The sequence below is a fragment of the Akebia trifoliata genome, chromosome 15, assembly GCF_017979445.1.
Source record: "Akebia trifoliata isolate Shusen 1 chromosome 15, ASM1797944v1, whole genome shotgun sequence".
NCBI classification, from domain to species: Eukaryota; Viridiplantae; Streptophyta; class Magnoliopsida; order Ranunculales; family Lardizabalaceae; genus Akebia; species Akebia trifoliata.
The window spans coordinates 20,054,072-20,126,160 of record NC_141389.1 but is presented as its reverse complement, the minus strand read 5'-3'; the positions used below and the strand labels follow the sequence as shown (position 1 = coordinate 20,126,160).

General features: G+C 35.5%; 1 protein-coding gene, 1 long non-coding RNA gene and 1 pseudogene across 3 annotated transcripts; 1 reads left to right on the top strand and 2 right to left on the bottom strand.

Annotated features, from left to right (window-relative positions):
• The first annotated feature begins 25,177 nt into the window (after nt 1-25,177).
• On the top strand, nt 25,178-31,190 carry LOC147384540 (protein FAR1-RELATED SEQUENCE 5-like; annotated as a pseudogene). The gene is made up of 6 exons (XR_015173104.1): nt 25,178-25,519; nt 27,896-30,239; nt 30,333-30,429; nt 30,525-30,593; nt 30,677-30,822; nt 30,903-31,190. The product of XR_015173104.1 is annotated as a protein FAR1-RELATED SEQUENCE 5-like (transcript).
• A 1,250-nt stretch (nt 31,191-32,440) lies between these two features.
• LOC147384539 (uncharacterized) lies at nt 32,441-35,448 on the bottom strand. The gene is made up of 2 exons (XR_015172413.1): nt 35,102-35,448; nt 32,441-32,849 (listed from the first exon to the last, which is right to left on the bottom strand). It is a non-coding gene; the product is annotated as an uncharacterized LOC147384539 (long non-coding RNA).
• Nucleotides 35,449-35,534: 86 nt separating this feature from the next.
• LOC147384538 (laccase-17-like) lies at nt 35,535-39,735 on the bottom strand. The gene is made up of 6 exons (XM_086425595.1): nt 39,560-39,735; nt 39,267-39,418; nt 38,395-38,639; nt 38,159-38,287; nt 36,805-37,773; nt 35,535-35,909 (listed from the first exon to the last, which is right to left on the bottom strand). Exons 1-6 carry the CDS (start codon nt 39,674-39,676, stop codon nt 35,779-35,781), a joined length of 1,743 nt encoding a protein of 580 aa, XP_086281721.1. The 5' UTR covers nt 39,677-39,735; the 3' UTR covers nt 35,535-35,778.
• Nucleotides 39,736-72,089: the final 32,354 nt, after the last annotated feature.

The following is a 72,089-nucleotide window of genomic DNA, read 5'->3' as shown; positions in this document are numbered from 1 at the left end:
TTTGTTTTCAATTTGGAGAACCAAAATAGAGTCTGCATTCTTCTCTTTTCATCATATTTTTCTTCCATTCTTATTTAAGTATTTACCTTTCTTTTTTATTGCACAAAAGGACTCACACAGCAGGTATGCAGCTCCCCATTTTTCCTTTCTTCTTAATTTTCTTTCTTTCCCCCCTCTGTATTTTAATTTTGTTTCTGCTAGACATCATACCGCACGCCCCTCTTTTTCCTCATTTTTTTAAATTAAGACCCCCATGATCATGCATCTTATAAATACCTATCTGTACCTCACATGCGAGTTACATCCGAGATAAGTTTCTCTCAACTTTGTTATCTTCAAGTAAAACTAAGGGGTTTTGTATCTAGTCTTGAATTTTCAAATACGACAATATACTATTCTCTTAGATCGATGTTGTGTACCCTACTTTAGTTTCGTTTGGGTACAAGAAAAATACCGCACATATTTATGAGACTAGTTGGTCTTCAAAGGGGAATGCAAATGAAGCGGTAACCACATTGGAGTACATAAACAAGCATAATGGGAATCCCATAAATCTTTCTCCTTAAGAATTGATGATCAATTATCATGTCAAGAGTTTAGTAACTTCGCTTTCAGTAGTTGGTGACTTTAATTATGGTTATTGTTGAAGAGATACTTTATTGGGCTTAATCTTTCTAACACCTTTCTATTTGTACATGGTGGATTGTAATAAGAAGCACAAATTAAGAGCTTGTTACCATATGCTTGTTAGCTAGTCTCTGGAGTTACTATTCATTAATTGTATTCGGGGGCGAACAATGCTAACTTGTTGGAGGTATCGTTTGATGAGAGATATGTTTACATTGGTTGGCCAATTCCAAAGTATTTGTGTATCAGTGATGCTCGAAGGCGGACAACGCCAACTAGCTAGAGGTGTTACGTCAAGAGAGATATGTATATTCTGGTTGGTTAATTTCCAAAATAGTTGTTTATTAGTGGTACTCGGGGGCAAACAACACCAACGAGCTAGTGATATTACATGATAAGAGACATGTATACATTAGTTGGCACGTCTCCAAAGTAGTTATTAATTAGTGGTTTTCAGGGGTGACGGATGCCATTTGGATAGAAGTACTATGTCCTGAGAAATATATATACACTAGTTGGCCAGTCTCCAAAGTAGTTGTTTATCAGTGGTGCTTGGAGATGGACTACACCAATTGCTTAGAGGTGTCGCGTAACGAGAAACATGTATTCATCAATTGACCAATCTCCAAAGTAGTTGTTTATCAGTGGTACTTAGGAGAGGACAACTCTGACTAGCTAAAGGTATCACACAATAAGATACATGTATAAGTTAGTTAGCCAGTCTCCAAAACAACTGTTTACCAGTGGTGCTCGGAGGTGGACAATGCCAACTTGCTAGAAGTATTGTGCCACAAGAGATATATGTACACTGGTTGGCTAGTCTCCAAAGCAACTATATATCAGTGGTGCTTGAGGCGGATAACACCAACTAGTTGAAGGTGTCGCGTGGCAAAAGACTTGTATACGTCGATTAGCTAATGTGCAAAATAACTATTTATCAGTAGTGCTCGAGATTGGACAATGCCAACTGGTTAGATGTGATGTGTGATGACAGATGTGTATACACTGGTTGGCTAGTCTCCAAAGTAAATATTTATCAATGACGCTCAGGGACGGACAACACCAATTGGTGTGAGAGTTGGAAGTATCGTGTGATTATAGACGTGAATATACTGGTTGGTCAGTCTCCAAAATAGCTATATATCAGTAGTGTAACACCCTCGAAACACTAACACAAATCCCTATGTCAAATCTCAAGGTACTAGGTTGCATCTTAGAATTTTTACATAGTTTCCTTTGTTTATATTAACATTCCAAGACACTAAAATCCCTATTTCACTTAATAAATAATATACATAATATCTTGTATATATATATATATATATACAAAATAGAATACTAGCGGGAGTCTAAATACATCTAGCAAGGTATGGTAGATCAGAGTGTGGAAGCAATAATTAATATACAAGATTATACAAAAACTCCTCTTTCTAATAAAATCTTAATGCTCAACCAAAATCCATAATATAACTTGGACGAAACTAACACTGCTAGTGGTATAGTCCTAGTACTCACCAGGTAAAGGACTCATATCGTTTATCTAACCTATCAGATAATCCTTGCTAATGCTACTCTACACCGGCTTCGTCAAGTATAGAACCTAAAACTTAAGAAAATGAGAAGGAAAGGGGAAGTAACAATGACTACTCAAAAGGGAAGCAAACAATTCTTGTCAATAACTTCATCCTAACATGAACAAGTAAGTATTTTGAATAATTTCAATATTTGCAAAGTTTTACAAAATGAACTATGACTAACTGGTACATATAGCTAGGGATGAGCAACTAAACAGTTAAAAATTCATATTACATCAATCAACAATACTGACTATAATATTTTTTTTTTACACGAATATAATTGATAAAATTGAGACAGTAAATATGTTTTTCATTTTATAATTCAAAATAAGGCAACAAATACATAATACACAATAATAGAGTAGTGGAATTAGAAAGTTGAGATTCTACGATTGGATTACTCTTAGTCGAGATATGATGTTCTAATAATAAAGTATTAGTTTCGAATTTTGTGGTTTGTTGATCCATTACCACACTTACGAGACCATTTATCATGCTCAAACTAATCGTTTGACGTAACTATAAGCAATAGGTCTCTTTTTGAAGTATCAAAACGTTTAACTATTTTAAATTATTAGTGATCATTGACTAATCATCTTCATCTATGCCTATTAGACGTGCATGTGATTCCCATTATACATCCTTATTCGTGTATGACTACCTTTACAGTATATGTTGACTAAAAAAGATAAAAAGAAATAAACTCAAATTCCAATTATGTATCTATTCTCATTCGTGTCCCACACCACGTATGGGCTTGATTGTCCCTACCGTACATCTCAGGATAGTATATCACTCTGAATGATATGATAGACAATCCTTTCAGGCATTTACAAGTTCTTTAACAGTTCACAAAATATTTATACATATATCATTTTTCTTTGAAAACAAATAAAACATTAACATTACACAGTTGAGAATGGATATCCAATTTCTTACCATGCAATTGTGGTCACCCGACCTAAATTAAATAACATACATAATACATAATCGTAAATAAATATGCAAGTCACCTCGTAACAATAGAAAGTAAATTAACCCTAGATATCCATTCATCAACCCACACATAACACAATGTAAAATGCAGAGATCACTCTTCATGTGTGATTCTGACATTTTACTATTTCATCCCATTATCTTATTTTTTTATTTTTACACTTTTTTAATTTTTTGAACACAACCTTCATTTTTCGATATTCATCCACTCAATATGAGTTCATTGAATGTTAAATCATTTTTAAATTTTGAAATTTATTTTTACCATTTAAATAGAAAAATTATAAAAATTTGATCAAAATGGGGTCGAATCAATACATTAGACCAAATTGGTGGCAATAATTCGATTACCCATGTATAATTTATCATAAAACACAATTAAGCACATAAAATATGAAATTTTTAGCATAAATTTGAAATAACAAAAAGAATTCTATGTTTTTGAAACATATAACAAATTTTTGTTAAAATCCTAAATGCAAATTTTCACAATCTACAGTTACTAGTAAGAATCATAAGCCCTTACCACTCTCTAGGCATTTGAATTGAAAAACATACACGGAATTTGAGGTAGATTGACATGGAGATGACTAATTTTTTAATCAATTATGATAATTTCAAAGATCTCGATGACACTGTCCTTTTTCTCTTCTATGACGGAAAACGATTTGAACTCTAAGTTGATGAAATCAGAGGTTGAATGGTCAAAATTCTCGTATGTGTTACGATTGTTTTTCAATAAAATACAAAGAAAGAGAAGAGAAAAAGAAAAAACATGGGTATGATTTATAGAGTTCGATGTTACGAACGTTTTTTCTTTTTTCGCCGAATGTTGAGGAAAACTTAATCACCATAAATCTCAAGTTTAAAGTTGGTAAAAACCAAAGTTTTTTAAAAAACATCTGACAAATTTTGGACTAGTTTAGAAGACAATGAATAATAATTTGATTTAGAAAGTCTATATATAAGCTGGTTGGACGAAATCAATATTTTTGACGTTGTTTCATTTGACCATAAATCGACTATCTGAACTCCGAAACTGATGAATGAATATTCTATTTTTTATATTTTTTTATTCTGAATCTAATGGGGCAATCGAATTTTATAAATTCTCTCTATAATAAAAAATTTACTTTTTCAGCTTGGTTTGACCTTAAAATTGAAGTTATTTATGTTTTTGACGATAATTCGACTTTTTGACTCTGAAAATAATGAGTAAATACTCTATTTTCTATATATAAAAAAATTGCACACCCAATGGTGTTATTGAATTTTAAAAATTCTTATTCTAGTAAAAATTCATTTTTTTTTATCTTGATCCAACCTAAAACTCGAGAATTTTACAATTTTTCCATTCGGACTCATATTTGCAGCGTGCTTACAGGCTAAAATATATTATTCGACCATTTCAAACCTAATGGCAAGGTCAAATTTTATTAAAAATGATCAGAAAAAATCCTAAAGTTTTATCATAACTCTTACTTTTAGATTTTTCTCAAAATTTCACTATTTATTTTTCTCAAAATACAAATTAAAAATTTGGGGTATTACAAGTAATGCTCGAGGGACAAACAATATCAATTGGTGCGAAACCACTACAATATATTGTACCGGTTGGCCAGTCTTAAGAGTAACTATGTAACAATCAAACTCAAAAGCGAATAATACCAACTAGTATCGGAGCATTGTGAGACATGATGCACTAGATATACATTGGTTGGTTGGTTTTTAGAGTAGTTGTATAACAATCATACTCAATGGCGGACAACGCCAATTAGTGTCAAAGTATTGCGAAACATGATGCATTAGATGTACACTAGCTGGTCAATCTTTAAAGTAGATGTCTAATAGTTTGTACTTCAGAGCAAATAACATCAATTAGTGTTAAAGCACTTCCATTCGTGAAACGTGGCATTTTTTTGTGTAAATAACTTATTCTTTTATTAACTTTTTTTGGAACCGTTCATAATTTTAACTCATACAAGTCAGGAGTATCATATAGTTTAAACTCCTACAATAATAAGTATTGTCAAATAGTTTAGGCTCATGTCGAGGATCATTGTTTATAGTTTAGACTCGTCTTAAGAAACATTGTCGATTATTTTTCTAAGATATAAAATTTAAATAAGACTTTCTTTAGGACAGCTGAACCTGGTATGATTTTGCAAGGTGTCTACATACCCAATGTGGAATCAAACTAGAATGCAGTTCTATTTTTTTTGTGTAGCTGAACCTAGTGTAACTTTGGAGGTTGCCTACGTACTTAATGTCGATCAAGCCTGAGTGTAGTTTGATATTTTTTTTTTTTTGTATCTGAATATGGTGTAAGTTTGTAGGATGCCTATGTATCCAATATGGGATTAAGCCAGCGCATAGTTCGATAGGTATTTTTATGGTTACTTTATATACAAAAACCAAGTTGGAGATTTTCATCAACGGTAATGGTTTGATCATGCATGAGATTACAAGAATTTGATTTCTTTTTTACCTTAAAATTTTCCTCGTACTTATTGGAGTTTTTCAAGGGGTGTGAGATTTTGACGAAGTCCTCTTCAGTAGCTAAAGTACATTATATATGCTTAATCGCACTAGCGTTACTTTTGTGATTGAAACGATGTTTTTTTGCTTTAGATTGATGTCCATTGAGACTTAAAGTTGCGGAATGGTTCCTAGACACATCATCATCATTTTCTTGTGATGCATTTACTTTGATTTGATTGTACATGTTGTTATAGGTTAACATGCACAATTCCTTTTTATTTTTCTTTGAACTAGCTTTGGGTAGAATCTTCAATCTAGTAGACGTTTCTTATGAAGAAAACAAGGTTGAAAGAAGAAGATATTCTTTTCTTTGACATGTGGTAATCGTCTAAGCTCTATCTTTAACACGAATAAGCTATAATAGTAGATTCGTAGACCATAACATTGTACGTGTAGGCTGTAACATTGATGAGCATGGTCTTCCATTTGAAAAATGTTGTTGTCGTGGAGGTAGATTGGAAATGATCTTTTCCCAATTTGATAATGCCTCAGAGTAGATAAAAGATCACTAATGTTAGAGGATTCCAACAAAAGTTTTAGCAATGATAACATTTCTTTATCTTAAGAAAGTGAAGTCAATATTGCACATGAACTTGTTAAAGGTATTGGATCCTTGAATTCGAATGCAATTATTTTTAATTAGAAAGCTTACATATGTTTTTAAATGTACTAGAATATTTTTTCCCATATTAAGAAATCTTTTCTCCATTGAGGAGCAATTACAGGAAACTACAAAGGAGTACCAACTTGTTAGTCACATTGATGATCATAGTCCATTTCTGGGCAAGAAGTGAAATTACTTTTACTAGTCCTATTATCGGTTAGATGTTAAGATTTCATGTTATTCATTTTATTTGAGTTTGTTTGAAAGTAAGATTTGAAGTTAGTGCGAGGTTTTGCCATCTTTGTTTGTTGGCTGATTTTCTTTGAGTTCTAGTTTACATTTTAGCTATTTTGTAGTTATGGACACTTTTGTATATCGGACTTGTTAAATTTTTCATCGCAATATTATTATTTATCACCATATTTATGTTGTTATCATTGTAGGAGTGTTTTTTTAATGCCTTAGGTTCTGACATGTAATCAGGGAGATTCATGTTAGAATTTGGGGGCATCACAGAATGATATCAAAACATAGCATTAGGTCCGCCTAGGACTTAGACCTGCTCTATTGTATGGATCAAGCTAGTACCAGAAAGTGATATTAGAGCTCAGTATTAGTTTCATATGGGACGAGAGATCATAAGTCTATAAGTCTATTAGAGTCTAGAATAGAGTTAGGACAAAATCAAGTTGAGTCGGGATTTGGCAAGATTAAAAATCTTAAATCCACAAGACACTTAATAGATAAGATTCGATAGGTTGCCTATGCTTGATTTTTGAGAATTTAGCATAAATACTAAATTATTACATTCTAATGATTGGTTAACCCTTTGAAAGAATCTGACCATAAGTTTTCATGTCACATTTAACGATATGAGAGGAAGAGGAAGAGAAAAATGAACAATGGACGATGGTCAACCTATGGAATAGGGCAATGATGGCTAGATGGGATAATTATTGGATATCATAGCTTGCCTCACAAAAATCCAATCTAGGGTTATGGAAGAAATAGCTGGGATCAAGGGACGCCAAGCTCACCCACGGGAGACTGAGGCTATTCCACCCGAGGTTCTTCCCCTAGAACCAGTACCACCTATGCAACCAATAATTATGATGAGGCCCCTATTACCTTAAAAACAATTGTAACTAGGGATGCTACTGTAGAACTTTCAAAGGTTACAATCACCATCTTTTAGAGAATTAGTGGACCCCGTAGAGGTCGAGGAGTAGAAACTGAGGACAGACGAGTTATTGATTGCCATGGGTTGCGTAGACGAGTAGAAGGTCACTTTAGCTTCTTTTAAGCTAGAAGGTGATGTAGTCAATGGTGGAGGTTAGTAAGAAACATACAAGGCAATATACCGACCACATGGAATGACTTTTAGAGATTATTCTTACAGAAGTTCGTATATAAGACAACTAGAGAAACGAAGTATTAGGATTTTACAAACTTGATCCAATGAACACGAACTATGCTAGAGTATGAGACATAGTTCACTCAATTGTCACGATATGCACTAGACTTGGTGATTACAGAAGTAAAGAAGGTAATGAGATTTTTCAAGGGTTTGAAGCTATTTCTTAGGAGTAAAATGATTGGATTTAAGAAAAATAGTTTATTGGAGACGGTGAATAGAGCATAGAAGATTGAGAGAGGAGAGGTTGAGTTGTAGGCTACTAGGGGACTAATCAATTGCCCTACATGAAAGTTCAATAGTTGAGTAGATCAGGCCAAGATACATATGCTTGTAAGGCCTATAGCTCAAAGAAAGACTTATGTACCATATCGACCCCCTACTCAGATATGGCGACTAGTAAGAGCTCAATCTGGACAGATTAGCCAGCAACCACCAATACCGAGAAATCCAACACCACTAATGGTTAGGTCATAAATGTAGAGTTACATACCACCCATACCCCAGATATAGGCACCTAGACATATTAAATGTTATAGGTGTAGACTAGTTGGTCACGTTAAGAGAGATTGCCCAAATCCACAACCATAGGTCGGTAGTTTAAGCATCCCCCTTAGACTTCAAGGGAGAGTCTATAATTTGACACAAGAGGAAGTTACAACATCAAATGAGATCCTTGAAGGTAACATCATAATTTCTATCATACAAGCTTGATATTTTATAGATAAAGGATCATCCAACTCCTATATTTCTTCTAGACTTGTACATATGCTAGAATTATAAATAATGAACAAAAGAAGCACATTACTATTGACTACACCTTTAGGAGATTGACATATGCTTAAATTTATTTGTAAAGACTGTATCATTAGAGTAGTTGATCAGGAGATGACCACCGGTCTCACACTTTTAGAGTTGCAAGAATTTGATTTGATCTTAGCGATGAACTCCTTAGTTTAGAACCATACCCATGTGAACTTTTTTGCAAGGATAGTGACATTCAGGAAACCAAGATATCTGAAGGAAAGTTTAGAAAATTCAAGAGTCAAGTAGAGAATTTTATGAAGGATCAATTGAACAATTTGATAGTATTTAAGAAGTTCAACCCTTGTATAATCAACATAATAGTGATTAGAAACTTCTTAAATGTGTTTCAGGAGGAGTTATCAGGATTTCCACCGAAACGAGAGATAGAGTTCTCTATAGACCTAACACATGGAATAGAACCAATATCTACTGCCCCATACAGATGGTACCTGCAAAAACTCATGAGTTGAAGGTTCAGATTGATGAACTTATGAGTTTGGTTTATTAGACTGAGAGGAGCTCCAATTCTATTTGTGAAGAAGAAGGATGGTTCATTACGATTACGTATTGACTATAGAAGATTGAACCAAGAAACTATTAAGAATAAATATCCTCTTTACCAAATATAGGACTTGTTTGACCAACTACAGAGTGCCCAACACTTTTCTAATATTGATCTCAAATTTGGGTACCATCAATTGAGGATAAGGGAGAAAGACATTCCGAAAACTTTATTTCGCACAAGGCTGGGACACTTTGATTACCTAGTAATGTCTTTCGTTTTGACGAATGCACCAACTTCATTTATGGATTTGATGCACAAAGTATTTTGGACACACCTTAACAGATTCATTATTGTATTCATAGATGATATCTTGAACTACTCCAAGTCGAGGAAGAAACAAGAAGAGTAGTTGAAGATTATTATTCAGACTTTGAGAGAACATTAGTTGTATGTCAAATTTAATAAATGTGAATTCTGACTAACTGAAGTGAAGTTTTTGGGACACATAATGGTGAATAAGGAAATTTCAGTAGATCATATGAAGATAGAAGCAATGTTGAATTGTAAACAACCCAAAATAGTTATTTAGATTATAAGCTTTCATGAAATGGTTGGCTATTATAGAAAGTTTGTTGAGGGTTTTTCTATTCTTGCAACACCTTTGAAGTGATTGACTCAGAGAAACACAAGATTTTATTAGGACGACAAATGTGAATCAACAATTCAGGACTTGAAGAAAAGATTGACGAGCGCACCAATTTTAATATCACTAGTCGTTGGGTAGAAATAGACTATTTACACAGACGCATTTGGGATATGTTTGGGAGTGTGTTGATGCATAATGGAAAAGTTGTAGCATATGCATCAAGAAAACTGAAAATTTACAAGAAGATTTACTTAGCTCTTGATTTAGAAATGGCATATATTTTCTTTGCCATGAAGATTTGGACACTATCTTTACGGTGAGACATTTGAGATATTTTTTGAACCCAAAGTTTGAAGTACATATTCTCACAGAAGGAACTGAGCATGAGGTAGAAATTTTGTATGGAATATCTTAAGGCCTATAATTTTACATTAGAATATCATCTAGGCAAGGTGAACGTAGTAGTCGGTGTACTTAGTAAAAAAAATGGGAACACATTAGCATATATGATGATGTAGGAGTGGCAGATGCTAGAAACAATGGTAGAATTTGCATTTAATACACTAGTTGAAGTGGAGGACCAGTAAAGTTGTTTGGTCATAATGAGGATTTAGAATTTGTTGATTACAAGGATTATCAAACTTCAAATATTAGATGCAAATTTAGTAGAATATCACTTGAGGGTAGACAACATAGAAAACCAAGATTGGAATATGGACAGCAACGGAAGCCTTAAATTTTGAGATAGATTATGGGTACCTTCAGATGATCAACTAAGGGTAGAGATTTTGAGTTAGGTACACCGATCGAGATACTCGATACACAAAGGAGGTACGAAACCATACAAAGAACTACGAAAGCATTTTTGATAGCTAAGAATGAAGAAGGATGTGGTAGATTTTATGAGTAGGTGTTTGACTTGTCAACAAGTCAAAGAGGAATACCAATCATTGCCAATAACAGAATGGAAATGGAAGTACGTAACAAAGATGACTCATTTTATACCAATCAAGGGTACATACACTATGGCCAGATTTAGCAAGATCTACATCATCGAGATAGTCAAGCTTCACAGATTACTGGTATCTATTGTATTAGATAAGGACTCCAAATTTACTTCACATTTCTAGAAGAGTCTACACATGACTTTAGGTACTGAGGTGAACTTTAGTATAATACATGCACAAATAGATGGATAGTCAAAGAGAGCAATTCAGATATTCGAAGACATGCTTCAAGCATGCATTTTAAATTTTGGAGGTAGTAAGAAGACTCACCTATCCCTAATGGAATTTTCTTACAACTGTAGCTACCAAGCTAACATAGGCATGGCTCCATTCGAGGCATTGTATAGAAGACCATGTAAATCACAAATATACTAGACAGAGGTTGGAGATCTAGTTTTGATGGGTTCAGAATTGATTGAGGAAATGACAGAAAAAGTTAAAATAATTAGAGAGAGAATGAAAGTAGCATAGACAGAAAAGCTATGCAGACAAGAGGCGGAAGTCTTTAGAGTTTGAGGTAGGAGACATAGTATTCCTAAAAATATAACTTAAAAAAGGGATATATACATTTGGCATGAAGGGAAAACTTAAGCTATGCTATATAAGGCCATTTGAGATTACTGAGAAGATTAGACTGGTAGCTTATAGATTGGTACTACCGCCACAGTTAGAGGTGATTCACAATATTTTTCATGTATCGATGTTGAGAAAGTATGAACCAGGTCCTTTATACGTAGTTGATTTATAAACATTAGAGGTTGACGATGATATATCATATGAGGAGGCACTCGTTTAGATTTTGGATAGACGGGAGAAGAAGTTGAGATTAAGCATTATTCTTTTAGTAAAAGTATTGTGGAGGCACCACAACCTCGAAGAAGCGATATAGGAAAAAGAGATAGACATACGATTATGATATCTAGAGCTATTCACAGATCAAGGTACAACTTTAAATTTCGAGGATGAAATTTAAGAATAAAGAATGTAATATTCCATATTTTTATTCATGTATTTCGAAAAAAATTCGTAGGTCAACCAATAAGAAAAAATTTCATGAATTGGAATTTGATAAATTAGACTACACCATTAGAACTACAATGAAAAATTAATCGGAATAGAGTATAAGATCGTAAAAATTGAAGTTCGGGACATAAACTTACTAAAAATATGAGAATAATTATGTTAACGACCATTTTTGTCCCTAGGACTCTATAAATATCAACTCTTAGTAAGTATTCTCCTATTTTGAATAAAATCCTAAAGAAAGCCTAGCCTCCACAAAACCTTTCATTCAAATTTTTATGCACTTGGAGGATTCATTGGATTTCAATGAAGGAAAAGATAACGACCACCATGTTACAAGCTTCGAGGGGAACCGAAGAAACAAATCTTTCAATCACCACCATAGGGAGAAGATTTTGACTTAACTTAGCCTTTCACTTTCCTTCTTGAGTTTTCCATCGATCTAAGGTATAAAACTTTTGGACCTTTCTAATAGTTGTAGTTTTATTTTCATATAGATTTTTCTCGAAAATCTAAATATTTTTTATATAAAATAAGTAAAAATAATCCCTTTTCCAAAATCCATGATTAGCATAATTGATTTGATGTATTATTCATTAGTCCACGATGAATCTTTGTTTTTTTTTTTTTTCGTATTCTTTTTGAGAATTTTGACTAAAAAAAAATCAAGTTTTGAAGCTAAAATCGCAAGAGTATGAAAAAAGTTACAAAACTATAGAGGGTTTTGTCGATGGCATCGAATAAGCAATCAATTCCACCGAATGATTTTTTTTTATGCTACGGAAAAAGCCAATCGATGCCACCGATAAAACATCCTTCTGCAACCAAAAATTTGAAAATTTTTACGTAGAAATATCTTCAGATTTTGACCAAATTCAATTTTTTTTTCTAAATATTGTTATAAAAGGATTTTGACGTTTAAAATTGTTTAATATGTCATTTTTAAATTGTTCAAGGTTTTTTTTTTTAATTTTAAATTTTGACTTGAAAGATCGAAGTTTTCATAAAGCAGACTTGTGAATTATTTAAAATTAAGGAATCGCATGGTATGTGTGATGCATTATGGATGAGAGTATATACTCTCATTATTTGTGCATGGTGGTGAGTAGATATCTGGGAGTTAAATTTATTTTCTGTTATCGCATGGCAATGAATTGCATGTTTATTTACGCTTCTATTGTCGTGACACGATATCTATGGTTTTATTTTTATGGGTTGGGCCGTTGCATAGTAAAAACGCAGATATTCATTCCACACACTTGTTTGTTTTATTTTCAAAATAAAACAATACCTATATGTAGCTATTTCAAAATCCGTTAAAGAATTCGTGAAAACCTGAAGGGGTGGTTTGTCATATCATGTCTAGAGTGATAAGCTATCCTAAGATTAATGGTTGCGCTATTAAATTCTTTTGTAGTATGGGGTGCATAAGGGGTTAATATCACAATTGAGATCCAAGAGTTTTCTTTTTATTTTTACAAGTGAACTATGTAAGGTAAAGGTAGAAGTGAAAAGTGTAAAGATATCGTAAGGACCATATGTTCGCCTGATAGGCTTAGATGAAGACGACGAGTCAATGATCATTAACAATCTCGAGTAGTCGAAAGTATTGATACTTTGTGACAAGACTTGTACTTTATGGTCACAGTCAACGGCCAACCTAAGCCATATAAATGATCACCCTAGTATGGTAAGTATAACGACCAAGCACAAAATTAAAAACTAACGATAGAATACCACATCGATGAAGTTTAAAACATATCTGAATCCTGATTGGGAGGTATCTAGTCATTGTTCTCAACGTTCTTAACGTACATACTACCTTTGCTTGTATCTAAACTAACATATTTCTTTTATCTGTTCATGTTGGAATTTTATTTGAAATTGTTTATTTTTATTTTGACTATATTTCAACATGTTTTTACTTGTTTTACTTATCTTTTAATTGGAAAACTTACATATGTTTTCAAACGTACTAGAATATTTTCCTCATAATAGGAGACTGTTAGTTTGTGGTAGTATTTTTTTACTAGGTAAACTCCCCTATTACTGACCCTATCAATTTTAGTTGCAGATCCTTTCCCCATTGAAGAACAGTTAGAAAAAACTACAGAGGAGTACCAACTTATAGGTTATATTGATGATCAGAGTCTACTTTTGGATGAGAAATGGAATTATTTTTACTAGTCCTATTATTGGTTAGATGTTAAGATTTCATGTGTTTTTAGTTTATTTGAGTTTTTTAGAGTAGGATTTCAAGTAGGACGAGGTTTTACCATCTTTTTTTATTCGCGGATTTTCTTTGAGCTGTAGTTTATATTTCAGTTATTTCGTAGTTATTTACACTTTTATATGTCATACTTGTTAAACTTTCCGCTGTGATATTATTATTTGTTACCATACTTTTCTATTTATGTTATTATCATTGTGGGAATGTTGTTTTAATGCCTTGGGTTCTGACATGTAATCATGGACATTCGTGTTAGAATTTAAGGGTGCCACATAAAATCTTGTCTTCATTGAATCAAAGAAGAATTACACTCTCTCTTCTCTCACTCTCTCATTAATTATAAAAATTACCAAACAAAACCTATTCTAAAAATGGAAAATATTGAGTACTAGCTAAGAATCAAAAGGTTAAAAAAAAGGGGCGAGGGATCCAAGGACTCTTTCCATAATAGGCAAGTATTATATTTATTGTTGAAAATAAGGCTTTTGGAAGGATCCTTTTTGAGGTACTACCATGCGTTGATTGTTTCATGTATACGTAAATTTTCACATAATTTTAAGATGACCTAATCACCTTTTACTGCTTCACGAGCTGGGCATGTCACATTGTGATGAAGCTAGGTCATATGAGGTTGGCTTTTGTTTTGGTTCTTTCCGTGGCCTTACGATTTGTAATGTAAAATCTATCTGATTTGTTGGTATTCAATCTTATCATTATAATATTTGACTTGCACATTAAACACATGCATAATCAGATTTTCAACAATTGAGTTATTTCATGCAAGTATGCCTAATTAACATGATGAAACATTTAATGAGATATTTTGAGGCATAACATGATTATTTTCTAATAATGATAAAACAAGGATTTAAACCCGGATAAATATTTAGGAAATATGTGAAGAAATCATTGTTTTGAGATACTGATCCCAGCTCGAAACATAGGTTTTTCTAGTCCTTAGAAAATTAAATGTCACTTTTACAGGCTTCTCGATTGTATTTAACGAATGCAGTAAACCCTTAAATTGTTAGGTTACCCCTAGTGGATGAGTTTGACTCGTGAAGATTTATAGAGAATATACCCACAAAATTCAAGCAATTTTGAAGTAAAAATAATCAAAGCCAAAACTTATACTTAAAAGTACAAATCAATTAAGATTTGTTAGTCATTTGGATGTAATAATGGTATAGAATCTTAACTCTTATTTCTCTTTGAACAAAACTTAAACTTAAATTAACCCTTAAGAAATAATATTTCTAACTTGAAAATTTTAGAGATTTCATTTCTTACAGTGAATTCTAACCTTCAATCTAACTAGGAAGAGTTGGATTAACTTAGGGTCTAATTCCATACTTAGCATCTTATCGGGGTTAGTAATAAGTATGGATGTTCACTTTAATACCTTTAAGGAACTTTATTTATGATATTCCAGTGTACTCACATTTTTTACCCTTGATGACTTTCACCCTACAGAAACTCTGTATTTTTTTATTTCTTTTTCTTATTTCGAGGGATTTTTTCTTTTCTTGTCTTTTATTTTTTATTTCTCTTTCTTTTTCATTCTAAAGAAAAGTAGGTAGCCCTTTCCAAGGTATCTAGTTTAATTCAATGGTTGTTGTAAAAAACGTAATCAACCCAATTATATTTTTCTTCTAATCAACCAACTAGATGAACAAGGAAGTTAAAGTTCATCAAACCTAATTTTTCTTAATAATTTAGGTGGAAAGAATGTAAAATCTCACTCAATTCAACCTACACTCTTAGTAATTTTATGAGAAGTAACTCAAAACTTAAGATAACTTTATACTAATGTTTGCCTAAGTAAAACACCAATGAGGACTCCAGATCAAAGTTTCAAGCCAAAGACTAATTTAAGATTTTTAACCAAGTGCTTAAAGATATATGCTAAGATCTTGAAAACAACGCAACAAAACTACCAAAACAAATATTTTTCTTAACAAAATTTAAATTTTGTAATTTTTGAGAAATACAAAAAAAAAAAAAAAAAAGAATAAGTAAAAATCAGACTGAACACCCTCAAACTTAAACATGATATTATCCTCAATATTTCAATAAGTATATATGCATATGTAAAAATAGGAATTGACAAAAGGAAATAAAGTGGGAAGGATAACACTTGGAAATGATCCTAAAGACTTGTTGTTAAGAACACAATGTCCCCTAAAATGAGACAATACACCACTCACTACTATCAAAGTGTCGATTGCATTTATCGTATTAATCGTGATTATGTAGTATGAAGTCAAAAACATCAAGAAAAGTATTATGCTCCTAACCTGGGTGAATGGTTCTTAGGTTGTATTGAAGAAACACACACCAATAGTTTCAACTTGAAGTCGAAATAACTATGAAAAAGCACTAAAATACTAATTATTGGATGGAGTGGTTATCAAAATTATCGCTTAACGTTTAGGCTTAACTCGTCATTTTTTAGCACATAGAGCTTGGGTCCATTAGGTATGTCGTTTTGCTTAGTCAATGACTATTTGTACGAGGGCAGCAAGGTGGAAACCTATCGGCAGGTAGACTATTCCTTTCTATTAAGTTTTATGCAACCCCAAACATATGATGCCAATTATAATTTTTCTTTTAGAATATTTCACTTTAGTTTCGAACTAGTAACTATTCTCGATGAGAGAAATTGGCTAAGTTCTAAGTAAATAGAAGCAAAGAACTACCTTATAATGGAGATCGAGTTGCTAACCCAATAACTCAAGTTGATGTTTCCAAGTCTTCTCAAGAACCATTGCAAGAAATTGGCGGTCCGATGACTAGGGTAAGGACAAAAAGGATGGAAGAGGCATTGTAAGGTTTGATTGTGGAAGTACAATACAAAGAGGTCATTCTAAAAGATTCTAAGGCTAACTTCGGAGATATCAAAGTTTCATCAAGGATGGCCAACTATCTTTTTATGTAAGAGATCAATTTGGAAGATCAATTTGAATGCAAGGGTTAATTGGAATTTTTATGTTCTAATTGTCCTTAGTTTTGAATTCTTAATTTCCTAAGGACTAATTAGACTTTTTTTATTTTTTCAAGGACTAATTAGAATTAATCTTGATCTAATTTGTCTATAAAAGGGCACCTCATCTTGTAATTGAGACACAATTTACAATTTATATTTTATGAGAAATTCTTTGAAGTTTATTCAAGAAGTTTCTTAAGTCTTCATGTGTTCTATATGAGTTTTTTATGAGTTCTTGTATTAGTTCTTACTTGAGTTCTTGAAGAAGTGCATGAATCTTCGACTTATTAAAGGAGTGATCATCCTTTGTGGCGTCTCAAGGTTGGGGTTTTAAGGACATAGCTTCCTTAAGGTTCTAATCCGATCAACATCTTTTATTCCCAAGTGATCTAACACGTTTTGAAGACATCGAATTCAAGAGATCTTCAAGAGGGTTCATATCATTTAAGAGGGATCATATCATTTGGTATCAGAGCATCAAGATTACTGGAAAATAGAACATTAATTGAAAGAATTCTTCGAAGATTCGGGTAGCATAACAATTGGATTGGAGAACAAAACGGTTAAATCTTGCTTCCCAACAAAAATTCAACCAATTCAAAGCCAACGATAGTTGAAAACCAGGTTTTTATTATTCCAAATCAATTTTTTTTATTATTTTTTTTTGTTACATTCTTGATTAGAATCCATGACCATTCATTAGATTTTTTTTTGTTCTTCTTAACGTTCTTTAATGAATTTTAACGATCTTGAATGATCCTCCATTGAATATTATGAATCTTCAATTCGAAAATTTCGTTTCTTGTTTTCTAAACTGATCTATCTTGCTGGAAATTCAGCAACAATGTTCTATTGATTCGACAAAAATGACATCACCATTGACGCTCATTAGATAGCTATTCTTTAAATCATTCTTTGCTAGGTTTGTTGTTGTTTCTTCTTGCCTGCAATATATAAATAATCGAAAACTACCATTACAACATTTCTTAAACGTTCTAGATCATGAGAGCTTGAAATTCCTGAAGACTCAAGGTAAGTTTAATAAAAGACATGCTAAATGGTTGGAGTTTATAGAAACATTTCCTTATGTAATTAAATATAAACGTGGGAAGGAAAATGTTGTGGCCGATGCATTATCAAGAAGGTACGTATTACTTACTTCATTGCAAACTAAACTACTTGATTTTGAATTGATTAAAGATTTGTATGCCAATGATTATGATTTCAACCAAGTATGGAATGCATGTGCTAAGTGTGCGTTTGGTGATTTTTATAGGTATGAAGGATTTCTTTTCAAGAAAGATAAATTGTGCGTGCCTAATTGTTCTGTTCGTGAGTTACTTGTAAGGGAAAGTCATGGGGGTGGTTTAATGGGTCACTTTGGTGTCCTAAAAACTTTAGATATCTTACGTGAGCATTTTTATTGACCCCATATAAAGCATGATGTTCAATCTGTTTGTGACAAGTGCATTACATGTAGGCAAGCAAAGTCTAAAATTCGACCGCATGGCTTGTATACCGCTTTGCCTGTACCTAATCAGCCTTGGACTGATATTTTTATGGATTTTGTTTTAGGATTGCCAAGGACTCAAAATGGTAAAGATAGTATATTTGTTGTTGTTGATAGGTTTAGTAAGAGGGCCCATTTTATTGCATGTACTAAAACCAATGACGCAACACATATTGCTGATTTGTTCTTCAAAGAGGTAGTTCGATTGCATGGGCTACCTAAGTCAATTGTTAGTGACAGAGATGTTAAGTTCCTAAGTTATTTTTGGCGTACTTTATGGAGTAAATTAGGAACTAAACTTCTATTTTCTACTGTTGCACATCCTCAAACGGATGGCCAAACTGAAGTAGTTAATAGGACACTCACTACCTTATTGCATGCTATCATTCAAAAAAATTTAAAACAATGGGAGAAGTGTTTACCACATATTGAGTTCGCATATAATAGGACTATTCATTCAACTACTTCATTTTCTCCATTTGAGATTGTTTATGGTTTTAATCCTTTAACGCCTGTGGATATTTTACCTTTGCCTACTAATGAACATGCTAATCTTGATGATAAGAAAAAGGCAGATTTTGTGAAAGATTTACATGCCAAAGTTCAAGCTAACATGGACAAGAAGAATGAGCAATATGCTAAGCAAGCCAATAAGGGCCGCTTGAAAGTTATTTTCCACCCTGGAGATTGGGTTTGGGTGCACTTGCATAAGGAGCGGTTTCCTACCCAAAGGAAATCAAAATTGTTGCCTCGAGGAGATGGTCCTTTTCAAGTCTTGGAATGGATCAATGATAAAGCCTACAAACTCGATTTGCCAAGTGATTATGGTTATGTTAGTGCAACTTTTAATGTTTCTGATTTATCCTTGTTTAATGTAGGTGATCCGAGGATGAATCTTTCGAAGAGGGGGAGAATAATGGAGATTAAGTTGCTGACCCGATAACTCAAGTTGATGTTTCCAAGTCTTCTCAAGAACCATTGTAAGGAATTGGCGGTCCGATGACTAGAGCAAGGACAAAGAGGATGGAAGAGGCATTGCAAGGTTTGATTGTGGAAATACAATACAAAGAGGCTATTCTAGAAGATTCTAAGGCTAACTTCGGAGATATCAAAGTTTCATCAAGGATGGTCAACTATCTTTTTATGCAAGAGATCAATTTGGAAGATCAATTTGAATGCAAGGGGTTAATTGGAATTTTTATGTTCTAATTGTCCTTAGTTTTGAATTCTTAATTTCCTAAGGACTAATTAGACTTTCTTTATTTTTTCAAGGACTAATTAGAATTAATCTTAATCTAATTTGTCTATAAAATGGCACCTCATCTTGTAATTGTGACACAATTTACAATTTACATTTTATGAGCAATTCTTTGAAGTTTATTTAAGAAGTTTCTTAAGTCTTCATGTATTCTTTATGAGTTCTTGTATGAGTTTTTGTATGAGTTCTTGCTTGAGTTCTTGAAGAAGTGCATGAATCTTCGACTTATCAAAGGAGTGATCATCATTTATGGTGTCTCAAGGTTGGGGTTTTAAGGACATAGCTTCCTTAAGGTTCTAATCCGATCAACATCTTTTGTTCCCAAGTGATCTAACACGTTTTGAAGACATCGAATTCAAGAGATCTTCAAGAGGGTTCATATCATTCAAGAGGGATCATATCACCTTACTCATCCAAAATTTTAAAACTACTAAAAGCAAAAAACAAAGAGTGGGTTGCCTTCAGAAGGTATTAAGTTTAACATCTTCAACTAGACGAAAGCTTATTTAATCTAGATAAACAGGCTCATCGAGGAGTAATTCCTCCTTTGGTGGTGTACAGTCGACAAAAGGCTTAAGACATTGGTCACTCACTTTGAAAGTAGATCGGTCCTTATGATTAAGGACTTTAACAACACCATTGAGGTAAATTGTTCTTATACCCAAAATGGGCCGACCCACTGTTCAAGTCTTGGTACATGTATTCCTATTGAGAATCAAGTACTAGATTAGTAAATCAGAGTGTTGTAAAGGGAAAATGAAAAAAGATGGATTTTGCAATCATTACCTATAAAAGGAATTTTTTTTTTAACTTATAAATCCATAAAAACAACGGCAAAAGACTGTCATATATGGCGTTGATGTAAACAGCTACTTGAATGAGACATTAACAAATGATGGTTATAAACAGTCATTTTTGAAGACAGCAAACACAGTCATTTGTTCCCATACTTTGCCTATTGACTTCATCTGTCGCAAATTAAAAATGACGCCAACCAGAACGACTGCCGCGACAGTTAAAGCAGTTGTTTTGTTTAAAAATGATTGTCTTGGGCAACGTTGATTGTGCATTTTTTCGTAGTATTGGGTCACTAAGGTGTCGACTAACGTATAAATATATGTTTATTCCACCCTTTGGTGAACTTTTACCCAGATCCGAGCATATTTTTAATTGGACCTGTTCCTTAAGCCTGTTGTGAATCATGAACAAATTCAACAGCTAAACAAAGATCATCAATCAGGATAATAGATTCATTAAATAAGATAAAAATAAAACCTTCAATGATGATTCAGATTTATTAGATTTGTATAAGATTACAACAACAAAACTCTTCACCAAATACTTCTGACTCTTTGATACCTACCAAACCATCAAAAGAAGCAAAGAAAGAAAAAAAAAAGGAAAATAAAAGAAAGAGGAGAAACCTCCCCTATCAAGAACTTATGAAGCAAAAGTTTGGTTAATTAAGATGTGGAGCAAAACCCAAAGATGTTCCAAAAAAATGCTGGGGAAATCCGGATCCAACAATCAAAATCAACAGCTGGGAAGATCAGATGGTGGAGGAGGCAGCTTCTGGTTGGTAAGTTCTCCATCCAAAACGACCCATGCCATCCTTAAACCCCAGATAAGGTGGACGTCAAAGTGGCAATGCATGAACCATACTCCTGTTAACATGTCATGATCCTTTAGAACAATTTGCATTGATAAATGTCTTACAAAAAAATAAGAAGCATATTTTTAGGATTTTTCTAGGATCAAGAATATAAATGGTGGAATTAATTGATTAAGCATGAATATGGTTGAAATTTTACTCTTTACTGTTTACCCCCATAATTTTTTTCTTTTTTTTTTCAATATTCAAATCTCAAGAATAAGAAAGGATTTTTAGGGAGATTGAAGATGATTGGATTTGGTAAGCAATCCAAAAGCATCATTTTTATATTTCCTTTTTTCACTAAATCTTTTCGATCTGATTTTATTTGAATTAATTGAATTGAACCTCCATTGAATGAAATTACCAAATCTGGAGATTTTTAAAGCAGATCCTTAGCACTTTTTTCTTAGTGCTCTTTGTAACGTTTTTTCACGATTGAGAGAGCCCCAAATGGACAAGACACCAAAATCCCTTAAAATTGGGAGTTCCGTGCCCATCCATTTTGGAAGCATATTGAAGTAAAGCAAGCTTTTTATTTTTTACATTTTTTTTTAATCTGATCTTGGACATGATCCTTAAATGACTGAGGTATTAGTTTTGGAACAAAGATTTGATGTTTAGAAGCTTACTTGCTAAGCTGCTGAACCAATGGCAAAATACCGTGTATTAAATGAGTAAAATGATTGGTTAGAAGAGAGAAATTTTTGGAGCATTGTGTCTTACTTTAGTAATTTTCAATAGACATGGCGTGGTGCCACTAGTTGTCAGCTTAGAACATAAATTTCAAAAGAGTGCTGATTTTCTTACTGGAAAGCCTTCACTCGGTCAATACTCTATTGATGTGGAATAGACACGAAATCATAGTTCTTTTTCCTTGGGATACATAAATGCCCATTGACAGAGAAGATGGGTATTTGTGTATCCTAAGAAAAAAATCTATGATTCTATATCGGTTCCACGTCAGCCAAGTATTAACCGAGTAAAGACTTTCTAGTTAGAAAATTATTATGCATTTCAAAATGAGTCGTGATAATATGACTATCCCACATGACACACTCAATCAACTTTCCTGACATGACAAGTTCGAGAACTGTAGATCTATATGCCTCGGGATACACGTTTTTTAGAGAAATACAATTTTGTATCTTGAGACGTACAAATCTATGGTTCCCGAACTTTTCACATCAGGAGAGTTGACTGAGTGAGCCAGCAACTCTCTGTTCTTACCTTTTTTTTTTTTTCTTTTCTTTTCTTTTTCTTTCCAGGTGGCACTCACTAAAATATAGAAAAACGTGTTATAGGGATCTAAAGGGTAAAAAAAGGGCTACATGGGATCCGTCCCCTTTTCCCACAATCCCATTGTAACAACTTTTCAAGCCTTAATCCACGGTGGAGGCTCAACATCAAACAGGTGGGGGAGATGAGAGGAAAAGCACAAATTTCCGAACTCTCATTTCTAGTGATTAGTGTATTTTTATAGGGAATCATCATCCCAACCGTCTGTTTGATGGAGAGTCTCAACCAAGTTTAGTCAAGTGTTTTCCCCATTACTGTGATCAAATGATCATGGAAAATAATGGACTCAACCAAAGATTGAGGCTCTCCATCAAAAAGAAGTTTAATTCTAGGGCTTCCCAAGAAAAATTATTCCTAGAAAAGAATTCTGATCTTTAGGGGGTGTGCCTTAGCCCCCATTACCTTCCTAACAATTTTTTATTATAGGAAATCTGTGTTTTTTCTTGAATCGTGATAAACTGACTACTCCACGTGGCACACTCAATTGACTCTCCTGATGTGACAAGTTCGGGAACCGTAGATCTGTACGTCTTGGGATACAAAACTGTACTTTCCCACACACACACACACTTTTGGAATGGAACTAGTTCAAAGTATACCACCGCATGCCCCAACCCCATCTAAGTTCAACCTTTAAATAAGATATAATTTTGTAGGGAAGTTGAAGAGGATGTGTTTTAATTGGAAAGAAATCCGAAAATATAATTTGCATAATCTCCGAATTTTCCAAAATTTTCATTTTTGGAAACTTCAATTTAAATCAACGGAATTGATCCTTCACCGAATAATTGCCGAATATTAATAAATAATTATGAAAATAAATTCTCTCTATATTATGGGTATTTTTGAGATTTTGAGTACTTGAACTGTAGCTTATTAGAGGATGATGGTTGTTGAACTGTAACTTAACTTTTAATAATTTTTTTTATTTTTAAGATTAAGTTTGGTTGGACATTTGATTAAAGATGAAGGGTATTTTAGTAAAGATGAAGGGTATTTTGGTAAAAATGAAAGATGTGTTGGTAAAGATGAAGGGTATTTTGGTAATTCTCTTTTATTTTTAAAAGTTAAGTTTAGTTGAGAATTTGATTAAAGATGAAGGGTATTTTGGAAAATGTATGGTATTTTGGCAATTCCCTTTTATTTTTTAAGGTTAAATTTGATTAAAGATGAAGGGTATTTTTGAAGATAGAAGATATTTTGATAAAGATGAAGGGTATTTTGATAATTCTTTTTTATTTTTTAAAGTTAAATTTGGTTGAAAATTTAATTAAAGATAAATGGTATTTTGGTAATTTCATTTTATTTTTTAAGGTTAAGTTTGATTGTAATTTTGATTAAAGATGAAGGGTATTTTGGTAAAAATGAAGGGTCTTTTGGAATTTGAAGTGTATTTTAATAATCTCATTTCATTTTTTAATGTTAAGTTTGTTTGAAAATTTGATTAAAGATGAAGGGTATTTTGGTAATTACACTTGAATCGTTTTACGTTTTTGACTTCCCACAAAAGTCATTTGAAAAAGTCCCTCTTGGATGATTTATTTTAAGAGCTACTTTTAGGCTTCAATTGAAATCCACGGGAGCCAAATAAGTTCAAACGAACATTATTTATCTGACTTTGTTGGCATAAAAGCCAAAAAAGTATTTAAAAAAAAAAAACAGCCCCCCTTACTTAAAAAAAAAAAAAATTAGCGTTTGTAATTCAAAAGAACAGGACTCAAGTTTCTCTTGAAGAACTTTGTTTCATCTCTAAAGGAGAGCTTAAGAGCTTTTATCTTTTAAGAGAAAGTGATCCCCCTTACCAATGAGGAAAACTTTGATATTTATATAGTAAAAGCTAGTTTAACTTTCCAATCATGCCATAACTTAAAGAGTTTTGATTGATTTGTTTAAAGGCTAAATTTGTTCAAATCTGATTTAAAAGATTCTATGGACTATTGGTGGGCCAAACTCATTTATTTGGGTGTAGGGTACAATACTTAATATGTAGATCACTTAGACTTACTAGACTATGGATTTTATTTGTGAAAACCCAAAATTGAAGTTTTATGAGGCTCGCTCCCTATTAATGGCCTAATTTAAATTTGTGATCCATTTATAACTTCTAAGGACTATTTTTTTTTTTAATTTGTGAAGCACATAAGGATCAATTTAAAATTGTGACGCCTACAGTACCAAAAGTGGAGTATATCATAAATGAGTAAGAGACAATTTCTTCAAAGCTTTGAATAATGTTTTACAAGGGTATTTTAGGTATTTCATCAAATAATATTTGAAAAAGTTTTTGAAAACACAATGTTCTAAAAAGTCGGCCTCAAATTATCTATAATCAGCCTTTAATTCAATAAATTTTCTAAAAAATACAAATTGAATGGTCATTTTTCCTTTATTTTATATTACATAGACTATTTGATTTCATATCTTTAATTTGTCTTTTTCTAACCTTAAAAATATATATATATACTGACATACTTCCCAGCCAATATTCAAAAGAGTCCGACTCTCCCACGGTCGTTCGTGGGAAAGTAGTATGCGAACTACTATTATTGCCGTTCGATTTCGTAACTACAAATCTCAAGATAATTGCCACGTCAGCCACTTACCACGTCATTCTCCTCCTCCTTCTCCTACGCACTCCAACTAAGAAAACCCAAATTGCTAGGGTTTCTCTTCCAAAATCGTATCAGCAACCAACCCTTCTTCTCTGTAACGTGGATCAAGCTCTGATGAATGAAAAATCAAGCTTCGAAGATAGAAACTAACGAAGCCCATGCCATCAGAAATCAAGATTCTATCTTTGTCTGTTTCGATACATGATTCCGAACAAAAACACTATTGGTAACTTGAAATCTTCTTCTTCTTGCTAAGTCCAATGAACCTTCTATTTAGTTTCTCTTATTTTCTTTCTAAGTCTCCATGTTCTGAGTTTCTTTTTTTGATAATTGGATTTTTCTTGCTCTCATGATCTTGGATGTTTTGGTTCTGATTTTGAATTTTGGGCAGATTTAAGAGATTTTGATGTTTGGTTTTGGATTTATTCCTAAAATAGCTAACAGTGAGAGACCCATTTCTCGTTTTTACTGTCTCTAGTTAATTTGATCCACTGGATGTTTGAAGAAAATCCCAAAAGAAGCTCCCAAATAAAAGGGAAGTGCCTTTGAAATTTTCACTGGAAGTTCTACTAAACATTAATCTACTAAATAACTAGATAATCTTTTGGTAACATTTCATTAATTCAATCAAAACTTGGAATTGTCTTTTTAAAATTTTTCTTTAGACCTAGATACTAAAGGTCAAGTTTGGAGCTTGATTTCTATAATTGGCTAAAGGATAGCATTAGTGGCAGTTTGGGTAGAGTTAGTTTTTGGACTGGACCAACCCAATTCTTGGGTCTCTAAAACAAGAGTGTTGCCTTGATGCAAGCATAGTATAGGGTTTTCCAGTTGTTATGAAGCAGAATATTCTTGGGCATGTCGTTAGCTTTGAAGCCAGTTAAGGTTATTTGTGATTCCATGATTTGTGTCAACTTATTCCCATCATGTATACCTGATAGATGTTCGTTTCTTTACTTATATGGAGTGGTATATTAGTTAGCTTTTGAGAAGGAGAATTTGCAGGTTATGATCTCATCAACATGGTTGTCTATTCTTCGAGGTCAATCATGAATGGAATGAAATTTCTGATCATGATTCATGTAATCATATTAGGGGGTGGGAGACTTTTACACTGACTGCCGACTTGACACAACCCTCCTCCTTTATATGTGCTCGGGACTGGCAATGTAGTGTAAAAAGAACACTACATAGGCGGAGTTTATAAACCTAACACCTAGAAGATCTCAATTTATTAGGTTAATATTTAGGTTAATGTGACTGAAGGAGTTCTAAAGCACTTTAAATAATCAGTGGATGAAATGGTTGGGGGAAATGTGCTCTGCTTCCTTTATGTGATTTGATATTAGAACACCATTCTTTGCTCGTGCAAATTCACAAAATTTTGTAGTCATTGACATTGAGTTTTAGGGTGATAACAATTTTCTCGTGCTATTGGGACTTTTCTTAAGAAGGTTTGCAAGGGCATGAGGTTGGACAAGGGCAAATGAGCATCCAATTTAGTTGAGGAAGCTCTTAAAGGAAATGGTTTTTTAGTTTAAGCAAAAACAGTCAAAGGCCATGCAAAGTGGAGAGATCTTTCCAATCTAGTTGAAATTTGAGAAAATGTAATTTGTGCTTGGCACTTTTGGGAGGATAAAGCAAGGATTATTGTTTTAGGGATAGTTTACCTTTTTTTTTTTTTTTTTTTTTTTTTTTTTTTTTTTTTTTTTTCTAATGAACTGGAAGGTACCCTTTTTAGAATCAGAATATGACGCCATGAGTTTGAATTCTTCATTGTATGATTTAAGGATTTGAATCTTGAATTCAAATTAACATCTGATTCAAACTATTATGATATTAGCTCTATTGGGCCGGCTCAACATTAATTTTCCAAACCTGAACTTGGCCATAATGTTTAGTTTGGGTTGGGCTTGTTGGGGCTGAGCTTTGGGTCCTTTTTTATTTTTTTAAAAACACCCCCTTATTTTGGGTTCATTTAACAGGTTATGAACCTTTGATTAGAGTTCTGTTTGGTTGCTCTCCTTAAAAACAGGTGTAGATGGGAAGCATTTGTAGTTTCTTGTTCGTAAACACAACAAAACTCGAAATCCCACCTTGGTTTTGACTTAACCTATCAATCTATTTTGAAAAGAAACACAATTACACAGATTATAAATTAATCATTTTTTTTTACACTTGTCAAAGGTCTTCATCATGTTTAGCTTCCTAGAATTTCCTGAATTTTGCTTTCCTCCCTTTCGGCTTCTCTGAAAATTCACTCTTCATAAAGTCCTAAATGAATCGAACCCCCTTACCTTTTCCTCTCAAAAGAAGAAGAAGAAAAAGGAAAAACAACTCTCACAAGTTATACCTTAAGAGATGCAGTTCCCTTGCCTGGTTTGGTTTGTAAAGGCCGTATGTGCCATTGATTGAGTCTTGGTATTTTTTGATTATTTGGCATTGGGTGGAGGTTGGATTTTGATGGTATGGGTTATTTTTAATTGCCATTTTTTACTCATAAATGAGGGGCATTGTGTCTTTATTTATTTTGTTTTTAATTTTTTTTTTGTATTTTATTCCACCAATTTTACTAGTAATATTTTGACGTTTTTTCATATAGATTTCCAAATGGAATTTGAAAATGATGGGGGTAAGGAGACATATATACAAAAAGACGATGACTATGAAAAACTTTACATTTATAGTTATGGTGAAGGCATTGAAGGAAATGATAATACAATTGAAGGAGACGGAAAAAAGATTCAAGAAGAAAATTTAGATAATGAAGATGAGTTAAATGATAATGTTATTCGTGATGCACGAATACTAGTTGAAGATGACATGAATGGGTTTTGTCCATGCGTTGGAATGGAGTTTGAGTCTCAAGAAGATGCATACAATTTCTATAATACTTATGCAGGTAAAATGGGATTCAGTATTCGAAAAAATACATCAAGTAAATCTCAACGTACCAAGGATGTGATTGGTCGTATTTATTGTTGTTCCCTTGAAGGGAAGCGAGATCCTAGATCCAAACCTTTTGAAAAAAGAAAAAGGAATTATGCTGATTTAAGGACGGGTTGTAAGGCAATGATGGCTATAAGAAAGAGAAAGGAAGATAAATGGGTTGTGACCCATGTTGTAGAAGAGCATAACCATAACCTTGTGACTCCAAGTAAAAGACATATGCTTAGATCTCAACGAAAAATAAGTGAAAGTCAAGGAAAAACTATTGAGAATATGCGTCTAGCAGGAATTAGAACAAGCCTTATGATGGATTACATGGCTGCGGAAGCTGGAGGAGTTCGTAACATTGGTTTTACAAGAAAAGATGCAAATAATTATTTGAGTACAAAACGTCAAGGGAAATTAGAAAAAGGTGATGCTCAAGCTGTACTTGATTATCTTCAACGTCAACAAATGGAGAATCCTTCATTTTTTTATTCCATTCAAGTTGACTCAGAGGGTCACATGACAAATTTTTTTTGAGCTGATGCTAGGTCGAGAATGGATTACCACTACTTTGGAGATGTTGTATGTTTTGACCCCACATATGGAACGAATATGTATGGTATGCCGTTTGAACCAATTGTAGGCGTCAATCATCATTATCAAACAATATTATTTGGTGGTGCATTACTTTATTCTGAAACGGAGGAATCTTTTGTATGGGTGATGAAATCATGGATGATGGCAATGAATGGAAAACAACCTAATGTAATTCTTACTGATCAAGAATCAGCTATTGGTGGAGCTATTGATCAGATTTTACCAGACGTCCGACATAGATTTTGCTTGTGGCATATAAACAGAAATGCATTGAAAAATATACCTCATACAATTAATTCGTATAAAGATTTTTCCCGTGAGTTCAATAATTGTTTGTATGGAAATGAAACAGTTGAAGAGTTTGAGATTAACTGGGCACAAATGATTGAGAGGTATAACTTAAGAGAGAATAAGTGGTTGACAAAGTTATTCGAAAAACGAGAAAAATGGGCATCAGTTTACACCCGTGACATATTTTGTGCAGCTATGTATACGACCCAACGAAGTGAAAGCATAAATTCTTATTTTGATAAATACCTAAAAAAAGGTATGCATTTATTTGAGTTTGTTAATCAATATGAAAAAGCTGTTTTGGATAGGCGAGAGGCAGAAAATAATGAAGATTATGATACTACTTATAAAATGCCAGTTTTAAGATTTTCCACGAAAATTGAGAAGGAAGCAGCAAGAGTCTACACAAGAATAATCTTTCAGAAGTTTCAAGAACAACTATTTCAAGCATTTTCTTATCGTCATAGAAAAGTTAAGGTAATTGGAACAAGAAGCATATATTATTTGTGGATGGAGGGACATGAGCAATTGATCCGTACTATTACATATGACTCTTCTGACACAAGTGCTACCTGTAGTTGCCAGTTGTTTGAATTTGCAGGTTATCTATGTAGACACATCTTGAAGATTTTTGTAGTTGAAGATGTTCAAATTCTTCTAGCTCGTTATATATTAAAAAGGTGGACAAGAGATGCGAAGTCTGGATCTATGGTGTTCAATAAAGGTGAAGAAATTCAAGACAATGTTCATGACGCTACTGCAATTAGATATCGCAAACTTTCTCAAGAAGCGATCAATATCGCGACTAAGGCTTCTATATCTACTGAAGTGTATAAGGTGGCGATGCATGGCCTACATAATACATTAAGAGATATTGAAGTTGCATTGAAAAATGTAACAATCAACCCTAAGGAGCCCAATAAAAGTATTGAAAGAAAACATAATGGTGAAACAAGTTTAATAAGTTCAGAAACCCATTTAAAAAATCAGAAGCCATTACTTGATCCACCTGTTGTGAAGCATAAGGGGCGACCTAAGAGATTACTATCATGGGTTGATAAGTTATCAAAGAGAAAGACGAATGCCAATAAAAAAATACAAAGAAAGTCAGGCCATACAGTCAGGTATCCTTTAACATTATTTATTACTTCATGAATAATTATACACACAGTAAAGATTAAATATATTTTGATAATTTATATTATTGGTCCATGTAGTTCACAGACCTCAAAAAGTTCAATTGGAGGTTCCATTCATATATCAAGTCCATATCTTTTGGGAAATAATGACAGAGAGTTATATAATTTAAGTCAAGTAAGTAAATTTTCTACTTTAAATAAGTGATCCTATTCATTTGATTTCATTCATTATTATGTTTAATTTGACCTTTTGATAAATTAATTTTATAGGGCTGTTACATGGATGTTATCCAACCATCATCAGATGCATCCGATTTTCGACTTTCTTATTTAAGTCAGGTACTAAAATTTACTTCAATTTTTGACACTTTAAATCATATTGTTAATTTAAAAAAATATACTGAAAATGAATGGTCGTATAGGAATCCTTCGTGGTTGGCAATAATGTTTGTACAACACGACATGATGAGACATCCACTAATCCAGATCATGCGGTGAATCCAAATCAATCTCGTGACAATGTGTTCATTGATCTTAATAACTAAGGAATTAATCATCTTTTTTGTTGGTATGTAATCAATATCAGGTATTGATTGTTTTAATAACGCACAAAATTTCCTTTTAAATTGACGTTTTTTTATGGTGTAGATTGTGGACATACATGGGAGCTGATTCTGAAGAGTTATAGAAGATTTGCAGGTTATAAGAAGTTGGGAAGCAAAAGGTGTTTAGTAAAGTAGTGTTTAATAATAAAATAATAGTGGATCTCTACAAGTGTATGGTTGGAGAATCACAAAAATTTATTGGATGTGCAGAGAAATCGAGGAAGGCATTCAATCATTTGTTTAGTTTTTCTAGTTTTGAAAGAGATTGTAATATCATTTTATTAACTTATTTGGAATTACTTGGAGTATTTTTATTTATTTTTTATTTATATTACTTAGGGTATTTCAGATAAGATAGACCATGTTGATTAATGTGAGATTATGGCTTGGTATTGTTATGATTTAACAGTGGTCACTATCATTCATAAGTCACTTAAATGTTATAACTCCACTTTCTGCAGGTTTCTCAATTTTTTTTATTTCTCATGTAGATCTTAAATAAATGCAGTATATTTTAGCATGTGATTATAAATGTGATGCAGATTTTTTTTATTTATTATTTTTTGTGTACTACAATATTGGATAAATGTCCTTGAATATATATATATATCATAGTTGCGAAATAGACATTTGAATTAAAAGTTACAACGTGAGCATAACAAAAATTAGAATCTCAATTTTTGTACTTTATTATTTTTTTATATATAAATTGTCGATATAAATATAAAAAAATACATTCCAATATTTAAAATTAAGAGTATATCATTCTCCATTTGTCATTCATTGTAAAAAAAATTTTATTGGAAATGATTGCAATTGCTGTTGAAAAACCTAATTAAGATGTGAAAAAGATGAGAAAAATGGTAGTTTTGGTATTTCAAAATCATTATAACGAGAGGTGAGGTTTAGGGACCACTAAGAAATAATTTTTTAATTAAATAAAGTATTAAGATACCACTAAAAAATTAAGGATTACTTAGAAGAAAAAAAACATCCATCAAGGTCTTTTAAGTAATTTTCCCTTGAAATTTTTGTACTGTCTCAATATTTTGGCCATGATATTCCAATTTCATCCAATACAAGGAAACGACGATCTTGAAACATTGCATGTTAGCAAATGTCTAGGGAGTGTTTCACTAGAGATCATCTTGATATTATACTGAATGGGACGTCGCACTAGGACATTATTTAAACCTTGGTGAGGCGCTCAGTCGACTGGATCACCAAATTGATGCACTAGACACAAAGCATCAGCATAATACACTCTTTTTCTGATATTAAATTGATTCATGAACTCATCGAGTGATTCAAGCATAAAAAGCAGGCTTCATTATTTGAACAATTTCATGCCTGGGCAAGGCTTCATTAACTTGAAGAAAGACAGGTGGCTTTCCCAGCATGTAGACATCGATCCCTATCAAGATTAGATCATGGCGATACTCTGAGAATCTTCCTTTTCTCAAGTACTTGAATGGCTCATCTATATTTAGATTATTGGAGATTTTAAACTTAAAAAAACAAAAAAAATGTAATACTAGAAAAACAACCATTAGCAGCAAATGAGAAGTTGCCAATCAATCATGATGTTTCAACCAAATAAACCTCCCATCTTTAAAACTTAAATCATTAGAAGAAGTTAATAACCAACAGTCTAGAATACAGTTGTCTGTCTAAATGCAATCAAGAATAAAAACATAACAAAGGCTATTCAGTGTCTACTGGATATGCTGAAGGAGCTGACTTTCATTGGAGTCACGACCACCAGTGGTGCTTCAGGAGACTCGCTGACAACAAACTTTTCATGCATAAAGCGACTGTCAACAATAGATTCTTCTTTGAGGACGATCTTGTAGCAGTAGCAGCACTTCAGGCCATCCTAGTTTTGGTAGCATTCATGTGAACTGTTCTTCACCTGCTGGAAGTTCCATATCACACTGAACTTGCCCACCGTTGCAACCAGATGGCGTTCCTGCTTTCCATTCTCTGTGACCTGAGTAAACAATATTGTAACGTATCTGTCAAAAAAAAAAGGTTTAATTCATCCAAGGAAATATCGTAGAACTAGAAAGCAATAAATTATAATTTACCCAACGGAGCCTTTAAAAGACAATCTTTTTGGATCTATGACAGAATTCATTAAATCCTGGAAGATCAAACCATAGGGCATTAATACTGCTGTTGAATTGCAATTTAATGATGGCCAAACTATTGAATACCCATCAGTTTATCTTCCTTGGTTCATTTATCTCTGTAAGATGGACACACCACCGTTTGACAGTGGCGATGATGCATCAATTACCCTTAGTGAGAAGTTTTTAACCTCAACTTCTGTTTCTAGCTAATGTCCTCGAAATCTAAGTTTCAGTCATTTCCCCATAGGTTCAAAGCATCCTCATCCATAATTGCCCAATCTTGTCCTCAAGTGATGGATGCCCCTCTCAAAGGTAGATCCAAAAACTCATGTCTCTAAAAAAATCTGCAAATTGCACATTGCTTCAAGTAAACTTACCACCCTCTTTCTTATCACGGGCAAATCTAATCACATTGAAGTGGCGACTGAAGCACCAAGGGTGATCCTACATGCCCCCAAACATCATCCAACTTCACCTACAAATGGAACCCCATGTACTTGTAGATCCGTAAACCTCCCCCACATAAACCCAGCACAATCTGTGGGATGTCATCAAATTCGTTTAACATCTTAGACATATTTCAAGGTTCTAAGGATAAGACGCAGCAAGCCACCAACTACCCTCTAGTTCTTCTTGTTTAGGTCATATGAAAGTACCATTGGATCAAGTTCAATGTGGTTTGAGTTGCAATAACATACAAAACCCATGTCCAACCTTTGGAATGATCACTGTGGCATAAGTTCATCAGAATTCATTTACTAAATATCAGAAAACTTGTTACTTGCCCAACCTTTGAAACCTATAGACCCCAGTGATGGATATGTATAACAAAGTTTGGTTAACAAAGGTTGCCAATGATATGTATAAAAAGGTTGGACATCGGTTACCTCAACCGATTGGTTTATTTTAATACAATTGATCTACTTAGCAAAAAAAAATATATATATATATAGGGAGCGGTTCGGCAGCCCCTTATGGTGCCACACATTTTTTGTAAATTACTTATGATGGAGTTACAAGTTTTGGAATAGGCTGATTTTTTTTTAGGATGATCTCTATGGTGAAGAGATCATCCTCACCAAAAATCAGTTCATTTTGAAACTTCTAACCCAAGTTTACAAGTTGAAGAATCGTGGACCATCCAATTGTTGTAAATCACTTTTGATGGGGTTAGAAGTTTTGGAATGAGCTGATTTTTGGTGAGGATGATCTCCTCATCATAGAGATCATCCTCACAAAAAATCAGCTCATTCCAAAGCTTGTAACCCATGTTTTTAAAAATGCGTGGCACCATGTGGGGCACCATAATGGGGCTGCTGAACCGCTCCCATATATATATATGAATCATGTTTATCAAACTTTTTATTCTTCTAAACTACAAAATTAACAACAAATCCTAATTACAAATTAACTTTGATGAATCTCAAATCACAACAATTAACCCCAAGAGTTTTCCAAGCTAGTTTGGTACAATTCACAAACTTAGTCAAATCCCCATGAGTTGGAAATGTTATTACAACAATGTAGTCAAACCAATCATTTCAGATTCAACTTAAAGTACTGATGAGAAGGCACATTAACACTTAGGAATTTTACGAACTATGGGATAGGTGAAAGCAATGAGTCTATGTAGTGACAATTAGACATATTTTCTGGACTTGGGCAATCACACTAGAGGATGCAAAGACCCCCATTCCACCAATATCTACGTAGACCCAACAAGTAGTGTGCCTACACACACACATATAAGGCCAAACAAATCAATAGGAGGATAACAGAGTATGGCTTTCCAAGAATCACATGCTTAACAAGAAATCCCTTTGGGGATTTTCTTCAAACATCCAGTGGATCAAATTAATTAGAGACAGTAAAAAAGAGAAATGGGTCTCTCACTGTTAGCTATTTTAGGAATAAATCCAAAACCAAACATCAAAATCTCTTAAATCTGTCCAAAATTCAAAATCAGAACCAAAACACCCAAGATCATGAGAGCAAGAAAAATCCAATTACCAAAAAAAGAAACTCAGAACATGGAGACTTAGAGAGAAAATAAGAGAAACTAAATAGAAGGTTCATTGGACTTAGCAAGAAGAAGAAGATTTCAAGTTACCAGTAGTGTTTTTGTTCGGAATCATGTATCGAAACAGACAAAGATAGAATCTTGATTTCTGATGGCATGGGCTTCGTTAGTTTCTATCTTCGAAGCTTGATTTTTCATTCATCAGAGCTTGATCCACGTTATAGAGAAGAAAGGTTGGTTGCTGATTCAATTTTGGAAGAGAAACCCTAGCAATTTGGGTTTTCTTAGTTGGAGTGCGTAGGAGAAGGAGGAGGAGGAGACTGACGTGGTAAGTGGCTGACGTGGCAATTATCTTGAGATTTGTAGTTACGAAATCGAACGGCAATAACAGTAGTTCGCATACTACTTTCCCACGAACGACCGTGGGAGAGCCGGACTCTATTCAAAAACCAATTTTTAAAAACGTCATAAATAAAGTTTAATGGAAGTGACATCATATTATTATTGAGACCCCCGTTAAATATTGAATTCACATTATTACAAAACATTCTCGAGAACTCTTTTCATCCTCAATGGAGGGGTTGGTATTAAAAGGTCAACCAAACAAAACAATCATCAATTGCAATTGGTTAAAATGCTTCTTTGCTACTCCTTTTTTCTGGTAGGGGAAAGGAAATTAAAAAATGAAACAAAACATAATAAAGGAAAATAATAAGTTAAAAAAATCACGAAAGATAGCTTCCTATCAAACTAGTTGAATCTGGAAGTCAACACTTGGGTAGATCAGATGGCGGAGGTGGCAGCTTCTGATTGGGGAGCTCCCCATCCAAGACGACCCAAGCCATTTTCAAGCCCCAGCTTGTGTGGATTTCCAGGTGGCAATGCATAAACCATACACCTGTCATCATTTACAAAATAATACAATTAGCCCACTTATATATATTGTCATATTTTAAACTTTTTTACATTAGTCCTACATTTATATAAATTCAACAATGGATCACTAATATAGAAAGCATAGTATTTCAAGGTGATTTGGCACCAAAATTTGATGAAACCAACTAATGGAATTAACTTGACAAATCATTGAGTCAACTCTGAAATTTGATTGAGTCAGCTAAAATATGCACTGAGTTAAGTTACAAACTAGATTAAATAAAAAAAAATTAAAACATTTTTTATTTGACTCATCTGATCTGACTCACAAGTTGTTGGCTTGACTCTACTTGGTAGACATTTGAGTCGAGTTTTAAAATTTTGACAGAAATATTATCAATTAATCTAATGTAATCCAAGGAATTAATCTTAATTGATGCTCAACTAAATCCATAGGATATGTTATGAGATGCATTATTATTACAATGATAGAGTGAATCTCATGTACATTATCTCCAAGGAATTACCTCTATCACCTACCAGTAATTGTATTGTCCTTTAAAGAAAGGACATGCAATTGTCATAAGAATATCAATAATTCATCTTCATGGTTCGCTGGAAAGTCCAATCATTCTTGCTGGCAATAATTTGCATAAGATATAGAAATATGGACCCAGTTATAACCATAGTCACAAATTTGGGAATTTTTTTGACAGAAAGGTGTCTGCTCTAACAAACAAAGATAAATCGGTTAATCAGCAAAATTGATGATTTGTTTTTTTTAAATGACCATTAGTTTGGAAAACTCTTGAAACTTTTTATCCAAATAACCGTAACTCCATCAAACAATTGCCATATCCAAACTTGATTACCAAGCATATAAGCATATATAATAGTTGAAATGATATAGTACACACCTGGGTTGTCAGCGAGGAATCGAATAGCAACCCATCCACCGGATGGCACACCAACGGTGTTCCTCTCAACAGGGTCGACAAGATTGAAATTTGCAGGATCCGTATTGGGATTATAGTTTCCAAATCCTTGCCCCACTACGAAGAAGTTGAAGCCATGAAGGTGAAGAGGGTGGCTCTCGGTGCCAAGTATGCTTGTGTCCTGCATCACCAGCTCAACACTTGTGTTGAAGGGCAATACCACCACTTTTGTCCCAGTACTCACCATAGTGTTATTTGGAGGTATTCCAGTGTAGTTGAATGGAATAATTGGGTTGGCAGGCAAATCAGTTGTGTAGACACCCAAAGATTTTCCCAAGAAATAAGATTGCATGAGCGCTATGGTTGGCATAGCAAAGGAGACATTGTTTATAGAAGCTGAGAACATAGTTCCATTGGGCCCTTGGCATGTTTGGTTTGTAGGACAAGGGTTTGTTCCCAATCCCACTGTGAAGAAGAATCTTTTATCGACAGTTTGTGGGACATTAGCGGGGAATTGGGTAGTGGCCAAGCTACGGAACTTTTTTGTGAAATTCGTGGCGAATGAAGTATCATTAAGAGGAGGAAGGCGTGGTTTGAAGAGTTTGAGTTTCTTAATTGAATTGGTGAAAGAGGAATGAGAGGGTGGTTCATATTCGAGGATGGCAGCAGTGGTGGAATTGTCGAATGTGCCAAGGCCAGTGGCATATAGTCTTGCTAACATAAGGAATGTGGCATTGGGGAAGCGAGGTTTAGTTTTGAGAAGGACATTGGTGGTTTGTCCTGGAGTGATGAGAAGTGTCTTTGTTTCAAAAGGTTTAATGTAAACAGCGTCGGCATCGACTACAGTAAATGTGTGGTTTGCAATGCTGAAGAAAAGCTCGTCATTGAGTGCAGCGTTGATCAATCGTAGGAGATATGTCTTTCCGGGCTTCACCTTCAGCTTGAACGTATCTGTGTGGGAGGCCACCCCATATGTCAAAACTAGGAATAACAATGAAAATCTTACATTGCCACACCAACATTTTTTACAACCCACCAAACGCTAAATTTAAAGACGATGTCTAAGATTTATACATTGAGTCCAAATCGTATACACCCATGGAGGAGTGCTGAAACCCAATTCCAAAATCTCAAATCTTTCCCCATAGATCTATCAATAAATGCAATAAAAGTAGATTAATTGAGATACAGATCTAAGGGGACATATTTGAGGCATAGGAGTGGGGTTTCAACCCTCTACAGGCCCAATATTGATAGCTTTACTAGGTGGGCTTTTTCTTCTTATTATATGGATAAAAAATAAATAAATATAAAGCGCCCTCATTAGCAATGTTACCTTTTGCTGAGCAGTTGTACAATGGCCCAGGAAGTCCATTAATGGTGTAGGCATCAGAGACGTTTGGGCCTCCTCCTGTCTGCAAAGCCTGGCTGATAATTGCCTCAGGATCTGCCTTAAACCACTCTCCTGGATTTGTATTTATATATAAACAAAAATGTAGCTTGTAAAATGTAGATATGTAAGAGAAAAAAGTGACATAATTCAATCATTTGATCTTGATAATTGTTACTTACCAAAGATAATTGGGATTTCCTTGAATGGTTTAGCGAATGGGTAAGGAACACCGAGTTTAGGGAGGATGATGATGGGTCCATAAATAGTTGATCTCAACCATGATATGTGGGCATGCCACCATAGAGTCCCTCTCTGATTCACAATAGTGAAGTTGTAGACGTAGGTCTGGCCAGTATGTATTGGGCATTGAGTCACATAGGCTGGTCCATCTGCCCATCCACTCTGAAGTTGTCGAACTCCATGCCTGTAATTACATTGTTCACCATTTATGGGGAAAAAAAGCGAGCTTCTTTTGCCACACCAACTTTTACTAACAGCATCCCAATATGCTTGCTTTTTCACTATGTGAAAAAAGGGGTAAATTCGACATGAGCCTTTTATAATAGATATCAAATGATCAGGAGTTATAATACATATCATGATGTTATTTAATTCTCCCAAGGATAAATCCCATTACCATTGGATTTTATGTTTTAATAGCTGGGATCATGTGTTTTCTCATTAGTCTCTAGACCCATATAAGGAGTCAGTGGGGGCAATCCCCACCCTCACACAGAACTTTGAGATACCGCTATACTTTCAACGAATTACATGCCCCATTTACCCTTCTCTGAATATCATTTTCTTCCACTTCTAACCAAAAACCTAAGTAGTTTACTCCCACTAAAAGAAAATCCTGACTCCACCCCTGAGTATTGCAATGAAACTTTGAGCTAGGCCATGGATTCAAGTCCAGTTTACCATATCAAGACCAAAAAACCAAAAAATCAAACAAAAAATGTAATTTTTTCATCTAGAAATATTAATTAGCTCAAATTTGAGCAACAAGACTAATTTAAAATGATGGGGGAATAAGATGAGAGTTCCATACCAATGGATAGAGATATTGTTCTGAACATGGTTAACCACCTTAACAATCACCTGGTCTCCTTCCCTTGCCACAATCTGAGGTCCCGGAAACTGATCATTTACGGTCACGATGCTCTTAGTACTACACAAACGGGTGAAGTTCTTCAGCTTAATCTGCAAAAAAAAAATAATAATAATAACAGAGAGACATGAAAACACCCATTATTCATTAATTTATAAAAACACGAATAAAAAAAAAATATATATATATATATATATATATATATATATATAGGCCATGCATGCAACACGTACATCAAATTTGTAGTGTCTTGTTATTCCTGCATCAATGAACCCAGGGAAGAGCCACAAAGCACCCAATAAAAAGATCAAAGCTCTAATAGGAACTTGTGATGAAGAAGGTGCACCCATCCTTCTTTATCTCTATCGGTCTCTCTGGCGAAGATGATGAGAGACAAGATTGTTGAACAACAAAATGTTTGGGTACAAAAACATGAAAGCTCTGAAGGTCGTTTATATAGAAAAAAATAACGATAAAAGCACGTATATGGGTTGTTGATTAGGTGATGAGAAATTGAGAAAAATATACATTAAAGACAGATGGTCTGGAAGTTAAGTTGGACCAACAGTTGGTCAAGCTTAACTTTAGAGTGTTGCCAAAGTCAATCTATCAGATCTCCTTCTTTTATCCGTTAAACTTTTCCCTACAGACAAGATTCCTTAAGTACTCTTAAAATAGCTTCGTGAATGTTTGGATAATTTTTGCTTTAAATTTCTAGTTTTAGTTTATGATCTAAATCCATTTATTATATTTTAGTTATTTTAATCTCCTCATCATGCTTAAGTTTTAAGGAAAATTATATCAAAGACGCACTATATGTCTATAATATGAACGAACTACTTCAATTACCGTGCATGAGGGGGAAAAAAACCGCTACAATTTTTAGATTACATTACTGAAGAGCTAGCTATATTTGACATGCCTCCCTCAATTATCAAATATTTTAATATGTCAACTTGAATCTTTGACCTTGTGTAAAATGCTAGGGAGTTTGGAGTTGGGTGGATCATACTTTTAGCTATATATCATGTTGAAAACTTTGCGAGTCACCGTTCAAATTTAGTTTTAACGAGTTCGGTAGTCATCCATTTTCAACAATTACGATCAAGCTCAAAAAGAATTTTTTTTTTCTTTTTTTCTTCTTGAATCTGAGTTTTTCCAAGTAATCTACAAGTTTATGCTGTTGGATTTCAAATTTGATAATTCATGTGGCCCAACGGCACTTGGTAAGTTAGTCATGGCACTTTGATTCATAAAGGTTTGTTGAGGTAACGAGCTTGATAAAGTAAGGGAGTTTTTGTGATAAAATTGCTTCAGATAGGTTTGCCTGATAATCTCTCTTCTTTTTAAATAAAAATTATTCTCTTTTAATAAAAATAAAAAAAAGTGCCAACTAACTTAGTTTGTTTATTTTCATAAATAAATAGCCTTTCTAATAAAAAATATTAATAATTATCTCAATGCATTATAATATACAGATCAATGAAGCTTATAAAGGCCCAACATTATGAATTGATAGACTCAAAAAATTGTTCCACGTGGCATGAAATTAAACTAACTATCACATATACATAATTCACACACTTTGAAGGGATGGATGAAAAATATATATTGTGTTATCCAGGAGGACTGTAAAAAGAGTCGAGCTAGAGTAAAATTGAAATTAACCTCGTTTCACACATTGCTGATGTGGAGGTGCCCACAGAACCATTGATGTTTTTCACTCTTATCTCGATGAAAAGCCTTAATAGTTCCTTACATGCATCTATGTCAGCAATGTATGAAACGATGTAAATTTCAATGTTACATCATCATTTGCCTTGTAGAAAACTCCATAATGTATTAGAACATGTATGGTTTCGTACATGCATCCATCTCAGTTTTGCATTTTACATCATATCAATTTTCATAAGCTTAGCCTTATCTAAAATGTTTAGAATCCATGTTTGAGTACATGATTTTCCATCAAACTACATGTACATACTAAAATAAAATAAAGTATTGCACCAAAAAGAGCAATTTATGAAGTTTGAAGGTGAATTTGCTTGCTATTCTCCATCATACAAAAACTTGATGTTAATCCCTACAAATGCCTTGGATCATATTTAATTTTATTTTATGCTTCACTAATCTGTAAATGATTGTCCAGATATCATTCCTTTGTGGACCTAGTTAGAAAAATATTTATAAGCATTTAAGTATCCAAATTAATAATTTGTAATGGTTGGAAATCATCCATTAAAAGTGCTAAAAAATAATGTTTAAAAGTCATCCACCAAAATGATATTTTGTGTGATCCCATCAAGAGATCCACGGTTTTTCCATACGACTTTGATGCAAATCCTTTGTGTCAAACGTGGAGTCAAAGTTTTTGTTGTTTTCTTTTTCTTTTCTTCAAATTTTGACATATTTTTTACAATTTGATCCCATAAGATGGCGTTTGATAATTTCCTCTTGTGTAATTCTATGTATTTTAAGGTGGTTCCAAATGAATATTAATTACCTTCCAACGTTGCCAAATGCCAACCTTTATTCTTGGTAGCCAAGTCAAATGTCTCAAATCAAGCTCTCCATCAAGTCGTTTAAAAACATTGCTAGGGGAACCCTAATTGGTAATTGAGAGTCTAGTATTTTCTAACCAAGAGGACATACTATCCAACATGCTTACGTGAACTAAGACTTGTTCCTTTTCGTTATTACTTCAAATTTCTAATATTTTGTTTTAATAGGACACTAACCACTGATGCTTATCGATATATAAAAAATAAAAATAAAAATTAAGTAAGGAAATAAAAGTGCTTAATGTTAAATTTAGAGTCTTGAAGATCAGAAGGTTGAAACTATAGTTGCACTATCTACCGTCCCTCCTAATAACCCACTCTTTCTCCCCATCACACAACAAATACATATTATTCATCTATTTGTATATTTATATATTTATTTGTTAAGCAAGCAATAAAGTGGTACTAATGAGAGAATACTAACTTACAAGAGTAAGGGAAGCCATGTGCGCATAGTACAAAAAATTACAGTCAAAAGTGACAAAATCATCATTATAGACTAGAAAAACCATCCAAATCGATGTACTTTTCAATGTTATTCCAGCACAACTCTTATTTATTTATTTACTAAGTAAGCAATAAAGTGGTATTAATGAGAGAAAACTAATTACAAGAATAAGAGAAGCCGCATCTGCCCATGAAACAAAAAATTACAGTCAAATGTCAGGAGTTATATAACTCTTACAAAATCGTCCAGAATGTTATAGCAAAAGCTAGGGTGGCTCTCATAGATCAAGGCTTCCATTGCAAAAACCCTCATTACAAAACAATTGAGCACGGAATCTTTTTCTAAAAAAATTCATTTGGTGACTTGAATTATATTTATAGTGATAGCCAGTGGCTATCCCTTGACACTATTACAAACAATAAAAATAGGTGAATTAGGGTATTTTTGAAGAAATGGGGACTAGCCATCTAAATTAGGTCCAAAAATCATAAAATTGACTCTAAAGGGACTTGCGTCAATCCACGGGTAAAAAAAAATGGATAAAGGATCGAATTACAAGTTTTGAAAGGTATAAGACATCGAACCCGCCAAATCAAAATGATCCGTCTCTACTACGATCTAGATATCCTAAGGTCAAAGGGGAGAGATTAAGATCAAACTAATATCCTAGGGTTAAAATTGGAAAAATCTAAGTTAAAGGTCAAAATCCAAGGATTTAAACATTAGCATCATTTTATGTCAAATTGACCAATTAAATCATCATCATTTTATATTGATTCTACCAATCAAATCTCATGGTCTTGATTTTCTCAAATTACAAATTCATCATTCTTTCACAATTTACATTAGGGAATTTCGAAAAAATCTTAATTTTTGATTAATTGCAATATTCACATGACATGCATTAATACACAACGTGTGAATTAATGCGAGTCCCAATGCACAAAAATCAATAAGGCAACTCATTGGCCAGTATAGACTAAGGAAATTCAAGACTTTTTAGAGTATTGAGCTCATTTATGTGGATAAATAAGTCGGCATCATTCAATTAAGGTGTGAATGGACAACATAATTGAGCCTTTAAATTTAGTTTTATTTTTAATATAGTGACGCACATATCCAAAAGATAAAGGTCAAAAGTCTACCTAGAGAACTAAGGTAAAGAAGTTTGGTTGAGGGACAAGGGAGGTGTTAGACACTTTATTCCTACTATCCAAAGATGATTAGCAATAGATTGACTATAAGAGATATAAGAAATTCATTTTTGGGTTTTGAAAATAGAGGAGATTATAGAGAAGATTTAGGAAAAATCGACTATAATCTGATTTTGTGAAATGGAGAAAAAAAAAGTTAGTGTGCAAGCTAAAAAACAAACAGGGTTGATTGCAATAAATTTTTGTGAGCTTGGGATTTTTGTGAAAATTCACTTGGATTCAATCGTTTTGAACCCTCAAGCATTGTTAAAGGTTTATGTGCCCACTTAGGAGCATCTTTTATTAGTTTAGTCCTTAGAAAATATCCATAGATTTGATACTATCATAGGTGGACTAGGGACCTTTTATGTATAATTTTATGCCTTTTTATGACTATTTTTATTGGCCAATGGAGTTTATATATGGATCCATAGGAAACTCAAATCTTTTCTCATTGCCTTTCACAATGTGGTGTGTACAAAGATGTATGCATGGGTAGGTTTATAAAGAGAAAATTATCTTTAAGAGATTTTACTATCTAACTCTTAAGCTATTAGAAATAAAAGAAACAATTGCAACTAGAAATTTAAAGTGCATAAACTAAACAACAATTATTAGAAATTAAAATGCTCTCAAAAAGATTATTGAGAGTGAGAGAGATGAAGAAAGGTGTGTTTTACTGCTATAAAAGTGAATGAATAACGGGGTAGAGCTACAATGAAGATGGGTAAATGGAGACGTAGTAGCGCTGTTGTGAAGATGTGAGAATGAATGTAGTGGTGGCTATCGTAGAATGTCATGAGAGCATTGTAGTGGCTATTGCAAGGCATTGTGAGAGAGAACGACAGATTATGAGAGGGAAAATGAGAGAAAAGTAGAGTAAGACGTCTATAAGAGACAGTTCTTTCTTAGTAAAAAATTGAACTCTCCTCCTTCTTCGGATGGTTTGTTGATAGTGTGGTTTGATAGATTATCGATTTATATGTTTAAATCGTATTGATTGGTTAATTCTAAAATCGATTAGTTGAAATATATGTTTTAATGCTTTAATCTTTGATTAATCAATTATCGCGTTGAGAGGTTCGATTAGTCTTGAGGATTTTTTATGATTAAAGATAAGATCTAAGACTATTCGATTGGTTTAATTAATTGTGATTGGTTAATTTTTAGATTTCGATTAAGGTTTTTAACTTCTAAATTAATGATTGGATTTCATAATTTTTTTGAAAAATGACATGTGATAGTGATTGTCATATATATGATCAAAAGGTGTCATCCCATATAATGAAAATCGTCATTTTATGTGAAATTTTTTATTATTTCATATGTTTAAAAGTGTTATTGCATGTGATGGAAATTGTCATTTTATATGAAAAAATTATTCATTAATTTCATGTGAATATTTTGTAATTTAATGTGAAATTTTTATTTTCCTATGCATAGGATATCTATAGGTTTTATTAATTTATGCAAGTGTTGTTTAAAAACTTATTTTTGTTTCGATTATGATTATTTCTAAGTTTCAAAATTAATTTTTCCTTGCATAGCGAGGTTTTTTAAGTATATGTAGATATGTGGGCTATGAAATCTTTGAAGGTTTGAGCTTATCTACTTGGGTTTTGGAGTCTCCACCATTCAATTAAGGAATCACATATTTTAAAGGATAATGGGAAAGGTCTTCACACTAATTCTAAGTAAGGGAGTTCGGTAAAAGGACAAAGAAGGTGTTAGGCTCCTTGTTCCTCCCATGCAAAGATGATTACCAATATGACCATAAATGAAGCTTTAAAATGTATTTTTGAGATTTTGAAATAAAGGAAGTTGTAGAGAAAATTACAGAAAATATCTTATAATTTATTTTTAGAAAATAGGAACTTGTTGGAATTTTTTGTGAGCTTGGGATTTTTATGAAAATTCACATAAATTCTATTTTTTGAATTTAAACTTTTTTAAAGGCTAATGTGCTCACTTAGGAACATCTCTTTGTAGGTTTAGTCTTTCGGAGGTGTCCATGAATTGAACATCACCATTGAAAAGACTAAGGATCTTATGCATGATTGTTATGTCCTCTATAGGTCTATTTTTTATTGGTTTAGAGTGTTAGGTGAAGATCTACAGAGATCTTCACTCTTTTGTAACATAAGATACGGTGTGTGTGTGTGTGTGTGTGTGTGTGTGTGTGTGTAGATGTGTATGTATGAAATGGACTTAGCAAGAGAAAATTATCTCCAAGCAAAGTTTACTCTTTCGTTCTATAAATTTCATAGATCTACCTCGAGATTCGTAAAATAAGATCATAAATGATTTTTTTATTGATTTTGATAAAAAATGATATACAGGTCTTCGTATTTTCCTCTAATTAACAATCAAGTACAAAAATAGAGATGACGTGTGTAACTTTCTTCTCTCCAGGTTTCGTGTTTTATTAGTTGAGAATGCGACTTTTGATGTATATATGATTTTTTTTTTTTATGCTTGATCTTCTGTAGAAGTTTATATAGATTTTCTTTTCTCTAGGCTTTACACTTTATCGGTTAAGAAGGGTTTCTTGACTTTTCAAGAAGGGCTTTGAGTTTAATTTTCTGTAAAAGTTTATGTAGATTTTCTTCTCTTTAGACTTCGTACTTTATCGGTTGAGAAGGATTTCTTAGTTTTAAATAAGGCTTTTAACATTCATCTTCTGTAGAGATTTATGTAGTTGTTTTCTCTCCAGACTTTATGTTTTATTGGTTGAGAAGGATTTATTGGCTTCTAAAAAAGGCCTTTTGATCTTGATATTTTTTTGAATTAGAATCCAAGTCTCTCTTGAAAAGCTTTGCTTTGTATTTTGAAGGAGGGCTTAAAAGTTTCTATTTTCTGAGAGAAAGTGGTTCAGATTCCTTCCAATTGAAGGAGGCTTTGGTATTTATAGACTTAAGGATAATTTAATTTTTCAATTATGTCTTAACTTAAAGAGTAGTGATTGGTTTGTTTAAGAGTTAAACTTGTCCAAATCCAATTTCGAGAATTCTATAGATTGTTATTGGGCTAAACTCATTTATTTGGGTGTAAGATCCAAATTTAACGTGGATCACTTGAATTATTAGATCATGAGTTTTATCTATGAAAATCCAACCTAATTTTTCAGAAGGCCTATCCCAATCAATTGGTCTAGAATTTGGATATGTGAGGCCCATTTATGATTTCTAGAGACTTTCTTTTGATTTATAAATTTTTTAAAGGTTTTCTTAAAATTTTGATGCCTACAAATGCCCCCTCGAGGATGCATTGTCGGTAATGTAGCTAAAGGCGGAGCATTCTTGATCACGTTGTCAAGAGTACAAACTTTTGACTAAAGTGAACATTTTCTGTTGTTGCTTCCATCTTCATGTTGAAATGAACTTTGAAATCTTCTTTTTTTATATTAGTGCCTTGGTCTTTCAAGTTACTGAAGCCTGGTACATTGAATTTGAAATCGATCGTACTTTGCTTCTTTGAGAACTTGTAATCAGAGCAAGTAATTGAAATGTGCAATTTCATTTTCTTTGAGTGTTGGTTGGCAGAATGTCTTACTGACAACATGTTCTCACTTTTGTTGATCTCGCCTTTGTGACAAATCTCTTTTTTTTTTTTTTTTTTTTGTGCATACAAAAATGCCATTATCTTTTAAGAACTTTTCTTATCAAGTATTACACCTTGGTTCTTGGATTTTGTATTTTAGTCCATTTAATTCACCATGAACTTTTAATTTGATTTTAGGCTCTGGGATTGGATTTGTGAGCCACAACAAATACATGCTAACTTGTTTACGTTAGTCGTATTGGATGTCGGACCAAAGCGTGAATGCATTATTCCTTTTCCTTGTATGATAGGTTTTATCTTAATAAAAACTTAGAAGTATATATGGGCTCCATAGGTCTAACTTGTAAATAACTTTGGATTGGCCTATATAAACAATTATTAAGAACTAACAAACAAGAGGTTGTGGGTCAACCTCTAACATACTTCTCTTGAAGTTTTCTTGTGCTCAATAATTTGGAATAATTCTTGAAAGCATCCAAGTCCTATTGGAATTTGGTGTACCCAAGGTGTATATGATCAATGCCACGTCCATTCCTTATAAATCATGAAAGATATGCAATGAGCTTTAAACCTCAACTAAGTTCTAGTGGAACTTTGTGTACCCAAGATGCATGGGATAAATATCCAATTTTTTCTTCCTTTACACATGACAAATCAAGTTTTGTGAAATTTATTTTGAAACTCTTCAAAACTGTTCCAGAAGCACACGTCTTTTGTGTACGTTACTTCCCTCCACTAAAGCTTTGAAGAAATAATTAAAGCCTTCATTTTCTCATCTTTAACAAATGGATTTCTTTTTTAATTTTTCGATGACGTCCTCAATACCATCACGAATTCAAGAGATTGGATAAATTCAAAATCTTCAAATCTTTTACAGATCTAGTTAGAATTCTCAATCTTCAAGAGGGTATTTTTCTCTAGCTAGAATTCCTACATAAATTATAAATTTCAAGCTTCATTTTTTTTTTCAAATTCCTATTTTTTTTGTTTCTTGATCTGGAACATAGATGGCTGTAAGGAACATATACTTCAGCACATTATTTTTTTCTTCATTTTTCGTTGTGCCTCCACACAATCAATTCTCCTTCTTATTTCAAAATTTTTCTTTTTCTTTTTTGGAAATCTTCACTTTTTTTTAAATTACATTAACACCTTACATTTTCAATTCTTCTCAATCCTTTTCTTTCTTTTTCTTCTATGAGAGCTTTTGTTGATTAGGGATCCTTCCAATTAGGTATACTTTTCTCTTTGTTTTCTTTATAATATTTTTACATTTTCTAACTTTGACTTTAGTTTCAGTTCTATTTTTTCATGGCATGGTGAACTGGACATGACAACATTGAAGACCCCAAACTTATACCCAACTACAAGTGTAGACATGAGAATGGTCACTTTGAACCTCAATGCTACGTTGTTTGGAGTCGTCACCATTCTTTTTTGGAAATGAGTGTGAATGGGCACCCGAATCAATTCTTTTGAAAATCATTTTTTATGGTATTGTAGTGACTCTCAATTATGGAAAAGGTATGGTCTACCTGAGATCTAAGTAAGGGAATTCGGTTAGAGAATGGGGAAGGTGTTAAGCACCCCATTCTCTCCACCTATGGTGGTTACCTTTAGATTTGGCCATTTTTGAAAAGAATAATATAACAAGTAAAGTGCATGGGATGCATGAAGTGGGTGGGTACACATGGTGTGTATGTACCTTTTTAGAAGAGGATTTGATGTTGGTGTTGACATAAGAAATATCTTATGGAAGAAGACATTCTATGGAGCCAACACACTTTTGCATGAGTTGAGATGTTAGTTTAGGATTTTAGAAAAATTCCATGGATGAAATACCCTTAGATCAATAACCTTAATGCATGCATGTTTAGCTAGAAACTTAGTGTTTTAACCCCATCAAGAGAGTTACACATTTCTTCATCATAGCCAAACATGTGTGAGGTGTGTGCATAGTGTACATTATGATGCATGATATGAGAATAGGTTAAAAAAGACTTCAACCTCCATCCTTTCAACTAAATCGCCTCAAGCATTCTATGCCCAAGGTTGAGGTTCAATCTACTCGGGATGAAGGAGGGTTCTCCATTACATCCTAAGGGTTTCTAAAAAAGAAAAAGGGAGGGTTAGAGGAAGAAGATGCAAGTTAAAAGAAAATAAATAAACAACTACTATCCCGCCTTGTCCCTTTTGAAAGTCTTGAGAGAACTTGAGCTTGAGTAATGAACTTGAGAGTTGAAGGATATAGTTGAGGGTTGAGAGAGTTGAAGGTTGGAAGTTGAGAGATGAGAGATGAGTAGAGATTTTGGTAGAATTTTAGGTTGAGAGATGAGGGCTTGAGAGCATGAATTGTTATTAGAAAATGAGAGTATTTATAGAGTTTTTAGAGAACTTTTGGGGATAAAATGGTCCAACCCTAAAAATAATGAAAATGGACATAAGGTTTAGGTTATTTCTTTTTGGATTTTTTATTTGTTTGAAGGCAAAGATAACATTTGTGAAGAAATCCTAAAAGCATTCTTTGGTCCTTGGTTTTTTGGTAAATAGAGGTGAGAGAACAAAAATACTTTTGGGAAGGTGAATAAGGGGGTGACATGTGTAAAGGTGGAGTGGTAGGTAAAAAGTAGACCTTAGTTCATTTATAAATAACTCATACAGTAAGGGTGAAAGTATATTTTTGAAATGGACCAATGGAAAAAATAAAAGTACTTTTGGGAGGGTGAATGGGATAATGACTTGTGTAAAAGTAAAGTGGTAGGTGAAAAGTAGCCCTTGGTTCACTTGTAAATAACTCATAAAGCAAGGGTGGAAGTATATTTTTGAAATGGACCAATAGGAGAACTCCATGTATGTACTTGAAGATTCCCACCTTTTGAGGGTATAATTGGAAGTTCTCTCCACTTTATGAATTATTACCAAAGATCAAAGTATCTTTTTTGTTTGACTAACTTTTTTTGAGAAGGGCATTCTTGAGTTTTCACAAAAGGGAAGTTGACCCTCCAATTAGATGATGCATTGGGTATTGGGGGCTTATGAGGTATCAACATGTGTCATCATATGAAGGGGTGAGAGAATGGACTTGGAGTGGACTTGGTGTTAGGCTTGGGTTTGGGTTAAGATATGGACTTGGGTTATGGGTTTAGAATGGCATTGGATTTTGGGCTTGGTTGGCTAGGTAATGGATTTGGGTCATTAGATTTAGGATGGCATTAGGTTTTAGGCTTAGGTTGGCTAGGTAATGGATTTGGGTCATTGGGTTTAGGATTTAGATAATGAACTTGAATTTAGGTTAAAAGATAGACTTTGTTTTGGGCTTAGATTTGGTTAGGGAGTGGACTATGATGAGGGTATGGGTGATGGATCGGTAAAGGGATAATGGATACGAATTTGGAGTGGGTTAGAGACAAGGTTGAGCATGCAAACCATATGACATGATGCATGTCTGCATATATGCATGAATAATGATGCCAAGTGGCAATGCGGGTCCATTAAGAGGCTTAAGTCTAACTCGGAATCAATTCGAGAAAATTTGGATTTTTCTAACGGGTTCGTGCAAATTGGGGTGTCTACAGCTACCCCTCTTTGCAAGAGTTGCTTGCAAAGAACTGCAAAGAATAAATTAGACCCTTTATTTGTGCGAATCCAAAATAATTTATTGCATGATGACTAAAAATCGTCGGATGGATTGAAGATATTTGTAAGATGTGGCTACCCAAGCACGGGGTCTGACAGGGGTAGCCTTTTTGAAACCCTTGACTTCGTGGCACGGAGCTCGTTTGAAGTCTTGGATTGATTTTTGATGTGTTTTGGAAAATGATTCATGTTGTAAACTATGCAATTTCGATATATTCATCTTTTTCCCTTGTTGATCCGAGCTTTGAAATTTCCCCTCTTTGGATTATTTTTATTTTTGTTTATTATTATTATTTGTTTTTCTTTATTTTTTTATTTTTTATTTTTTATTTTTTATTTTTATTATTATTTATATTTTTTATATTTTTTATATATTTTTTCATTATTATTTTTTTGTTTATTCATTTATTTTTATTGGGTCCGTTTTGTATTCACGGACTGCATTTTGCTCCTGATAGTCCACTTATAAAAATCGGACTAAATAATTTTATCTTAGTCCGCTTATTATAAGCGGACTGAATAACTCCCCATTGGTCCGGTTATCATGAACGGACCAGTAGCTTTACTTATTGATTTTTCGAACGGTGTTCTTCACGCGTTCACTTCGCTGTCGCTATTTCTCTCTTCTCCTTTGCCCTCTCGTCTTCTTGCCCTCTCCTTTTTCTTGATTTCTCTTCTTTCTTCTCAATACCTCCTCACTCGTCTTGCTCTCTCTCCCTTTCTCTCTCTTCCGGCCGTTGTGTACCATCGTGGGCGCTGTGGATCTTGGGTGGTGAAGCTTGATTGAGGCGAGCATTTGTTTTTGGTGTTGTACTGAGTTGTGTGTTTAGGCTTGTGAGGTCAGTCTTTCTTTTCCCCCCTCTTGTCCTCTTGCCTTTTGTTGATTGAATGCCATGCTACTGTCATTTTGTCGCTCACACGGTTGACTTGGATTGGGATCTTATCGTGGGATTCGAATTTTTTTTTTTTTTTCTGTTGATGATTTTTATTAATTGTTTGACGATATTGTTAGTTTGCTATAAGGTTTATTTCAATTGACAGGTTTTGTACTTAATTGATTTAGGTTTTTAAGTACTTGGATAGTTGATTGATGTTTTTGTTTTGTTTTGACTTGTTGACAGTTTAATGTTGGATTTTTTTATTAAAGTTTTGCACTTTGTTTGATTGGGATAGTTGGGATTGATTATGATTATTGATTGCATGTTGGTTAAGATTTTTAATTGTTTGTTGATTAGTTTAGATTGGTTAAAATTTTTAGTTGATTATCAGTTGAAAATTTAATCATTTTAAGCTTTTTAATTGTTCGTTGATTAATTAAAATCTTTGGTTGATTATCAATTAAAATTTTGATTGTTTGTTGATTAAGGTTGGTTAAGATTTTTCATTGTTCGTTGATTAGTTGGTTAAGATTTTTTTTTTTTTTTTTGATTAATTAAAATCATTCATTTGTTGATTTAAAGTTTTTAATTGCTTGCTATTTAGTTAAGATATTTACTTGATTAATGATTGGTTAAAGTGGGTTAAGATTTTTAACCGTTGTCGATCGGTTTAGTTGATTGTTGTTTGTTTAGATTGGTTAGGATTTTTAGTTGATCGGTGATTGGTTAAGATTTTTAGTTGCTGATTGGTGATATTGGTTTGGTTGATCGTTGATTGGTTAAGATTTTTAGTTGTTGTTGATTGTTAAGGTTGGTTTAGTTGATCGTTGATTGGTTAAGATTTTTAGTTGATTGTTGATTGGTGGGATTGGTTTAGTTGAGCGTTCGGATTGGTTTAGTTGGTCGTTGATTGGTTAGATTGGTTAAGATTTTTAGTTGATTGATGATTTTGGGTTAATTTGTAGTCTAGTTGAAGCGTCTAAGGCGTAGCGAATCCTAGCGTTTGTTTTGTCGAGCGTTGAGTGTTTTCATTTGCGTAGATGGGTCGTACTCGGAGGTTTACTGTTGCCTTTGAGGGGGAGGAGGACGCTCGACCTACTGTCCGCACCCGATTTGATACCGGAGCCGCTTCAGTGTCCCACGCGGAGGGGTCTTCTTCATTAGTTCGTGTTGCTTCTGATAGTTCTCCTGATAGGGCTTACTCTTCTAGTGGGTCTTCTTCTGAGAGCGAGAGGGAGGCTAAGGTTTCACGTCGTCGGGCTGTTTCGAGGAGTCCGACTAGAGATTGGCCCGTTGTGGCTAGAAGGGTGCCCGGTGGACGAGGTGACAGAGGACAGGACACTACCAGAGGCAGTAGTGCGAGTGGAGAGAGAGCTCCGGGCACTGAGAGAGCTACTGGAACGGCTAGAGTGGAGATTCCAGCCCATGCCAGGGAGCGAGTTGCCGATACATCATTGTTGACTGGGCTGAATGGACATGTACCCATGCTTGTGAGGATGGACCAGTGACTCCCTTCCCGAGAGGTCATTTTCGTGGCAGTTGGAAGAGATTCTTGGATGTGTATCGATTCTTTTCCGAGGATTCCTTACTTTAGAGCTGATCGACCGATCTTTATAGCCATGATGGAGCGTTGGTTCCCTGCTACCCATTCGTTTCATATGCCAGAGACCGAGATTGGCATCCGCCCTTTAGACTTCGTGGCGATCATTGGGCTAGTGATAGAGGGAGAGGCACTTCAGCCACATCTTCTACCTTTAGAAGAGATTGCTGGTTTGCTAAGGACCCCATACATCCCCGTTGGATCAGTAGGCAAGTTGGGTCATATTAGCATGAGCTACTTATGGGGTTTATTGGGACAGTGCGGACGCACAGCCCGGAGAGGGGATGATGATTTTGCTGCCATTTTTCGCATAGCCTTCCTCTGTATGTTTGGGAGCTATTTCTTTTTGGAGGATGACTCTACTGTCTTCACCACTTTTCTACCATTTCTTCGAGACATCGAGAGAGTTGATGACTGGGACTGGGGTAGCCTTATCTATGGCACTATTATTGGTGGCCTAGATCGAGTTGTTGATGGCATTACATCCCCTCGTGGAGGCGGAGTCTCTGCTAGATTCTTTTGGCCCTTTATTGAGGTGACCTTTTCTCCTACCCTTTTTGTTGTTTCATCTACCTTGGTTTGCCAACTCTCTGATTCTATCATTTTCCTTCAGCTCTTTGTACACGTACATTTTCCATACTATCTTCCGACCATGCGTCACCCGGACGAAGGGTTCCCTCTCGGAGCTTTCTGGACGACTAGGGATTATCGGACAGTCAAGAGCAACTCTCGCAGTGCCAGAGCGCACTTTGACCGGTGTAGCCTGCAGGAGGTACCTGATCCTTTCTGTTGTCTTGTTCATTTTTCTGCATATATTTTCTCTGTTACTTTCCGAGACCTGTCCCATTCTGTCCAGGAGCGCCAGGAGGTTCGAGCTGCTTTCCGACGAGATCTATGCCAGACGATCTACCCGTGCTTCATTGGTCGAATCTCCTACGTATACTACCTAGGGGAGCGATTCTTTTTTCAGCATGATCGGTCCTTGCGGATTCCGATTGCTCCTCCTGCCCCGCCTACAGTAGACATGACCGTTGATGATTATTTGGCTTAGGTTGGTGGTGTCTCAGCACGTGGCTTGTCAGCCAAGGGTGACTATATCAGATGGTTCCGAGAGGCTTCGATTGGCTGTTTGATGCCACCCATACCTGTTCAAGCTGGGGTTACCAAGATCGGGGGCATTCTGATTAGGGAGCACGATGATACGGTAGCTTCTGATTCTTTCCTTTTTTTTTAACCTGTTTTGTTCTATAGATGTTTCCTTATGCTTCAACTTTTGACAGATTGATGATCTTCATCGCCTCCGAGAAGGCTATGAGGTGATCGAGGCACAGGTGGCCCTGTGCGCTGAGATGGAGGGTAGGTGGCGAGCTGTCCAGGCAGAGGTGGAGTCTCAGGCGACGCGTATACTGTCTCTTCAGACGGAGATGGCCATGAGAGAGTCTAGGCTGTAGGCCGAGTTGGTATAATACTTGTTACATTTCCTTAGTCCCATTGATTGTGTATTTCTTAGTCTAACTGTTGCTTATCTCTTGGTGGTGTTTCAGGACCATTATCGCCGTCGTGACGGAGCGAGTACTTATGCTCGTCCGCCTACTCCCCCACAGGTATCTGATTTATTTTTTAATTGCTTATTTGGATTGTATATGGACTGTATCTGATTATTATTGCCTTCCAGGCCTTTGCCTCTGCTGGCCCTTCTGCCCCTGCCTCTGAGCCTGGTATCTTTGCTCGGACGACCGATGAGGATGCAACATTGGATTGAGAGTATTTTGCTACTGATTCTGAGGGACAAGTTAGGCTACGCAGCCTGCCCTCCTCTTCTGGCACGGGTTCGTTCTTTTCGAGTGTGGGTGATGCTGATCTTTCGGGCATTGATTCCTTCCCTCCAGACGCCCCTGTCCCTGGTTCAGATAGCCATAGATCTCATTAGGATACATCATGATACTTGTATTATTTATACATATATTATGATCATTTGACTTTTATCGACGATGTATGGAAACATTTGTACCTCTTTTTGTACAAGTTGTACTTCTTTTAATGCATACTTCTCTTTTGACATCCAAATTCTCCCGTGTTTTGAGCTCTTTTTTATTTATTTATTTATTTTTTATATATATATTTTTTATATGTCCAATGATGATACGGATGGTTTGAGTGAGTTTGGTGGGTACATAACCAGGCTAGCCTTCTGGTCCGTTATCTAAAATCGGACTTAATGAAATTTATTGATTCTGTTCTTATAAACCGGACTAAGTTAAATTTGTTCCGTCCGTTCTTAAAGACCGAATTAGGTCAAATTCGTTCAGTCCGTTCGTAAAGACCGGATTAAGTCGAATTCGTTCAGACCGTTTTTACAAGACGAACTAAACAAAATTTATCCAGTCCGTTTTTGAAAAACGGACTGACTGACATTAGTTCAGTCTGTTTACTATGAGCGGACCAGTAGACTCTGCTATTTTAAAGATGTCGTGGTTTCGCGATTTTGTCTTATCTTCGACCTAAGTCAGCCATGGAGCCCACAAAGTGCTCCAAAACTCAGGTCAACCCAGATCTCGTGATTCCAAACTCTTCCCTCCCTCATGGGAGCATACAAAGTAATCTTGGTCCTCCCAACCTCAAAAGGTATGCTTTGTTGACTCTTTTTTGAAACATTGGTTAGAGGCTATGGCTAATGAAGATAAAACTCAATGGGATTCTAACAAACTAGGATTCACTCTTTCTTTGCCTATGGTCCCTTTGCAATGGGGTCTTATTGAGGCTATGATGGGATGCTGGGTTCCCGATCTTAACTTGTTTCGCTTTAGTGAACATGAAATGACCCCTACCATAGAAGAGATCGAGGTGATTTTGGGCCTTTCTTTTTCGAGCATGGTGGTGGTCCCACCTTTTAGAGAAGGATATAAGGGGGAGGCCTCAAATTTCTTAGGGATTAACAAGAAAGTTTTGAAAATTACGGATGGTGAGTCAACTTTGTTGAGAGTATCCAAGTCTTTTCTCCTTGAGCGTCTCTTGGAGAATGATAAATCGTTGCTCCGATTTAACGCTTTGACCCTCGTGGTGGTTGGCCAATTGCTATTTCCAGGAGAAGGTGAATTCGTGGACCTCTCCCTCATCAGTGTGATACAACAGATTCGTCAGGGGCGCCGAGTGGCCCCTATGCTTTTAGGCGAGATGTTTCGATCTCTTACTGCTTGTTCGACTGGGAAAGACCGAATATTTCGTGGATGTGCCCCCCTTTTGCAGGTCAATGGGATTCTAACAAACCAGACCTGATTTCCACATTTTTGCGCATCGATGCCCTTTTTGGATTTTCATCGTGCTAGTGGTTTTGCTCTTGCCATAGACTGATTTTTTTATTCACAGCGCCCTGACGGGTTTTCACCATGCCCTTTCAGTCTATGCTTACTTTATAGATTTTCACTTTGAATACGTCCTTGATTTCTCTGTGCCCCTCGTGGCTTGGTGACCCAAGTTGAGCTACGAGATCGAACACTCTACTCTTCTAGTGGCGCTCTTTCTTGAGTAACAAATCTGGACTCCCCTCTCGAGTTCCTCCGACAATTTTCATGGTGCGGTGACTCAAGTTGAGCTTCGAGATTAATGACCCTACACTTTGAGTCACTCTTTTTTTTCGAATATTCAATCTGGTCTCCCCTCTTAGGTCTTCCAACGATTTTGGTAGCTTGAAATCTGAATTAAGTAGCAAAATCAACTATACCCTGGCGATGTTTTCCATGATATGCTTCCACCGTGATCAAGTTACCTTGAGTCATTCCTTGATCTGAAAGGACTTTAAATAGGACGAAACGTAGGCTTAGGCTAGGATTGTGAAAGGATGTAAGAAAGGCTGGGTCTGGATTTATTGATGGGTAGATTGGACTTGGGGTTTGTCTGTTTTTGTTTCGAAAATATGATCTATGTCTCCTCCTATAGTCACACGAACTTGTTTAGATAAGAGATTTGGGCCGAGCTTAAGATCAGACATTCGAGGTTTTTGACTTTTTGATTTTTTTTTTTTTGTACTTTTAGCCGTTCATAGTTTATCCTCATGCGAGCCAAGAGTTGTTTTTTTTTTTTTTTTTTGTTGTGACTTGCACTGGTCCTAGGTTAAGAAATGAATGGGATGGCTCAAAAAGGGTTAACTGAAGGTAGATAATTGTTTAGGTAGTAGAAAGATGGCCTCTCTTCATTTCAAGGAACGACTTTAGGCGTAATATTTTTTTACGGTATCAGCGTTGATCGGTTGTAGAAAGACTTCCCCATCCATCTCTGTAAGGATTAGCGCCCCTCCGGACAGTAGCTTTTGGATGACAAATGGCCCATCGTAATTCGGACGAAACTTTCCTCTCGCATCTTCTTGTATTGGCAAAATCTTCTTTAAAACAAGATCTCCTGGCGAAAATTCTCTAGGTCGGACCTTCTTGTTATAAGCTCGTGCTATTCTCCGTTGATAAGTTTGCCCATGACAGATTGCTGAAAGTCGTTTCTCCTCTATTAAGTTCAACTGATCGAATCAGGCTTGGACCCATTCTGCTTCATCCAATTCGACTTCTTTTAATATCCGAAGGGAGGGAATCTTGACCTCAACGGGCAAGACTGCTTCCATTCCATAGACTAGTGAATAAGGCATTCCCCCAGTCGAAGTTCGGATTGATGTTCGATAAGCATGTAGAGCGAATGGTAACATTTCGTGCCAATCTTTGTAAGTAACGGCTATTTTCTCAATGATTTTCTTGATGTTTTTGTTGGCGGCTTCAACTGCTCCATTGATCTTTGGTCTGTAAATGACTGAGTTGTGATGGGTAATCTGAAAATCCTTGCACATCTTAGACATGTCTTTATTCTTGAGATTTTTGGCGTTATCGGTCACTATCCCGCTTGGGAGGCCGTACCGACATATGATGTTGTTCTTCACAAACTTCAAGACATTGCCCCTCGTAACATTGGCGTAAGATGCTGCTTCTACCCATTTCGTAAAGTAGTCTATGGCGACTAAGATGAAGTGATGCCCATTGGAAGCTTGAGGATTGATCTGTCCGATGACATCCATGCCCCAGAGTGAGAAGGGCCAGGGAGAAGTCATATTGTGCAATTCTTAAGGTGGCGCGTTGATCTTGTTGGCATAGATTTGACACAAGTGACATTTTCGAACATGTTGATATCCTTCGCTCTCCATAGTCATCCAGTAGTAACCCATTCACATTATCTTCTTTGTGAGCATATGTCCATTCATATGAGGTCCACAGACTCCTCCATGCACAGTCTCGATTAAGCGTTGAGCTTCTGTCTGTGTTACACACCTGAGGAGGACCTCGTGATGCTACTTTTTGTACAAGATTCCGCTACTCAAGAAGAACTATCCTGCCAATCTTTGAATAGTCTTTCGATCCATCGTTGTGGCATCAGGTGGAAAAGTTCGATCCTCTAAGAATGCCTTGATGTCTGCATACCATGGTTTTTTCTCAGATTTTTCGACCCCCACAGGTAAGCAATACGCTGGCTCGTCTTGAATACCAATCTCAAGAGGGTCGACTATGGTATCTTCAGAGATACTGATCATTGAGGCTAGAGTAGCCAGTGCATCTGCAAACTGGTTCTTAGCCTTCGGCATATAAGTAAAGGAGATTCGGGTGAAGTTTGAACTTAGGTCTTCGAGATACTCGTGATACGAAACCAATCTCTACTCTCGGGTCTTCCATTCTCCCGTTATCCGGTAGACTACCAGGCTTGAGTTTCCAAATACATCTATTTCATCCACTTCGAGGTCAATTGCTGCTTTCAACCCCACAATGCATACTTCGTACTCGGCTTCGTTGTTCGAACATTGGAACCTCAGTCTAACCGCAATAGGGATATGAGTCCCATCAGGCTTAACCAAAACTGCCCCAATTCCGTTTTCCTTTTGATTTACTACTCCATCGAAGTACATTTTCCAAGTAAATTCTTCATCGTCGCTCTCGGCTTCAGCAAATAAGATGGTTTCATCAGGAAAATTTATCTTTAGTGGCTCATAGTCGGGCAAAGGGTATTCCGCTAAGTGGTCAGCAATGGCTTGTCCTTTGATGGCTTTTTGAGTGACATAAGTGATGTCGAACTCAGATAACAGTAGCTGCCATTTTGCGGTGCGTCCTGTTAGCGCCGACTTCTCGAAGAGGTACTTCAAAGGATCCATTTGAGAAATGAGCATAGTCGAATAGCTAAGCAAGTAGTGGTGTAGTCGTTGTGATGTCCAAACGAGGGCATAATACGTCTTTTCGAGGGTTGAATAGTTCACCTCGTAACTTGTGAACTTCTTGCTAAGGTAATAGATGGCTCGCTCTTTTTGACCTGTTTCATCATGTTGCCCCAATACATAGCCCATGGAGTTTTCTTGTACGGAAAGATACATCAGCAAAGGTCGACCTGGTGTAGGTGGAACTAAAACTGGTGGATTAAGCAAGTATCTTTTAATCTTGTCGAAAGCTTCTTGACAGTCTTCATTCCATTCTTTCGGCTCATTCTTCTTCAGTAGTTTGAATACTGGCTCACAGATCGAAGTTAGTTGGGCGATGAACCGACTAATGTACTGAATTCTCCCTAGGAATCCCCTGACCTCTTTCTCTGATTTTGGTGGCTCCATATTTATGATGTACTTCATTTTAGCTGGATTGATTTTGATGCCTCTTCTACTGACAATGAACCCCAATAGCTTCCCTGACGTGGTCCCAAATACACACTTTGTCGGATTAAGTCTTAAACTGTACTTCCTTAGTCAATCAAACAGTTTCTTCAAGTTTACCAGATGATCCTCATCGAGATTGGATTTAGCTATCATGTCGTCCACGTATACTTCTATCTCTTTGTGGATCATGTCATGAAATAAGGCCGTCATGGCTCGTTGGTAAGTTGCCCCAGCGTTCTTGAGGTCGAATGGCATAACCTTATAGTGAAAGGTGCCCCAAGGTGTAATGAACGCAGTCTTCTCTTGATCTTCTTTCGTCATTTTTATCTGATTGTAACCCGAGAAGCCATCCATGAAAGAGAACATACCGTGCCCTACTGTATTATCGACTAAGGTGTCGATGTGTGGTAATGGAAAGTCATCTTTAGGACTGGCTCTGTTCAGATCACGATAGTCTACACATATGCGTACCTTTCCATCTTTTTTTGGTACAGGAACGACATTAGCGAGCCACTCAGGGTAGGTGGATACTGCGAGAAACCCTACTTGGAACTGCTTCATTACTTCATCCTTGACCTTAAGTATCCACTCTGATTTCAACCTTCGTAATTTTTGCTTGACTGGCTTGCTTCCCACTTTGATAGGTAACTTGTGAACGACTAGATCTGTGTCTAAACCGGGCATGTCTTGGTAGGACCATGCGAAGACATCTTGGTATTGTTGTAAGAACTTTGTCATCTCCACTTTCTGTTCAATCGGTAATAGGGTTCCGATTTTAACGATCCGTGGGTCATCTTCGGTGCCTAGGTTCACTGAGTTTGTATCCTCTATATTTGGCTGAACACCTTTCTCGTGACGTTCTATGAGTTCTTTGATTTCTTTTGGAGGGTATTCAACCTCTTCCTCTAACTCTTCTTCAATCCCCATGAGATCAAAGTCGAGCTCGAGGTCAAAGTCGTATTCATCTCTTTCATACTTTATTCTGTCACCAGGCTCATTCAACTGAGGAAATTCTTTGAAAACTCTTGGTATTTTGAAGATTTCTGATTTTTTCGAATTTTTACAAATATTTGATTTTTTTGAATTTTGGAGAGTTTTTAATTTTTTTGAATTTTGAAAGATTTTTTATTTTTTTGGATTTTGTAAACCATCTGTATTCTTGAAACAAGATAAAGAAAAATCATGCAAGTTTATTAGCAACGATGGTGAGCCCCCAAAACAGTCTTGCTCCGAGGACGAGGGCTCATTATGGTCCTCGGGCAGATGAGATTTTGCTAATGACATTTTTTTTTTTAGGCCGTAGGGATTCTGGACCCCATGGTGGCCTCGTAAGTGATTGGGTATTCTTCCCAATTCTTGAAAACTTGCCCTTCTTCTGTAGGGCGGATAAATTAGGAGAGTGATTCCCTTGATGGTTCAAATATAACCATCACTTCCGGGTGACAGTCGTCAAATCCAGCTACAAGTATTTGTAAGGTGGGTGAAATTACGACAGATCCCCAATCGATTTGAAAGGGGAACAGTGATTTTTCTTCTTCGCATATTATGACTTCCGCCTTGGCGGGCTCTTTTTCTTCCTCCTTTTGACTCCATTTAGAATTCCCTCCAAACAAGATGTCCATGCCATCTATAAAGGAATGTGGGGACTCAACGAATGAGTCTTCTTGCGAATGAATGGGCTCAATACTTACGACACTTGGTTCTCCGGTGCAGTTTGTCGGTGGTAGTTCTGTTGAGTCATTTGACTTTTTCAAGGATGGTGGGAAGTTGATGCTGATGTGTGGTACTTTGCCCAAGTTTCATACATTAGGCTCTCGATTTTGTCTTCGTGCAAGTCGAAGCTCCCTCTTTTTATCCTTCATATCAGAGATGTCCTTCCTTGTAGGCTTAAATCCAAGACCAAAGTAGGGAGTGTGCTTTCGTATGCTGATCAAAGCGGCCCTGCCCTTTCCTTTTGGCCCTAACCCTTGTCTCGAACGATATCCCACCTTCTTCATCACTCGTCCGATCATCAGGTTTGTTTTTGACAACTTTGCCCTTGTCTTCTTTTTTCCCCTTTGGATATGATTGATAGATGTGAACTAAAAGGTGTGATACCCCTCATTTTTTCTGGTCATTTCTACATCGATATACGACACATCCGGTAATCGATCAACTGATATGAGATTTTCTGTGAGGACCAATATCACCCTATGTCCCATGATGAATTTGACTCGCTAGTGCAAAGAAGAGGGGACTGCCCCTGCGGTGTGGATCCAGGGTCTTCCTAGAAGGAGATTGAATGCTGAGGGTATGTCCAGAATCTCAAATGTCACTTCAAACGTGCATGATCCAATAGTGACTGGGAGATCCAGTTCCCCTAACTACTCAATTTTTCTACTATCAAAAGCCCTTACGGTCCTTCTAGTTGGCCTGAGATAAAATAAATCCGCATTTAACTTGTGCACAGTTTGTAGAGGATAGACATTAAGAGTCAAACCATTGTCGATCAGTACCCTTGCTACCATCATACCTTTGTACATTACCATAATGTGCAACGGTTCAATGTGTCCACATCCCCCGTTAATAAGTTCATCCTCGGTGAAGGTGATTGGATTGGGGGCCATGATCTGACCTACTATCTTTTCCAACTCTTCTGGCGAGGTGGTCTCAGGTACATGCGCATTACTAAGGACTTTGAGTAGTAATTCCCGATGACACTCTGAGTTTAAAAGTAGGTCAAAGATACTGATTTGAGTTGGCATTCTGTTCAACTGCTCTACTATGTTGTACTCACTCTTTCGAATGAGTTTGAGGAGGTCAGTTGCCTCCTTGTTAGTTATCCTGCTCTTCTTCTTCTCTGGTTCCCCTTGAGGTGTCTGTTCCTCCTCTACCAATTTTCCTTTCCTTTTTTCTTTTCTGTTGTCATCTTCCTCGTTCTGCCTTTTTTATTCTTTTTCTGGTACTTTGTAGCACCTCCATGATCTAGTCATATGACCAATGTCCGTGATCATTGCATCTTTTGGCTTCTCAACTCCTGCGGATGTCACAATCATCGTCTCATAACTCCATGGGACTGTTTGACTTGAGCAGTATGGAAATGGTTTAGGGGATATAATAGTCATAGGTTGAGGGTCTGGCTTTACATGGAGGATAAGAGGTGGTGGATTGGGCTTGACGATTGATGTAGTGGTATTTGAGGTTTGTAGGTTGGTATAAGATAGGATGAGGGGTGGTCGGGAGGAAAAGCTTGAAGTTTGAGGGGTCGGTGCAGTGTAGGGTATGACAAGAGGTGGTCGGGAAGAAGGGTCTGAAGTCGGTATGGTGCAAGGTATAATGAGAGGTGGACGAGCGGTAGAGCTTGAAATTGGTGATGTGTAGAGTATAATGAGAGGTGGTCGTGAAGGATTTGACGTTTGGGAGTTGGAGTGAATGGTGAGATTGGCAAGTCTGACGGGAAGTTGGGATGGTGATTGGTGGGTTGTATCTTGTGGTAACGCATTGATGCTCGATGATGTTGGTTATTTCCTCAAATTGACTCTGACTTTAGAGCCAATGGGTGCTATCAAAACTGAAGGGTTGAAGCTTGGTTCATCCCTCTCTATGGCATTGACTGTCGGCCTATTGCCTCCTTCATTATGTGTTGGTAACGGGTTCTGATTGATATTCTGCTAAGGTGCTTGGGTTGCCGGACCATCCAGGATGATCGTTTTCCTATCGATTAGATTCTGAACTTGGTGCTTGAGTTGCCAATATTGGTCGGTGCATACCCTGGCGCACCCATATGGAATTCCCAAAATTGATTGGGATTATATCCTGGTCCCTTTACGACTTCTGGGTTTGGCTGCTTCTTAGTGAGATATTCTCCCCTAAGTAATGCTGGGAGTAGTTCTGACAGAGTCATAGGCAGGCGGATGAAGACTCGAGGGAGCCTATTGGGTCAACGCTGCTCGGTTTGATGATTCTAAGCAAATTGTGGGTTTTGCCCAAATACTGGATTTTGTTCGAATTGAAATACTGGTGGAGCCGGTGCAGCTTGAGGTGGGTTCACCTTGAAAGGGACCTGAGGTATTGGCGGCCTCTAGTTTGGTGTAGAGATGAAGAAAAGACGAATAGGCTGCACATCGTTAACTTGGGCCTCATCTTTCTTCTTGTTCAAGATCGTTGGTTTCCTTTGAATGGATCCCCCTATTGGTGCTCCTAGACTAGACAGGTCATAAATCAGACCTGATCGGATACCGTCCTCTACTCGATCCGCTACTTGAACCAATGACGAGAAGCTTGCAGTTGTGTGACCCACTAGATGCGTATAGAATGAATGGCCCAGAGTAGAAATGAATATAGTATTCATCTCTTGTTCAGTCATAGGTGGTTTTACTTTAGAGGCTGATTCCCGCCACCTTTGCGCATACTCTTTCACACTTTCTTTCGACTTCCGTGTCATTTTTGCCATGTCATTCCGGTCTAACCCCATATCTGTATTGAACCTATATTCTTCCGAGAATAGTGTAGCTAGATCTTGCCAGCTCTTGATTCGAGAATGATCTAATTGAGATAATCACGAGAGGGCCGCCCCCGTTAGACTCCTCTGAAATAGTTGAACCAACAACCTATCATCGTCCCCAAATTGGCACATAGATCCGCAGTAGAGCTTTAAGTGGGACATAGGGCACCCAATGCCATTGTATTTCTCAAAGTCAGGACATTTGAACTTTGGTGGTAATGATGCATTAGGGTACAAGCACAGATCTCTGAACCTCATTCCATTTGTGGAGTCCTTGCCTTCATCCTTCTGATCTCTTCCTCGACTGCCTCGAGCTTGCTTGCAAGTTTCTCCTCAGTGGTATTCCTTACCTCGACTGCCCTGAATTCACATTCTTCTTCTTAAATGACTTCATGTCGTGGTGGATTGCAGTGAATGTGAATCGGTGGCCTTTGATTGGCAGGGATGGTGGGTGGTAAGGTATTCGGTGCTTGCGGAGGTTGTTGTTGTGGTTGTTCGGGTATGGCCTGGTTCGAGCCGGAAGCTTGATGTTGGACAGCCTGGATGATACTTGGGTTGGCCATCAGCAGATCGAGAATCTTATCATATTTTTCTAATGCCTTCACTACCAAATCAAGTTTTGAGGCGAGATCCGTTACTACTTCTGTCGTTGTTTGTTGAGGTTGTTCTGAAGTGCTCATGATTGGTTGCGAGCGTAGAAAATACGGAGGATTGTCGGGCGATAAGTACTTCTTTCTAGGTCGTTTGGCCACCTATGGACAAGAGGTTAGGCATTAGTATATCATTTACACAATGAAGATGCATGATGATTTATTAGGTCAGATTGGATTAATTGGTAAAGTTGCGTTAAGAAAACCCTGTATTTGGTTAGGTTGGGTTTTTTGTCAGCACGAAGCTGGGGTTCGTTGGCGTGGAACCCAATATTGATCAATACAGAGCTGGGATTTGTCAGCACAGAACTGAAGGTTTGTCAGCCCGGAGCTGGAGGTTTGTCAGCACGGAGCCAAAGGTTCATCAGCACGGAGCCGGAGGTTTATCGGCACGAAGCCGGAGGTTTATCAGCACGGAACTGAAGATTCATCAACACGGAGCTGGGATTTGTCAATAAGGAGCTGGAGGTTTATCAGCACGGAACCGAATGTTCATCAACACAGGACTGGAGGTTTGTCAGCACGGAGCTGGAGGTTTGTCAACACAGAGCTGGACGTGTATCGGCACAGAGCCGAAGGTTCACACATAGATTATGGACATGGTTGAGATTGATAGATTGATCTGGTACGGGTTGTGGATCTGAAGGTTCACACATAGATTATGGACATGGTTTTTTGGTAAATAGAGGTGAGAGAAAAAAAGTACTTTTGGGAGGGTGAATAAGGGGGTGACATGTGTAAAGGTGGAGGTGGTAGGTAAAAAGTAGACCTTGGTTCATTTATAAATAACTCATAAATTAATGGTGGAAGTATATTTTTGAAATGGACCAATGGGAAAATAAAAGTACTTTTGGGAGGGTGAATGGGATAATGACATGTGTAAAGGTGAAGTGGTAGGTGAAAAGTATCCCTTGGTTCATTTGTAAATAACTCATAAAGCAAGGGTGGAAGTATATTTTTGAAATGGACCAATGGGAGAACTTCATGTATGTACTTGAAGATTCCCACCTTTTGAGGGCATAATTGGAAGTTCTCTCCACTTTATGAATTATTACCAAAAACCAAAGTATCTTTTTGGTTTGACTAACTTTTTTTGAGAAGGGCATTCTTGAGTTTTCACAAAAGGAAAGTTGACCCTCCAATTAGATGATGCATTGGGTATTGGGGGCTTATGAGGTATCAACATGTGTCATCATATGAAGGGGTGAGAGAATGGACTTGGAGTGGGCTTGGTGTTGTGCTTGGGTTTGGGTTAAGATATGGACTTGAGTTATGGGTTTAGAATGGCATTGGGTTTTGGGCTTAGGTTGGCTAGGTAATGGATTTGGGTCATTGGGTTTAGGATGGCATTGGGTTTTAGGCTTAGGTTGGCCAGGTAATGGATTTGGGTCATTGGGTTTAGGACTTATAGAATGGGCTTGAATTTAGGTTAAAAGATGGACTTTGTTTTGGACTTAGATTTGGTTAGGGAGTGGACTATGATAAGGGTATGGGTGATGGATCGGTAAAGGGATAATGGATACAAATTTGGAGTGGGTTAGGGACAAGGTTGAGCATGCAAACTATATGACATGATGCATGTATGCATGAATGCATGAATAATGATGCCAAGTGGCAATGCGGGTCCATTGAGAGACTTAAGTCTAACTCGGAATCAATTCGAGGAAATTTGGATTTTCCTAACGGGTTCGTGCAAATTGGGGTGTCTACAACAAGTTAAAGCAGATAGATCTAAAGATGCTTGCAATAGAGAAATTGGTATATGGTCATCTTTTTTCATTCTCTTTGCGCGAGATAATGAACAATGAATCCAAAGATCTTGCTATCGGTAACAATGCATGAACGATCACCAAGAATATTACACCAATGTAAGGAATCAAGTTCCCAAGTAACACGAATATCAAGGGCATGCACCATTGGATCAAAGCTGCTTAAGTTTTTTTCGAATGAGTTGCAAACAACATCAATGGCAACTTTCTCTTTAACCCTTAACCTTTTATATTGAGGCATACTTTGTCGCCTTTTAGAAAACAATTTGCAATACACTTACATACACAAGTGAAAGCAGATGTATCATCTCAAGATTCCCAATGAAAATCAACGAAAAGAAAGGCCACCCTGTGAGAAACAACACCATGCATAATGATCTTTACCATGACTCCTCCTTCATATTTATTGAATATCCATTGGATCGGCAACATCACTGTGACTGTTGTAACCGAGTGGTAGTCAAGAAGTTGTCCATAAAAGAGTACACGTTTGGGTAGGAAAATGATCATTTATGTTAATTATACCATAGGTAACTATGAAGGATATTTTTTGACAAAACAACACATGGCAATCTCGAGGAACTTTGGCTAAAGGAACGAATTACATGAAAACTTGACTGAGCATCCGAGTTAATAGTGAAGTCGATAAAAATTTAACCAAGCTTCAATGATGTGAAGCTCGATACAAAACCAAGGAAATATGGAGTACGGAGTATAACTGCTTTCACAAAAATCAAGGCAAATTCGTAAACGGGGATAATTGCTTGAACGAAAATCATGGATAAAATCTGGGAGAATCTGAGGGAAGAAACCCTTACAAATATAAGGGTACAACACGTCAAAAGGTATGAGATTTCTCTCTAAAAATACCCAATCTTACTTCTTATACTATATCATCACTTGGGTATCGAAGTGGTGTTGTTGTAGGCCTACCCAAGAACATAAGAAGGTTAAAGACCTTAATTAAGAGGAGTCACGAGGTAATGCAAGTTTCTGCATCTACAATTTTGACACCGTCTGTGGGATACGTTTGTAGACACCCAAATTTTGAGGAGGCCTTTACAAATTTTATAAGTAAAAATCCCTAATTTTATTAATGGGCCTTAAATCCAAATTGAGTCCATTAAATGGGAACGTGCCTCCTACAAGTTTGGATTTTGGGTTTTCGCAGATAAAGCCCATGATCCAACAAATTCAAGTGATCCACATATTAAGTATTGGGCCTTATATCCAAATTAATAAGTTTGGCCCAATAATAATCCATAAAATCCTTAAAATTGGATTTGGACAAATTTAGCCTTTTAGACAAATCAATTAAATATCTTTAAGTTGGGGTATAATTGAAAAGTTAAATTATCTTTAAGTTTATAAATACAAGAACCTTTCTCATTGAGAGGGGATGGATAAAAACACTTCCTTCAGAGAAGAAGAAGCTCTCAAGCCCTCCTATAGAGATAAAACAAAAGTTCTTTAAAGATTCAGACTCTGATTAAAGAGAAGATCAACCATAAAGTCCTTCTCCGAAAGATAAGAAAACTTTCTTAGCCGATAAAACACGAAACCCGGAGAGAAGAAAATTTATAGAAGCCTGTGCAGAAGATCAAGAACAAAGCGAAGCCAATGTGAAAGCAACCTTGTAAGCCGATAAAGCGTGAAGCCCAGAGGGAAGAAAAGTTACATACACCACTATTTTTGTACTTGACTGTTAATCAGAGGAAACACTGATATCTGTATTTTTTTTTTATCAAAATCAATATAACCATTTACGATCATATTTCACAAATCTCGAGGTAGATTTTTAGAATTTTATTGTCAACAAATTTTTGGCATGCCTAGTGGGACCATCCCAACCTCTCATCTTTTAGTCAGCTACAAAAAAATCAACCAAAATATTGATAACATCTTGCAACGTCAACGCTATCGCATCAACTAATGTTGAGAAATGTAAGAAAATCAGTTCTTCCAACCTTGAATCTGCTCAGGTTATCAGTCACGATCATCATGTAACGCAAACAATGACAAGAACTAATTTCCAATTTATAACATTCGTATTCGGGTAATCGGGTTGATTTGGCGGATGATTTGATCTAAAGGACCCATTCAGTTACAACCACCGAAGCTTCTCGAACATCTCATGCAAATCTCGAGGACAAATTCCTCGAGATCACTATGGAGCACCCCAAGCCCAACCGTGGCGCGGTGACGTGGCACCCTTTTCAACTCATTTTCGATCATTTTTCTCCTTTTTGCACGCACATTGTAACCAACTTTGTTAATCGTTTGGCAACTTTCACGTGCACTTTATTTATCTGTATTTAGCAATAATATCTCATTAGTTATATTAATTTGGATAAATAATTTAATTTTGTAATTATTTATGGGAACTAACAATTATATGATGATAATCTCAGTGTAATTTCGATCCCAAAATCGAATAATTGGGAATTTATCAACAATTTGTCCAGTCAGTTGGCCAATCTTTAAAGCAACTGTTCATCAGTAGTGCTTAGGAGTGGACAATGTCAACTAGCTGACAAACGTTAACTAACTAGAAGAATCACATGATGCAAGATTTGTACATGCAGAAGAACCATGCGACGAACAATTTGTCGAGTCAGTTGGCCATCTTTAAAACAACTTTTCTTCAATAGTGCTTAGGAGTGGACAATGTCAATTGGCTGACAAATGTGAACTGGTTAGAAGAATCACATGATGCAAGATTTGTACACGTAGAAGAACTATGCAACGAACAATTTATCTAGTCAGTTGGCCAATCTTTAAAGCAACTGTTCATCAATAATGCTTTGGAGTGGACAACGTCAACTGGCTAGAAAAACCATGATGCAAGATTTGTACACACAGAAGAACCATGCGATGAACAATTTGTCCAATCAATTAGCTAATCTCTAAAGTAACTGTTTATCATAATTTTTAGGAGTGGACAACGTCAACCATCTGACAAAAGTCAACTGGCTAAAAAGACCGTGCAACGAAGTATTTGTACGTACCGATTGGTCAATTTCTAATATCAGAGCATTGTTGAGCATGATGACTTTTTTTTCATACTCTTATATATCTTTAGTCAATGTGACACTAGTACTTAGTGAGACATGTTATTTTTTTTGAATAAGTGTATTTATTTATTTATTTTTTTAATTTTTCAAAGATGGTTAAGGACATTTTTTTCAAAGGTTCAAGGAATAAGAATCGTTCTAAACAGAGCTTATTGCGTGAAGGTTGGGTAGATGACCCTGCAAATCCTTCTTAGAAGGGAAAATGACTTTGTTTTCCCCATGTTATGATAGCTAGTCATTCAAGAGGAGAAAACATTTCATTTGTGGAGCTAAAGTTTGTTGTGCACACATCGATTATTGGTCATTTGAAAGTACAGTCAATTTGTTTGTCAGGTGAACAAATTCGATTCAACAAGACAAGACTGCACATATCCAGCAATAAAACTCAATTTACTTTTAAATTCTTACCTCTAAATCACTTGAAATTGATGAACCGAGATGGTTCTTTTGAAATCGAATCGCAGCCCAGACGAGTATTAAGATATCGAAGAAGAAATTATAGAGTTTTGAAATCATGAAGAACGGTTAGATTTCTGAGTTCTTCAAAGTGAAGAAGGAGAGTTTGCTTTTTTTTTTTTTAAGATATTCTCAACACAGAGAAATCCTTGCAATTTTGTGAATAATGGATCACGTGCTTGCCTTTTGTGAGCATTGATCCAACAAAGAGAGGGGCGGTGATTAAAAAGATGGAGAAGAAAATATTGGTGTTTGAGAAGGATTGAAATAACTTCACTCAAACTCATTTGATCGGTTTCTAAAAGAAAAACTCCTTCTTGGACATGGTGGTGAGGGCAGAGACGTGAAGAAGAAGAGAAGAAAAGAAAGTTGAGAAAAAGTAGACAACCAAGGTTCGTCGAAATCGACGAAGGTGGTGGAGGAACTTCATGCAAACTCATTGGATTTGTTTGTAGAAGGAGTTCTTGGACACGGTGATGAGGGCAGAGACGTGAAGAAGAAGAGAAGAAAGGAAAGTTTGAGAAAGGGTAGACAACCGAGGATCGCCAAAATTGACGGAGATGGCGGAGGAGTTCATCATGGTGCTGCAATTTAAGTTGTTCACCAAAGGGCAAGAGAGAGAGCATCATTTCTTCATCGAACTGTCAAAAGCTATTTGATCAATGGAGAAGATTTGGGTTTTTCTTTTCGAAACTTTTTATATCGTCACCCCAACTTTTTATATCTAAAACTCCAACTGTTTCTTAGACAAAACACCTATTATTCTCACCAAAAAATAATAATAATAAATAAATAAAATCTTTGAAAATATTTTTCATGACAAGAAAAGTTTTGAAAATAATTTTCTTAAAAAAATGAGGATGAAAATATTTTCATAAATTTCATTTTGTTTTAAAGATGTTTTCGTAATGAAATTCGAAAATTTGCAAAAAAAAAAAAAAAAAAAAAAAAAATTTCCATAAAGAAAATACTTTCTTGAAATACCTTGGACTATATAATTTTTTTTAAAGGTATTTTATGAATAAAATATTTTGAATATGTTTTCATTAAAAAATATTTTTCTATATATATTTATTATGAATAAATGATTAAAACATTTTATATATATATATATATATTGTTTGTTCTTGTAGTAGAATTACAAAGCAAATTCGAACATGGATAGTCTCTTCCAAATTTGCGGATTTTCTCGATTCTTAAACTCAAATTTCGAAATGGACAGAAAATACAATACTCTTCGGATTGGAAATGAAGGATAACCGTTCGTAAAAGAGTTCAAATATGTCAAAGTCACTCGAACTTAATTTAAAAGCATCAAGGACGCGTTATTGTCAATTACACATCAGAGAACGCATCCTTGATGGGGCATTTGTAGGCACCAAAATTTTGAGGAGGCCTTTAAAAGTTTTATAAATAAAAATCCCTGATTTTATTAATGGGTCATAAATCCAAATTGAGTCATTAAATAGGAACGTGCCTCTTATAAGTCTGGGTTTTGGGTTTTCACAGATAAAGTTCATGATCCAACAAATTCATGTGATCCACATATTAAGTTTTTTGCCTTATATCCAAATAAATAAGTTTGGCCCAATAATAATTCATAAAATCCTTAAAATTGGATTTTAAAAAATTTAGTCTTTTAAACAAATCAATTAAATCTCTTTAAGTTGGGATATAATTGAAAAGCTAAATAATCTTTAAGTTTATAAATACAAGAGCCTCTCTTATTGAGAGGGGATGGGGATCACTTTCTCTCAGAAGACAGAAGCTGTCCCTCTAAAGAAGAAAAA

Bases quoted from the DNA above. Each gene is read 5' to 3' on its own strand.
- LOC147384538 (XM_086425595.1), bottom strand. From the start codon at position 39,676: ATGGGTGCACCTTCTTCATCACAAGTTCCTATTAGAGCTTTGATCTTT. The intron at 39,419-39,559 runs GTACGTGTTGCA...TTTTTTTTGCAG, and splicing joins CAAGACACTACAAATTTGAT to ATTAAGCTGAAGAACTTCAC. The intron at 38,288-38,394 runs GTAAGTAACAAT...ATACAAATCCAG, and splicing joins GGAAATCCCAATTATCTTTG to GAGAGTGGTTTAAGGCAGAT.